Source organism: Rhodamnia argentea, chromosome 9 (assembly GCF_020921035.1).
Source record: "Rhodamnia argentea isolate NSW1041297 chromosome 9, ASM2092103v1, whole genome shotgun sequence".
NCBI classification, from domain to species: Eukaryota; Viridiplantae; Streptophyta; class Magnoliopsida; order Myrtales; family Myrtaceae; genus Rhodamnia; species Rhodamnia argentea.
Genome location: NC_063158.1, coordinates 14,842,435 through 14,903,382, shown reverse-complemented (window position 1 = coordinate 14,903,382; position 60,948 = coordinate 14,842,435). Strand labels below are relative to the sequence as shown.

The 60,948-nt window shown below is 39.5% G+C and overlaps 6 protein-coding genes and 1 pseudogene across 6 annotated transcripts; 5 read left to right on the top strand and 2 right to left on the bottom strand.

Moving 5' to 3' along the window:
• Nucleotides 1-5,270: 5,270 nt before the first annotated feature.
• Nucleotides 5,271-6,126, top strand: LOC115756678 (putative germin-like protein 2-1). The gene is made up of 2 exons (XM_030696535.1): nt 5,271-5,382; nt 5,591-6,126. Exons 1-2 carry the CDS (start codon nt 5,271-5,273, stop codon nt 6,124-6,126), a joined length of 648 nt encoding a protein of 215 aa, XP_030552395.1.
• A 3,059-nt stretch (nt 6,127-9,185) lies between these two features.
• Nucleotides 9,186-11,089, bottom strand: LOC115756672. The gene has a single exon (XM_030696529.2). The coding sequence runs from the start codon at nt 10,911-10,913 to the stop codon at nt 9,504-9,506; it is 1,410 nt and encodes a 469-aa protein (XP_030552389.1). The 5' UTR covers nt 10,914-11,089; the 3' UTR covers nt 9,186-9,503.
• A 7,097-nt stretch (nt 11,090-18,186) lies between these two features.
• Nucleotides 18,187-19,165, top strand: LOC115756674 (putative germin-like protein 2-1). The gene is made up of 2 exons (XM_030696531.1): nt 18,187-18,298; nt 18,630-19,165. Exons 1-2 carry the CDS (start codon nt 18,187-18,189, stop codon nt 19,163-19,165), a joined length of 648 nt encoding a protein of 215 aa, XP_030552391.1.
• Nucleotides 19,166-27,409: 8,244 nt separating this feature from the next.
• On the top strand, nt 27,410-28,263 carry LOC115756675 (putative germin-like protein 2-1). The gene is made up of 2 exons (XM_030696532.2): nt 27,410-27,518; nt 27,728-28,263. Exons 1-2 carry the CDS (start codon nt 27,410-27,412, stop codon nt 28,261-28,263), a joined length of 645 nt encoding a protein of 214 aa, XP_030552392.1.
• A 2,466-nt stretch (nt 28,264-30,729) lies between these two features.
• Nucleotides 30,730-32,236, top strand: LOC115756687 (annotated as a pseudogene).
• Nucleotides 32,237-33,376: 1,140 nt separating this feature from the next.
• On the bottom strand, nt 33,377-37,297 carry LOC115756673 (programmed cell death protein 2-like). The gene is made up of 10 exons (XM_030696530.2): nt 37,049-37,297; nt 36,720-36,803; nt 36,081-36,214; nt 35,876-35,973; nt 35,482-35,570; nt 35,320-35,404; nt 34,723-34,877; nt 34,572-34,642; nt 33,938-34,052; nt 33,377-33,760 (listed from the first exon to the last, which is right to left on the bottom strand). The coding sequence occupies exons 1-10, from the start codon at nt 37,280-37,282 to the stop codon at nt 33,593-33,595; spliced, it is 1,233 nt and encodes a 410-aa protein (XP_030552390.1). The 5' UTR covers nt 37,283-37,297; the 3' UTR covers nt 33,377-33,592.
• An 8,198-nt stretch (nt 37,298-45,495) lies between these two features.
• Nucleotides 45,496-53,404, top strand: LOC115756679 (probable protein phosphatase 2C 28). The gene is made up of 5 exons (XM_030696536.1): nt 45,496-45,508; nt 52,346-52,527; nt 52,615-52,888; nt 53,029-53,183; nt 53,363-53,404. The coding sequence occupies exons 1-5, from the start codon at nt 45,496-45,498 to the stop codon at nt 53,402-53,404; spliced, it is 666 nt and encodes a 221-aa protein (XP_030552396.1).
• Nucleotides 53,405-60,948: the final 7,544 nt, after the last annotated feature.

The window sequence follows — 60,948 nt, the reverse complement described above, 5'->3', positions numbered from 1 at the left end:
TGATCTATACTAGGCATCTTTGAAAAATACGGGCAAGCATGATGAATCTCACGCCATTGAAATTAATCCTACTGCCATAACCACTATTTAGGCCAACAATATCTCTATTGGTGGGACTCCTCTTGCTCCTAAAGTAACAAATGCATCCCTGGATGTCTCCGATTTCTTTGAGGACCTTTGATTGCTTTGATAAGGCATCAGACTGGTGGATGATAACTTAGACTTCGAATTTTATGATTCTAATAATTTCTTTTCTAGTTGCTTTTCTTTAAATGTATTACCTTTTATTATTCTCTAATATGGTTATGTAATGAAATGCTAATGAACCTTATATAATATTTATTATTTTGAAATTTTCTTTGATCCTATAACTAATATGCAAATTTTATGATACTTGACACCTGAAGTTGTCAACATAAGTGCAAATGAAAAATACAGAGAAAAAGGAAGATGTTTGTTTGCTTGATAGTGCATCAACACATACCATATTCGTAGTAGATACTTTTTCTTGAGTATGACATTGCGTAAGGCACATGTCCATACAATATCGAGTCCTGTTCCGATTGTTGATGGTTTCGGGAATGCCATAATTGTTTTGCCAAGTGGCACCATCCTACATATTGAGGATGTGTTTCCAAGCAGTAGATAAAAAATGAAATTTGCTCAGCTTCAAAGATGTACGCCGTAATGGGTGCCATATTGAGATTATTTATGAGTAAAATAAGGAATATATTGGCATTACCTCTTATAAGATGGGCATGAAGACCATCCATGAGAAGCTAGAAGCTTCTTTCTAAGGATTTATATTGTGCCATGATTCAGATCGTTGAAACTTATGGCACCATATCTTGGAGATTGATAAACCCCGATCGGTTTGGACTATGACATGATCGCCTTGGTCACCCTAGCACTTCAATGATGCGTAGAATAATTCAGAATACAAAAGGGCACCCTTTAAAGGATACAAAGGTACTGTTGTCCAAAGATTATAATTGTGAAGCTTATTCACAAGGAAAACTCATTACCAAACCTTCTATAACAAAGGTTAATCTTGAATCCCCTTTATTCCTGCAAAGAATTCGGGGTGATATTTGTGACCCAATACAACCGCCAAGTGGACCGTTTCGATATTTTATGGTACTAGTGGACGCATCCCGTAGATGGTCCCATGTTTGCCTATTATCTACGCGACATGTCACCTTTGCACGTTTACTTGCACATATTATAAAGCTCCGGGCACAATTCCCTGATTATCCAATTAAAAGCGTAAGGATGGATAATGTTGGTGAATTTACATCAAAGAGTTTTAATGCGTATTGTGCTTCACTCGGAATCGAGGTTCAGCATCCGATCGCATATGTTCATACTCAAAATGGATTGGCAAAATCCTTGATTAAACATATCCAAATCATTACCCGCACTCTATTGTTGGGAACGAATCCCAACGACATAGCATGGGGTCATGCGGTTTTGCATGCAGCAATCCTAATTAGATTGCGCTCCACGGCTAATCTCTTACAATCTCCCCTTCAAATGGTTCTTGGTTATTAACCCGATATTTCACATTTACGCACATTTGGTTGTGCAATACAGGTGCCCGTAGCACCGCCAAAAAGAACGAAAATGGGTCCCCAATGCCGTTTGGGCATTTATGTTGGGTTTAATTCACTGTCCATCATTAAGTTCTTGAAACCAATTATCGGTAATCTTTTTTTCGTCAGATTCGTAGATTGTCATTTCGATGAGACAGTGTTTCCATCAATTAGGACACCTACAACTTCCATGATTGCAAAGCGAAAACCAGTTAAGGTTATCTCCTGGAATGAGAAAAATTTATCTCAATTGGACCCAAAAACTCCCGAGTGTGAAAACGAGGTGCAGTGCATAATCCATTTACAAGTTATGGCTAATAGACTTCCCGACGCATTTAATGATGATGCTAAGATAACGAAGTATCATATTCCAGCTACAAATGCTCCAGCTAGGATAACTGTTCCCGAATGACAAGCTAAAATGGAACAAAATCCCCCACACTTGAAGCGTGGTAGGCCGATAGGATCAAAAGACACTGTTCCTCGAAAACGAAAGGGAAAGAATCAGAAATCCGCTCCGGAAGAGCCCGGTGTTGTGCTTGCTCCCAAAAAGCTTATCGTTCTCGAAGAGGCACAAACCCATGAAAAGATCACCAACCCTAGGAATACCGAGAATTCCATTACATATTGTAATGAGAATTGGGATCGGAGTGAAATCATCATTGATGATATTTTTGCATTCTCGATTGCTCATAAATTATGGATGATGATTGTGAGCCGCAATTTATTATTGAAAGCTGTTAAAGGCAAGATTGGCCTAAGTGGGAGGAGGCAATTAAGGCTGAATTAGCTTCCCTAACTAAACAAGAGGTTTTGGGACTCGTAACTCGAATCCCCGATAATGTAAAGCTCATTGGATATGAATGGGTATTTGTCCGGAAACAAAATGAGAAAAACGAGGTTGTTAGGTATAAAGCCCGACTCGTTGCCCAAGGATTCCCCTAGAGACCTGGGATTGATTATGATGAGACATATTCACTTGTAATGAATATGATTACATTTCATTTTCTAATTAGCCTAGTAGTCTCTGAAAGATTGGAAATGCGTCTTATGAACGTGGTGACGGCATATCTATATAGCTCATTAGACTCTGATATTTATATGAAAATTCCCGAGGGATTCAAAATGCCCGATACATGCACTCCCCGCAACTTATTCTCAATAAAGTTGCAAAGATCTTTGTACGCTTTAAAGCAATCCAATCGCATGTGGTATCAACGCCTATGTGAGTACCTAATTAAGGAAGGGTACAAGAATGATCCTATTTACCCATGCGTGTTTATTAAGAAATCAGAAACCGGATTTGATATTGTGGCGCTTTATGTCAACAATATGAATTTAATTGGAACTCCAGAAGAATTAGCTAAAATTGCTGAGTATTTGAAAAGGGAGTTTGAAGTTAAAGATTTGGGTAAAACCAAACTTTATCTTGGTCTAGAGCTTGAGCATAAAGCAAATGGAATTGGGGCTCGTCCATTGAGCACCCCTATGGTTGTAAGGTCTCTAGATCCCCAAAAGGATCCATTTCATCTTAGAGAATCTGATGAAGAGATACTTGGTCCTGAAGTACCATATCTCAATGCAATTGGGGCTTTAATGTACTTGGCACAATGTACGAGACCATATATCGCTTTTGCGGTAAATTTATTGGCACGTTTTAGTTTTGACCCAACTCGGAGACACTAGAATGGAGTTAAACATATTTTTTGTTATCTCCGAGGAGTTATAGATTTGGGATTATATTACTCCAAGGATTTCACTACCTCTGGTTTAGTTGGATATGTTGATGCTATATATAGATCTGATCCACATAAGGCTCGCTCTCAAACTAGTTATTTATTTTGTTATAACGGCACCACCATTTCTTGGCATTTTACGAAGCAATCACTAGTAACTATATCTTCTAACTACTATGAGATTATTGCTTTATATGAAGCTGGAAAAGAGTGTGTTTGGTTAAGATCCATTATTACGCATATTCACAATTCTTGTTGTTTAGCACCGATTACAAATTCTCTCACTATAATTTATGGAGATAATGCTGCTTGTGTTGCACAAGTTAGGGGAAGGACATATCAAATGTGATAGGACCAAGCATATCTCGCCGAAATTTTTCTATACTCACGAACTCCAAGAAAGTCGACAAATTGATGTTAAATTGATTCAATCCATAAATAATCTTGCGAATCTTTTTACCAAATCATTCCCAACGACAACTTTTGAGAAATTAGTACATGGCATTGGTATGCGGCGAGTTCACAAGATGCAAGATTGACTAGCCCCGGTGATGGCTACATAGCTCAATTAAGGGGGAGATATTATGAACTATGCATTGCACTCTTTTTTTCCTTCTAACCGGTTTTTTTCCCACTGGGTTTTTCCGGCTTAAGGTTTTTAACGAGGCAATTAATGCATCCATAAAAGGGAGAGATCATAAGATTTGTGTTTTGTACTCTTTTTCCCTTTTGTCCAGTTTTTGTCTCACTGGGTTTTTCTGGCTTAAGGTTTTTAATGAGGCAATATCATTCAATGCACATTCGTAATATAATGGATACAATGAATATTGAAGGGGGAGTGTTATGAAATACACGAACGAATATTCATTATATTCATCCTATCTAATGTACCTATTATGGTACATTTGTATTCTACATTCTAAGTACATCTCCCTATCCAATGTATGTATTTATTCAATACATTGATATTAATGATAAGTGCATTCTCGTTCTCCTATAAATAGGAACTTAGTTTTGGTCATTTGGTGAAGTTGAAATAAAAAATTTCTCCTCTGGCTTTCTCTACTTAACCTCTCTCTATTCTCTCTATTATATACTTGCAACGCAATATTTTACAACACAATTAAAATATTTATGACTAAATTAGTATAAATATAATATGTACAGGACTTCTTTTATATTTTTCTCATCCAAAATAGAAAACCCAGTTTGAGAAGCCTACTCAACTAGAAAATCGACTTAAACATAAAAACTCATTTGGATCGAGTTTTCTGTATTGGATCAAATTCAAGGCATATTCTCAACAATTCTCAACGCTGGAACTTCTACTTTTGACGATGCCGTCTATAAACATATAATATTCACAACGGATACATCAGTCAGCCAACGGGTATTTTGTCAACCTCTTCGGTATCAGACAGATGTTTCTTCTATAACAAACACACACATATTAAATGTCGAAGAATGATGCCTTGACACCCGCTCCGCACATCAAACCTGCGCCGTCTTGGCACTGCATCTCTCCCAAGTTCATCTGATGCATTCTATATTCCATTATTCAACACGATGGACGTAATTACATGGATTAACTTAATTCCATTCATATCCCGAAGAACCATTCCGGATCGTTATTCAAGAAAGCCGGAGATGTTATTGTCTTTCTTAATTTACATTACAAGCTTTTGCCAGATAACCATGTCCGAAATCGAGCTGGAAACATATGTTTTTGACTGTCTTCTGTTCCCTTTAAAACGGGGACGGCTAGAGACAAGACTCGTTCTCTTCTTCCATCTCTTCGGCTCTTCACCAACAGTACGCGAGGCTTATAAATAGGAAGTCAAGGATCATTATGCTTCCCATCCTGTGCCTGCAAAGTGCTAACTTAAGCAGAGTTTTTTGTCGTCTTCCCGATATTCGCTCATACGGAAAAGAGGTTTAAGACATGGCGAAGAGCGTTCTTCTTTGCTGCGTCCTCGCCATTGCATGTGCAGTCGCGGTGGCCTCTGATCCCGGGCCCTTGCAAGATTTCTGTGTTGCAGATTTCAATAGCCAAGGTTAGCACCATCTCCACCATATTCTCATTTTGAATCTGCTCGTTTTCGTACGGTTGATTTAGGAAAACTGGTTTAATGAGGAATCCGGCGAACTTTGACTGTGTATTTTAACCTTAAAGCTATGAATAGTTTATAGATAGTTCTAGTTATCTTCTAGACATGTTCACTTACGGTCTTCTCTTTTCTTTTCTTTTTTCTTTGTAAGCAGTACTGGTTAATGGTATTGCTTGCTTGGACCCGAAGCTTGTGACCGCCGACAATTTCTTTCTGTCTGGGCTCGAGAAGCCGGGCAATGTGTCGAACCCGCAAGGCTCGGCGCTTACCCTGGCCACGATCGGACAGGTACCTGGGCTCAACACTCTGGGCATCTCCTTGGTGAGGATTGACTATGCCCCGTGGGGTATCGTCTCCCCCCACACGCACCCCCGTGCCTCCGAGATTCTCGTGGTCATCGAAGGGACCCTGCTCGTCGGCTTCGTCACGTCGAACCCCGACAACAAGCTGATCACCAAGGTTCTCCAGAAGGGCGACGTGTTCGTGTTCCCCGAGGGACTCATTCACTTCCAACAGAACGTGGGCTATGGGAACGCCTTCTCGTACTCCGGCCTCAGCAGCCAGAACCCGGGTGTGGTTCTCGTTCCGGATACGGTCTTCGGGTCGACTCCGAACATCGCCACTGATGTTCTCGCCAAGGCTTTCCAGGTGGATAAGGCCGTAGTTGACGAGATTGAAGCTAAATTCTAGTGAACGAGTTACGTTGTTGTGCTTAGTTTGCTCGGACAAAATGTGACAGAAATTGTTGTTGGCATATTATTAATATTGTGTGCCTCTGGCTAATTAAGAAGATGTCCTTGTATGCTTTTCAGTGTCCGTATCAATTCATATCATTGGTTTTTTTTTTTTTGTTCGGAATATTTGGTTCGAGTGGCTTGTCTTAGTTGGTTTCTGTAATTCTGATGTTGTGCCTGTAGTGTAGAATGTCTGGTTAAACATGGGACACTTCGAATATATGAAGAGGCATGCTAGAGATGGTAGGGCTTCCTCGGTCCCTCCCAAGATTAATGTAGTATGTTATTTCTCGTGGTATAATGATCAAAGATCCATGCACAAAGTCATTGATAGCTATTGAGCTACACCATGAAAATTGGGTCAAGGCGTCCGGATTCCTAGATCAGCCCTCCAACGCTCAAGTTAGGACGCGCATGATTTCTGGAACAAGTTTGGAATAAAAATTTATTTGGTAATGCAATTTTACTTTTCTTTTACGAAACAAAATTTTATTACGTAAATATATTTGAAAAAGAAATGACAAGTTAAAAATTATAACTTCTCTGTTCTAGAAACAGAAATGAGAAATAGCCTACCAAAATCCCTTGTTTTTTCTCAAGTCCTCACCGCACTCTCTCTATCGCCTTTTCTTTGAAGATAGCCACTCGCCACCCTCGCCGACCCGGCAACCACCGGCTTCGTAGCCACTATTAGCCACGCCCGCCAACCACCACTCGCCGTCGCCCACCGCCAACCTCCGTCGCCCCTCGCTGGCCGTTGCCATCCACCACCCCTTGCCGCCAACCATTGTTCTCCCCCAACCACCTCTTGTTGCCGGCAGTCATCGTCGTCCGCCTCATCGCCTGCCACAACCAACCGCCAACCCTTCCGCTGCCGACCGCCGCCTCCCATCGCCCACCACCAACCTCTACCGCCCACTATCACACTCCGTGACGCCCGCAACCATCGTCGGCCCCTGCCGTTGCCCACCGCCACCGGAGTAAAAAATAAATAACAATTTTTTATTTTTAAATAGTAAATGAAATTTTCTAATAATAAAAATTATTTTTTAAAGAAATTTAAAAATGAAGTATAAAATTTTCGTAGAAGATTTTGTATTAATAATATTTCAGAAGTAGAAGTTTTTAATTATCATCAAACAAACTTCTATTTCAGGAACATAAATTTTATTTTATGTCATTATCAAACACGTTTTTTGCTCAAAAACTTATCTAGAAACTAGAAATAGAAATATTCTAGCCATAAATTAATTTCAGAAATAGAATGCTTATTATATGCACCCTTAGTGTTTAAGAGAGAGAGAGAGAGAGAGAGAGAGAGAGAGAGAGAGAGAGAGAGAGAGAGAGAGAGAGAGAGAGAGAGAGAGAGAGTTCTAAGGAGATGGAAAAATTACCAGCCTTTGGAGATGGAAAAATTACCAGCCTTTCACCTGGTTCAAAGAGAGAGAGAGAGAGAGAGAGAGAGAGTTCTAAGGAGATGGAAAAATTACCAGCCTTTGGAGATGGAAAAATTACCAGCCTTTCACCTGTGTGCTTGAACCACAATTTAAAGCCTATCCCTGTAGCGGGCCATCGGGGTAATGCTTGTCAAGTGGTGATCTTCGGGTGACAAATGGATGAGATGGCTCCATTAAGTGACATTCGGACGGACCTCAAGGACGGATGCATGTCCAGTGTTTGATATGGTGGTCCAACCTATCGAGTGAGGTGATCCTGACTTAGCGTCCTGTCAAGCCCTATCTACGGCTCAGACCCTGATATCGTGTTTGACCGTGAGCTTTGATCGGCTTAGGGGAACACGTGTGAGGAGTCATATGTGACTTTTCAAGTTCTACTTGTCATTTCCATTTCCCTTCACTTTGTAGGGTCTTGCCGAGGTTGCTGATGCTCGGACCAGGTTGGGGACCAGCTAGAGCTTAGATGGGAAGACTCGAGATGCTCATCTGATATGCATGTCAGTTAATTTTGTAAATGAATTCAACTTCAGGCTAACTAACATTGGGGTTCCTGCAGGTGAGTCTTCTTCTCTTCGAGCCGCCTTCTTGCTCTCGATCTAGGTTCGCTGCACCACTCACGACCTGCCAACCCATAGGAGGTCCCCCACAACTTTTTGTGGGTGGGCATTTTGTTTTACTCGCGTATGATGAACTAGTGTTTTGTGCGTTAGCTACCTCGTGCAAATTGCGAAACCCGATTTTCCCTTCACACGTCCCCACCTCACTCCTTTCCAAGATAGAAATTCGAAGCCCCCACCTTTTTCTTTTCATTTGAGAAAAGTGGCCATTGGGAAATTGATTTAGGATGGATTAGTTGACATGATGGAAAAACACCAGATGCCATCAGGTACACAGTAGGGTCCATTCTCGCCTTCCACTTTGTTTTTGAACATTTATAGGCCGACGACTCATGTAGCCAGTGAGAGAGGTCGACGGCATTTCTTGCATCTCCGCGTACCCTTTGTTTCAAGGAAAAAAATGATTTCATCTGGAATCCCCGAACGGGACAACGAAATGTCGTGACGATGTGGGTTGTTCTAAATAATACCTTTCCACGAAAAAAATCTAGCTCTCCTTCCTTGTTGCTCTTATATTGCATTTTCTTTCTACATTTTTTCATATTTAAGCTTGCATGATCTCCTTCAATATCTTTTTCTTTGATTTGAGGAGCACCAGAGGAAGAACTGGTGCTAGAGGCCATTGGTCCTAATCTTGCTCCTAGCCTCGGTTTAGCAGAGGTAGCCTCAGCCTCTCCAATCCCATCTTGCCTTGAAAACTTCGATTTTGACTCTTTCCTTTTGCTGCAGTGGGTCCTGAGGAGGCAGTTGAGGAATTGCAATACGACCGTGGGCAGCATGAGTTCGCTCAATTCGATTTCCAAATAGGTGAAATCGAATTCGAGCGCGGTAAGCCAAATTCTCTTCAGTTCTTTTAGTGAAACCGCTGCCGCTCGGATATCAAATTGTACGTGTTGAAGCCACGAGTAATTGTAGTGGTACGGACCAGTGTCCTTCTCTGCTGTTTCAAACTCGCAAAGAGATTGATCAACCACATGTGACTCTTGACAGAAAGCTTGCTTGATCGCACAAGAAGAGACATCAACCTCAGAGTATGCTCATGCAGCCTGTATCTGTATAAAATTTACACTTCCAATTACAGATGATGCGACCGATGGGCCGATGCTGGACCGACGCACTTGTACACCTTTCTATTAGTTTTCGTAATCTCTAAATACAATTTATGCCAAGCATCGTGATCGATGACCTTCAAGACGAAGAACAAGCCGGAAGGGGCTTCCTTCAAACCCATCTTAAGTGATTGAAGATGAATCGGTATGTCAAGACCGATCCTTTGCTGAAGAAAAGCTTCGTCTGCTCGCCCAAATGGATATCGTGGTAGCACATCCAAATGTAAGCACAAAGGCCAGAAACCGTCCGCCGACAAGTCCGGCAAGGACAACCAGCAGAACAACGGCTAATACCAATCTCCGCTTCTTTGCGCTCCTCGCGTTTTCAGCACCGGTTTCTGATTCAGGGCGAGCCAGCGAAATCGCAGCGGGAGTGGAACTGGTTTCACCTGCCAACAACTGGTCGCTTTCTTTGTTGCCACATTGTGCTTGTTGAGGTTCTTCAACTTCGGCCTTCGACGAGCGTGATTTATCTGCATCTTCTCTCTGCTCGGCATTCTCTTCCTCTGCCTCTGCCCCGGTACCCCAGTCGCCCAAGTAACTAGCTACCGTCATCGACGCATCCGGGTCGGGCTCGCACTCTTTGTTTTTCCCTTTCTTCGACGTCCTCAGCTTCTTCGGCACAATCCTCTTGATGAACATCGATTTGATTTTCCGGTTCTGCTTGCGAGCATCGGCTCCCAAACCCGCACGCCCATTCTCCTCACCCTCCTCCACAGCCCTCACCTCTCCCCCTGTATACACACGCCTCCATCTAGGGGCGCGGCTAATCGATTCGTCGCCCGGCCGCAAACTCAAATTGTTCTCAACAGGCACCACTACCATCTCAAACTTATTCTCTACCACCCGAAATTCCTCCGCCGAGCTTGAGCTCGAATTGGCCGGTCCGAGAGTCTCTCGAGTCGGCTCTGCAGGATCAAAATCGCTAATCGCCCGTTGAACCAACAAACCCTTTTGGGGCCGAACAGATGGCAAAATAGCACAAACCCTTTCGATCGAGCCTGCGAAACCCATCCTCGCATCGGGACAGGGTCTCAATAAACATGCGACGCGCTTGCCCACGAGCTCAAGAAACAAAAGCAAGAAAGCGCTCATCGTGACACCGATCACAAGCCCTTTGGTGCTCAGAGCCAGAACCACCACAACAAACACCTTGAAGACCGCCGAGAAAACTCTATTCTTACCCGACCCACCGACACAATCCCCGCCGATCTCGTCATCAACCGCCCCAATCCACGCCCCCGCAGCAGCCTCGGCGCCCTCCGCCGCCGGCTCGGGACCCGAGGGCGGCGGCGGCGGATCGTCGAGGGGGTCGGGATTGACGACGAGGTGGGCGGGCAAGGGGGAGGTGAGGACGGGGTCGGAGATCTCGAGCTCGGGCTCTCCCTTCCTCCTGGAGGGCTTCCTGAGGCGGTCGCGGTTCTTGACGAAGAGGTCGACGAGGGAGGTGGGGAAGCCGGTCTCGACGACGAGGGAGCCGCCGCGGCGTGGGGAGGACTGGAGGTCGGCGACGAGGCGGGAGATGCGGGTGACCCTCGACTTCTTCCATGGGAGGGGCATGATCCCCCCTCTGCTCTGATACACGCGCAGACAGAGAGAGAGAGAGAGATGGTTGGAGGAAGGAGGTGAAGGGGGGATGAAGGAGGTGGGAGGAGAAATGATGAAATGGTTCGGTGAAAGTTGGTGTGAAAACGGGGAATGGAAATTTCCACGGTGGGGGTTGGGATTCAACGCTCCTTGAGCTCTGTCTTCCTCAGAGGATGTTTTCCACGTGACTTGAATTCGGAAAGAGGGAGGCAAAGAGAGTGGGGGAGGAAATTGTACCGTGCTTCGTTCACACGCGAGCCCACCCCGATCTCATCCGTCGACCCTTTTATGGGACCCACCTCATCTCCCGGTCGAGATTCGTTGCGCTCACGTGAATCCTGTCCCACGGAGTTGTTGCTCGGAAAGTGGTGCAACAACTAGTGAGGGCTAAAGGAGGGACGGGGAAAGTGCGGAGGAAATGATGGGGGAGAGGCGCGTGTGCGAGGACCGAAGTGGACGGGGAGAGCGTTCGACAACTGACGCGTCACGGCAGTTTCCTTTTTCTCTCTTTTCTGTTCACGCTTTTCTTGGCTACCCATTCATGCTTAACTCTGCTCCGTTTTTGACAGAGAGGCGTTCTCTAGTTTTCTGACCGACGGTTACTTTTGAAATCATCGAAAAATTTTTATAATTAATAATTAAATTCATAAAAGAATACTACGTCTGGAATATTATTAATTCACAATCACTCTCTTGAGTTTTAATGTCTAGTAATTAGCTGCCGGATGCAATTATTTGATTCATATTCCTTTTCAAATAAAAATCTCGATTCGGAGTCGCGAACTGTATATAATTGTAATTTAGATTGGAAATGTGCTAATTAACAAAGATTACTGACAAGGATTCAAGCTGGTCATCACAGAAAAATACTTCATGGATCACAAGTTGCATATTTTTATGTATAGACTGTTATTCCGGCAGCCGACAACCAATGAGAGGACGGCTAGCATTTATATGGCATTGCAATCATTCGCCGTCACACCAAATACCAGCGATGTTCAAAGGCATGGCGGAGCTCTGCTAGTGGAATTTTCGTTCTTCCATCATGGATCAAACCTCGAATTTCCTTTGCCGCCGGATTGAGCCCCAATTTTTCAGCCCCGCAAGCATCGATTATCGAATCAACCAACTTCGTGGTTGCAAATCGAGTTACTTCTACAACCATAGGGACGTGCTTGGGGCACGAATATTGGGGCATGCCACCACCTTTCAACCACTCAAGAGTTTCCCTGGCCGTCCCACTTAATCCCATAGCCGTCCATGTCCGAAGGCACTCGCAACAGTCACTAATCTAATCATGTAACTACTAACCAGGCAAGCTCTTAGTCTAATCAAAGATTCGAAGTTTGACCAAACCATGAATGGCTCCATCCACTATAGATCGTGATTGGTCTAAACCCGGGGCTAAAACCAAAGACTTCGACCGACACAGTTCGAAGTGGTGAACCGGACAAGTGCAAAGTTCGATTCGAATCGAGCCAACCCGGTCTTGTTTTAGCAAATATGGACTATTCACTGGGTTTGGGTCTTGGACCAAACTCAAAGGGCATCGTTCATCATCTAACATCCGAATGTTGTAGCATGTCTCATAGCGGTCGGTGCCGGGGAAAAAAAAACACTTTAGAACTTTCATGGAAACTTATCTGGTCTCGGGAACAAAACCAATTATGAATATTTACTTAGGCTCCGTTTGTTTCACGAAAAATAAAATTTTTTCTAGAAAATGTTTTTCAGAAAGTGATTTTCTAGGAAAATAGCGATATTTTCCGGTATTTAGCTAAAACACGAAAATGCCTTGGAAAATATTTTCCGTCGTTTGATAAGAGTCTTAGGAGAAAATAGGTGAAACTTCGTAGTTTCTTAAATCTCAAGAGCCACTCTAGTTAGAACGGAATCGGGAGGGAGTGGAAGACTGGTGATGCACAAATTTCGTATTGCGGCCGCATATGGTCGATTCACGTGCTCCATGGATTGTAATATGCACATCATAAAAGGAAAGAAGTCCCCCAGATTTTTAGCCACGATAGATCTAAATGTTATAGAATATATAATTCAAAATTTTTGCTATATTACATCGAAGTACCGAATAGAATATAGAATAATCAACAAATGTAACGAGGCTTGATATCCAATCATGTCCATTATCCGATATGAATGACATATCAGTGTAAATGAACTTGAATATGCACAAACGGTGATCGAAAGAATCTCTCTTTCTTGCTAAAGAAACTAAAAATGCATAAACCGAGGTAACCTCCATCAATCCATCCAAGATTATTGTATGATATGAATTTCAAATTGCAAAGGAGCTCAAAGCTACGGGTTCGACTATGATAAGAAATGTAAAGAAAGTACGACAATACCAATGAGGTAGATCAGTATCAAAAGCCAAATATAGTAAGAGAGAGATGCATGACTATTTATCTCTCGTGATTTCAAAGAGTATAGTGCTTCGATTCTCATGCCATTTTCATGAAATTCCAAACCGAACCACGGAGTTACAGAGGACAAGGAGTTTCGACTTTCTTGCTGCTTTCGTGGACTTTTCATAGATCTTTGACATGAACTAAATAATTACGAAGAAATTGTGAAACTTCAAATGAACTAGAGATACGGAGGAAAAGGACATTGAGAGGGTACCCTGTTTTTTTGTTTTTCAGGAATCTGATTGCTCCTCATTTTTCGAGATTTAGAAAAATCGTTTTCAAGTATGAGTTTGTTCATTTAAAACCTTGGTTCTTCTGCTTTATCTTTATTTACTTATTTTTCCCATCTTCTTTTTTATTTCTTTTTTTTTTTCCCTTCTATCATTCCTTTACATGTAATTTATTACCAATGTACTAAAAATATGTAATAAATATTGATAACACACACATATATGTGTATATTCAGAATATAAATGATAGGGTAGAAAGGAGTTCACTATATATATATATATGAAAATACGAATAAATAAAAATGGAAATTTCCGCGGTGGTGGGATTCAACGCGCTGTTTTCTTTCCCTTCTGTCTTCCTCAGAAGATATTTTTCCTCGTGACTTGAATTCGGAACGAGGGAGGCGAAGAGTGGTAAAGGAAATTGTAACGTGCTTCATTCCCACGCGAGCCCACCCGTGATCTCATCCGTCCAAGTGCGTAAACGCAGCCATCTTCCGGTCGAGATTCGTTGGGCTCACGTGAATCCTGTCCACGGAGTTGTTACTCGGGAAGTGGGGCAACTAGTGAGGACAAAAGGAGGGATGGAAAGCGTGGAGGAAATGATTGGGGAGGCGCGTGCACGCGCGTGTGCGAGAACCGAAGTGGACGGGGAGAGTTTTCTTTTCTTTTTTTTTTCGGTCAAAGACGGGAGAGTTTTCAACAACCGACGCGTTACGGCAGTTTTCTTTTTCTCTCTTGAGTTTTTCCGCTCACGCTTCATTCTGCTCCGTTTTTGACGGAGGAGGCGTTCTTTTTTAAACCAGATCCCCTAACAGTGCTCAATGTTCAGATGATACGATCGATCTGATCCGTCCAAATAAAAAATAAATTATTCGAATTGATCCATATCATTTTTTTAAAAATTTTGAAATTTCCTACAAAAAAAAATTTTCTACTCTTTCAAAAGGTGATGTGGATGAATCCGGACAGTTCATCGGATCTCTCAATGTCACTCCTACCTTTATGTTAGGGGATCCGGATCGCGTTCTCGAGTTTTCTGGCCGACAATTACTTCAAAATCATTTATATTTTGATAACTAATAATTAAAATCCTGTTTTAAAGGAATATTACGTCTACAATATTAATTTACAAGAACTCTCTTGAGGTTTTAATGTCCAGTAATTCTCTGACAAAAAAAAAAGGTCTAGTAATTCGCTGTCTGATGCAATTATCTGTGGTTCATATTCCTTTTCGAACGGAATTCTTGGTTCGAAGTTGCAAATTGTATATAATTGTAATTTAGATTTGAGATGTGTTAACTAACAAAGATTACCAACAAGGTTCGAACTGGTCATCACATAAAAATGCTTCATACAATTTAGCTTGCGCGCATTTGTAATGAAAAGAGAGGAAATATAAAAGGACGAACAGAAAATAACGAAAGGTGGTGTTGCAGAACAATATGGTTTTGATTAAGGGTTAGTACCAGGAAACACCTTAAATTAGTACAGTAGTAACAAATTTATCATAAACTAATTTTTTGACTATCAAAAATATTGAATTAATATACTCGTGACAAATTTAGCATTTTGACCACCAAATACCCCAAATTGGTACACTTGTGATAATTTTACTCCAAAATAATTTGTTGACACCAAATATCTCAAACTGATACACATGTGGTAAGTTTAACCTTTGTTAGTTTTTCCTTAATTTTTACTGTTAAATTACTGAGTTGAATGACACGTAGTAGTTGATGAGTGTAACAATTTCAGATTTTATCCACCGTTTGTTACTTTTGTATCAATTTGGGATTTTTCATAGTATTAATTCAATGGATTTATCATACTTGGAAGTGAATATTTGGATATGAATATATGGAGAATGAAAAAAGAATGTCAAATATGGAAAGAATCATAGAGAGAGTTGGGAAAGAAGGCAAAGATGTCGCCTAGTGATTGATAATCTAAATCAAAAAAACTGGCTTTTATGACACAAAGGTTTCCGGCGATGGTTCATCATCAATGAAAAATATTGACTCAATATCATCATCATCGGGAGAAATCTCCGTGCTTTGTGCTATCTTCTAGATCAGGTAATCGCCTTGACGCTTTGCTTAATGGTAGGCTTTAGCAGAGCGTCCTTTCTTATTAAAGATATAGCATCTATCTAATTTGGCTTTCCTTCAAGATGAATGAGAAGAATGCTTTCTTTGTCGAAGGAATTTCCATTTGCCTTTACCACGCCTCTTCCTTTTAAAAGAGAATTTCTTGAAATGCCTTTTCTTCTTATGACCCGAGCAAGAAGGGTCATTACAATCTTTGGAGCACTTGATCTTAAGATCGGGTTTAGCGTAGGCTCAGTCAATATCTCGATTTTCTCGGAGATAACATCTAAAAAGTTCTTTTTTGAGGTACAATTCTTCGAGTGTAATATGAATTTCTTGCTGGATTTCTCCAAGTGTGGCTTTTGCTAGAGGCATTTTTCTTGCCTGCAAAGTTTTCTCAACAACTTGGTTGACTTCTTTAGTGATAGAAGATAAGAAGATAGGTTTAAGATTTGGGTTCGCGCTAAGCAGGTAAAAGAGCTTGATCATCTCCTTAAAATGCCGATCAAAGTCTTTCTTGGCCATAGAACAACACTTTCGTTCAAAGAATTCTTTTCGCTTGATTTTTTTAGTATTATCGGGTTGGCCGACAAAGAATAGATAAATAAGCTGAATAGTCTCATCGAGGGTCATTGTAACGAACATCATCCGATCTTGTTTTAGTGCTGCTTTCCAAGAATTTCAAGCCCGATTGACTACTAGGCACCTTAGAGCACAACACTTATGAAGTACTGCTTGATTTCACTAGTATATTCACTAGAGCCTTAAAGGATTGGTGGAAAACAGCAACAGAACAAGATTAGATGATGTTTCATACAATGACCCTTAATGAGGCTATCCAACTTATTCATCCGGTCTTCGTCGACCAACCCGATAATACTAAAGAACTCAAGTGAAAGGAATTCTTTGAACAAAAGTGTTGTTCTATGGCCAGGAAAGACCTTGATCGGCATTTTAAGGAGGTGGTAGCGAAGTAATTTGAGGAGGCTTGGGTGAGCCATACTCAATCATGTATTGCTATCTTCTACTATTTTTTCCGAGTGGTCCCACCGTAAGGTCACCATCAAGGTATCTCTGGTAGAGAGAATCATTTTTCTTCTTCTTCTTAGAAGATGGTCAGTCATCTTCTTCTTCTTGTCGGGAACATGACGAACAAGCACAATCAATGTCCCAAAAACAATATCCTATAGGATCCTTGAAATAATGGACAGGTTGCCCATCCGCATTAAAGGACTGAACAAACTCTTTAGGATCAAGACACTCAATATTGATTGGGTCAGTTGGACATGGAGTAAAACACACAATGGTAGGGAAAAAAGGGAAGACAAAAGAGGAATCTTCCTTTTCCTTGGTGAACTTGACGATCACAGTACAATCTTTCTTTTTGGTAAAATGGGGTTCGGAGGATTGGATTGGTTTGGTGTTCCGGTGGAGTTTTTCATAGTTGGTTACCCAACTATCGGGAAAGAGTTTAACAAGCTGGTCTTTGGGAATTTGTCCGGGCACATGGACACACGAAGTCTTATCACGATCAATAGAGATAAATAGGGCATCTTCAAAACTGGGAAGATTGAGATCAATGCCATGGTTTTGTGAGACCACAATTAATTCATTCGAAATTCAAGCTACAATCCATTCGGAAAAAGAGAGAGAGAAGTTTAGGGTACTTTTCGAGTAGAATTTCTGTTTCATAAGTGCTTCTAGAGCATAAATTCATTCAAGAACACAATTTCTAGGGCATAAATTTCTTTGGTTAAGCAACTTTATTTTTTTACTCCTGGAGTACCTTTTTCTTTTTTACTTGAGAAATAGTTTTGGTGTCAATTGAAGAAGTAAAAAAAAAAAAATTACTTCTCTCCAAGTAGTAGAAAAATCAACTTTTGCTTACAAAAATTGATTTCTAAAACAAAAGTCTTGCCATGCAAATTAGGACCAACCATGTAAGCAAATTTCAATAATGAAAAATCAATTATATCCAAAACTTAAGTTTTTTTTTATATATAAAATCGTCATTTAATCTCGAATTGCTCTAACACATTTGTCATGTCATACCGTCCTCCCTAGGTCAAAATACTAGATTCTTCACGTGTAATATAATTACATTGCATGCGACAATAGCCGGCCTCTAACTACAAAACCTTATCTCTTGACCTAAACCTTATCTCTTGAACTATTGCTAGTTCTGAACTTATTAATCATAGAAAGTTCTTTATTTTTAAGCAATTTGTTTTTAAAATTTGTTATGTGCTTCTTACCTAAAACTCCCTGTCTGGCGTTTTGGACTTGAATACTTCACAGTTTGCGGGAGACGGCATTCTTAAAAACGATTCTTATCCATTCTCAAACTTTGCATAATGAAGACTCGATCGACCTCTCTATAAAAAGGCAATGCAAGATCGTAAATCTGCACACTGGCACCGAATTAAGCATTCACATACCTGGTATATCTTCCCGTTAGATTTTAGAAACATTTTCTCTATCATCACCGCATTGCTTTGGAATGGCAGGCCGCAGTTTCATCGCTGGGCTTGCGGTTTTGTTGATCGCCGCAGCCATTGCCGCCGAACAAAGTCCCCTTCAGGATTTTTGTGTGGCCGACCCGAGTAATGCAGGTAAAAAGCCAAGCCGATGTTTGACGTACGACACATCGAACTACCCAAGAATATTAGGATTGTGATCTCTTAATTTGGACGCAAAATCAAGAGGGAGTCGATTTATCGTCACAAACGTTCCGTGATTTTGTCGAGAGGATGGTATGTTCGAATGGCTCCTTTGAAAGTCTCAGCATTAAGTCAAGAGTAAGGGAGTGTCGGCTAGTCATGTAATTTACTAAATTATATTATCAAATTACCTTGGTCAATTCAATGGAGACAACATCCTTAGTTAACTCAAACCGTCACTGATGATAGTTACATTATGACTTGGCATTGTCCATTCTTGCAGTTCTGGTGAATGGCTTGGCATGCAAGGACCCTAAGACGGTTCAAGCCAACGACTTCTTCTTTAGCGGGCTTCACTTGGCGGGCAACACGTCCAACGCGGTCGGGTCGAGAGTGACTCCGGTGACCGTGGGTCAGTTGCCGGGGCTCAACACCCTCGGCGTCGCGGTCGCCCGCATCGACTATGCTGCCTGGGGCATCAATCCGCCCCACACCCACCCTCGCGCCACCGAGCTCCTGACGGTCATCGAGGGGAGACTTGAGGTCGGGTTCGTCACCTCCAACCCGGATAACCGCTTCATCTCGAAGGTCCTCTCCAAAGGCGACGCGTTCGTCTTCCCCCAGGGGCTCATCCACTTCCAGAGGAACATTGGGAAGACGAAGGCCATCGCCATCGCTGCTTTCGGCAGCCAAAACCCCGGTGTAATCACGATCGCGAACGCGGTTTTCGGGTCAATGCCCGACATTGCAACCGACGTCCTCGCCAAGGCATTCCAAGTGGATAAGAAATTGATTAGTCAAATCCAGTCAAAATTCTAGAGATGAGACTGAATAACTCTAGAACTGAACCGCCTCTTGAAGCTGTTGCTGCTTGTCGTCATTTTTGAGAGCATGTCCATTTGTCTGTTCGTGTTGACATCTATGGACAGTTATGTTGTTTGTGGCTTATCACGTTTAATCTTCTAGTACTCTAATTGTTTCATATGGCTACGCTACCCTCTCAAATCAGTACTTTAAAACTAGTCAGAAACTAATGTAGTAGATTCATTTCATTTCCCAAATGACAGACAGCTATATATGTCATAACACCGACAGTTAACCACCTTCATTTATTAGCATGAGCAATCAACGGCAAACCAAAAATGGCCAAAAGAACCTTCGCATTAAATAAGTTTATGCCTTTGTCAACATAATAATGTCGCTATGTAAAAAGAATGTGATGACTTTTTCTTTTTCTTTTTTGAAAATGGAATTGAAATTCCTTTTTCTCTTGGTATGTTATCAAGGCCTCGTTCGTTTCGAGAAAAATGACTTATTTGAAAATATTTATCTAAAAATAGTCGTTTATATTACTTAAAATAATTAGTCAGTTAAGAATTTTTCATTGTTGAAACTAATTTATGGCTAAATATTTCCACGAATTGTGAACATGTTTTTGTTCATTCAATTTTTTAAGCGATATAAGCAATTATTTCTAAAAAAATAATTTTTGAAATGTTCATTTTTCACAAAAAAAAAGAGAGAGCCTAAGATAGAATTTACTCTGTCATTACTCATAATTTCACATCTTCCTAATGTACTATAGGGCAGTTTAATAAGCTCTTTGAAGTATTTTATTTTATTTGAAATATCATATGTGGGTCATATGATAATAATACTATCTTTGCATGAATTGTTTGTCTACCAAAAAGCATTACATCACTGCATATTTATCACTCGTTCAATTTGTATATTTTGCATTCGAAGGTCTCAATCATTCTTATTGTGTAGGCAAATGAAGTGATTCCTACTTTGATTTAATCAAATTTTGTTTTGGATAAGAGAATCATAAATTTTTTGCATGGGGTCAATCTGCCTAAGAAACCACATTACATTATCTATATTTAGTACTTGGTTATTTACTGTCGTTTGGAAGTGATATGTCGATGCCGTCCTACTCGACACCACCAACCTTGACATGGATATTTTTAATAATATTTTACATCTTTGAATTATTTATTTAATTAATTATTTAATTATTTATTTACTTATTTTATCTTTATTTTCCTTTTTTTCTTTTCTTTCTTTTGTGTTTTTATTTCTTTGCCAATGGAGGTCACCGTCGACCCTTGCCAACAACGAAGGCCTCGTCCATCTTCGCGAGGGCTACCTCGGCTATAAAGGCCCTGGCGAGGCCATCGTTGTGCGGGCGAGGTGGCTCTTGCTTAGATTTAGCAAGGGCTTTGTGCCCTTGCCTGCGGTTGTCGCTAGCGGGGATGTGAAGCTCTCACCTAGGGCCATCGTGGCCATGCCGAGCCCTCGGGCAAATCTAAGCAAGGGTCGCCTCTCCCACAGCGCCGGTAGTGATGGCCCTCGGCAAGGGCTTCGCGGCCTTGCTCGTCACTGGGATCCTCATTGGCAAATAAAACAAAGAACATAAAAAATAAAAAAGGAAAATTAAAATTAAAATTAAAATTAAAATTAAAATGGAAAAATTAAAATTAAACTCAAAAAAATTAAAATTAAGTAAAAATTGTCTATGCTAGTGTCGGCGATACAACGTAGGGGGGTAGATATTCACGTTAGCAATTTCCGGCCAAAATTGACGAATGGACTCATTTGGTAAAATGGAAAAGGTTTAAGACTCAATTAATAAAATTGAAAATTTATGACTGAGTTTTTTAGAATAAATGTCGGTAGACTTAGGCTCCATTCATTTTGCAAAAAAATGATTTTTTTCAAAAAATATTTTCTAAAAAATTCATTTTTCAGGTAAATAACAATATTTTTTTATGTCCGGCTGAACCCTAAAAATGAACCAAAAAATATTTTCCATCGTTTGGTATGAAAATTTGGATTTAATTTTTCTCTGTGCAACCCTTTTAAGAATTTTTAAATTTTATTTATTTATTTTTAAATTTAATTTTTTTTTTGTTTTTCTTTTCTTTTCCCTTCTTCTTTAGCCGGTTGTTAGCCTTGGCAACCACCGGCGAGACCAAGCTCGCCGGCCAAGGAGAAGCTTGGCCTTGCCCGAGGCTGGTCTCCGGCCATAGCCATATTATTGGCGACTGATAGAGAAAGAAAAACAAAGAAATAGGGGAAAAATACATAAATATCAGAATATTAGAAGTTAAAAATTGAAAATTATTTTTTGAAAATAACTAAAATAAAAAGTAATGTGAAGGAGTGAAAGGAGGAAATCCGGAATTTTTTTTTTGAAAGTTATTTTTCGTAAAATGAATGGAGCTTTAGTGTTTGAACGAAAATTAGTTTTCTAGCGATAATAACCGCCCAGCAACCTTCCACTTACAGGAGAACGAATTAATTTTCCTGAGATGACGGCGTATGTTCGTTTGTCGCGCTTTTCCCTCTCATTTCTCCATTCAGTTCTGCAGCTCGGCACGATTAAGCACCGCGATCTTGTTCGAAACGCTCCAATTTAGGCGGCAACTTTACACACAGATCAGATCAGAGGTCAACCACCATCCTAGAGGAACCAGGTCCGATTGTATGTTGTGTGCGCCCATGCATTCCGATGCCAGTGACCAGATCATGCACGGCAGTTCAATATGACAAGAATTATAGCAGGCATAGATAATTTAGTACTGCATTAACAACATACATTAAACAAACAAAAACGGGACAAGAACAACAAGAATGTCATAACTTTCGTACAGAGCTCACTTGCATGCCATAATTTTCTTTCGCTCACCTAAGAACCACATCGGAGTAAAATCCATCATGTGAGTGTCATTTGCGGCAAATCGTGGGTTTTTTTTATTTAATTTTCCATTCCAACGTAGATATTTCTTTTTTTCCTTTTATTTTTATTTGTGCCGGTGAGGGGTAGCCAACGACCCTCGCCGGCCGCGAAGACCCGCAGTGAGGGCGGCAGTGAGGGTGGCGATGGCGTCGCTCAAGGCCTCTGCAGCCTAGTCATCCACTGTTGAGGCGGCCCTCACCCGGCCTGCGTGAGGCCTTTTCGACCTGCGAGGGTCGTCGGTGACCCTCACTAGCATAGAAAAAAGCAAAAAAAATTAGGGGGGGAGAAAATACAAAAATAAAAGATAATAGAAAAAAAATTATGAAATCAACAACTAAAAAATAAAATAAATTGTCCATGCCAGATTTTCTGGCAAATCAAATGAAAGATGGAATTTAAGTAATCTATATTTTTTGAAAATTTGTGGCACTTAAAGTAAGTGAAAAAAAAAATTATGATACTTAAGTGAACATGGTACAAAAGTTTTGACATTGCTGCTGTTCTTATCCAAAAAGAAAAAGAAAAGAAAAAAGTCAACGCTCAAATGTAACATGCACATGCGAGAAAATTAAACCATAGTTGCAAGGATTCAATAGAAAGCTAAACGTGCCCGAACCCTCTAGATATTTACCGCTGACTATTCTCTAGTGAAGAAGTTGCCGGTCCGCAGTGCCTCTCGGGAACGGCAGGTTCTAAGAGGAATGTAAGCTACGAGGGGAAAACGCCTCTTCGATACTGCATTTTGTTTTAATGAAGTCCTTAAGAGTTAAATGCACTTATCAAAATAATTTCCTTACGTAATTACAATACAATATCGAATTTTTTTCGCATACGTAATCAGGTGGAAATCCTTTCGTCGTTTACGCGCATGTACGGCTCCGTATGCCATGTACGTTTGCGTTATAGAAATATGATTAACGGCTTGCGAAGTACTCGTTTGGCCTAATTAGACGTCGGCATTTTCGTCCTTTTATGACGTAAGTAATATCAAGATTTGCAAATTGAAAACCATTCCTCGGGTTTTCTTTAAACAGGTTTTCCTCGGTGTGTCAACACATGGGTTGGCTTCACACAGTGGATTTTTCTTCCTAATGCAGGTACGTAAACACAGGCAACATAATGATCTAATTAAAGTGTGAAGTTCCTAGATTTATTTCAACAGAATAGGGGCTGTAAGAGCATATACATATAAGTGGATCTTTCCTCGTCCGAGCTTCATCCACCGCTGGTTCACCGTGCGCCTGTCACACCAAAGCCCGCCACGACTACTACCACCACCTCCAATAACTCTCACACCCTCCACCCTGACCACGTCTCTCCCTTTCTCAAACACCCCTCCGAGCCCGCGCTTCTACCCATGTCACCGAACCGCGGCTGCCGCCGCCGCTCCCTTGAAGTTCGACAAGGAGGCCACAGCGTCGAAACGCAACAAGTCTCCATTCTGACTATCAATATGGAGACCAACGTCGTTCTACTAAGGGAGATAAGATGAAAGGTGGGACCTACAAGATAAGAAAAAGAAAGAAATTAAAGGGACATCACATCACATTGAGAGAAAGAAAAAAGGAATGCTTTTTAGGGGCGAACAAATTGGACCGGACCGATCAGGTTGGTTCGGTCTTTGAGGTAGATCGATCCCTCGGTGATCGGGCGGTCTAGTCCTCGGTTCCATGGTGCATGGGATCGGATTGGACCAAACTACCCAGAATACATATATAATTATATACATATACACACACACACACACAATTAGACAAAAAACTAAAATTTTTTGAAGAACTCGTTAACTTAATTTCCCCATCTTCTACTCCACATCCATTCCTCTCCACTTGTTCTATGCTCACGTGTTGCCTTCGCAACGCAGCCTCCGATTGTGTTTTGTCTTGACTCGGTTTATGTTTTGTCTTGAGTATATTATGCAAACTCATTATTTTGTTCGCAATTAGATTCAATGAAGTACAAGTGTAATCCCACTTTGAACTTGATTCTTTCCAACTCGAGGAGAATGATGCAGAAGCATAATCCAATTTTCAATTGTTTTAAGTGTTTTTCTTCCTAATTTAGTCGTTTCTCATTATTTCGAAATTACAAGTAGTCATGTGATGGTTGTACGATGGTCAAGTGTGTGTTTATTAAGTTGGATGGTTGAAATTAGAAGTTGTTAGTTTAGATCCAAGGGTTATATTTCTATAAATAGTAGGTGTTAGCGGTCCCATTGGGACCGGACCGCCGATCCGGGCCGCCTCGCTTTTGGTGCGGGCCTCGGTTCCATACTGGGACCGGATCGGCGTGGACCGTGCACACCCCTAATGCTGTTGGTAAAATAGTAATAGAGGATGTTGAAAAAGTAGATCCACAAAGGATAATGTGGTCAAACTATATAAAAAAAAAAATGGAGTGTGTTAGAAAAGGAAGGAGTGTAAAAAGCACAACTCTTTTCAAAAGGTGATTTCAGCATTACAACAGCTTGTCAGCGATGGTGCGATCTTCAAAGCGAACCAAATGTATTAAGGAAAGGGAAAGAAGAACTCTTAATATTAAAAAAAAAAAAAAACCGCTTTCCAAAGAGATTCACGAGTTCCAACTCTTCGGAGATCTACGAAGGAAGGCCAAAAGCGAAGGCAGCTCTTTGGGTGATCTCATCTTATAATACTTCAGGTGCTAATGAAACTATTTTAGTGAAATTTAGCTGTCTCAATTCTCGGGCACGATTTGTTTTTTTTTTTTTTTTTAATCTAGCAAAGTAGCGGCTACTGATTTGTTTTTCTAACCTAACATTAGCGCCCTAAAGATACTTATATTAAATGGTGTCTAGGACGCTTACCTGATGCCACTCCATTTTTCTTCAACTCGTACACGCTTGAGATTCGCCAGAATCCCGCTCTTGATTTCACCGGCTTGCGGAAGGATCAAGAGGATCAATAGCAACGATTTAAGAGCATAACATGAAGTCGAGATGGTTAGATTTGGTTACCTCACGTGAAAATGAAGAATGGAGGCTCTATTTATCGTGCCAAGATCCATTTATTTAGAGAAAAATGAATGGCTTGAAAAAAAAATATTTTCTCAAAAATAATCGTTCGTATCGTTTGAAATATTTTGCCAATATAAATGTTTTCATTATTTTTTTGCACATTCATTTTTGCGAGTGGTTCAAGTAATCATTTCTCGAAAAATATTTTTTAAACTATTTTTTTTTGGTGAAAAAAATTTACCCTAAGTCGAAAGTAAAATAGAAATACTTCTCAAGGACACTAAAATGTTTGGGAAATGTTTGCACAGCGCCTAAATTCTGTCGACATCAATTTTGAGCAAGGGCCGTAAAAATGCTGGGAACCTATCCAACCGTCTGAGCCCAGCTGGACTGGGTCAGCGATCAGGCGTTGAACGGGGTAAAGTATACAGGCTGGGCCCGAAGAATAGGAGCGTTGGGCCTGCGCAGGGTCAAAGCAAGCTCAGCCCATCACGGCCCACATTCTGCAGACTGCCGGCGTGGCGCTAACACGGCTATGGAACTGCCACGTGGCGTGCGCCCATTAGGTTACTCTAGTATTCTCACATGGGCACGCTATTTCCACCCTTATTTTGGTTAAGTCACACTTTTTTTTAATTAACTTACTAAAATACCCTCATCTTTCTTCAATTTATTGTTTCTTTGTTCATCTGGTTGATTCAGAAAACTATCTTTATTTTTATCATCTCTCTCATTAATCTCACAATACAAATGCTTCGCTTTATACCAATCAAGATATTAATTTATCATATCTTGTTATTGTTTTTCCTTTTTTAACTTATGATGTCATATTTTCATTTACAAGAAATTTCTATTTATGACAGCTTATGATCACGCAATTAATTTCTTTTTTTTTTAATAGTGTGAGTGAAAGTATATTTCAAAATCGTAAATTAATATTCAATTTCATTAATTTAGCCGATCTCGATAAAAATGGAAAGGAAAATTTGATCAAAATATGGAAAAGGTTAATTTGCTAAAAGCATGATCAAATGTCAAGCATGATCATAAAACTTCATGATGTTCAACTCCTGCTATGAACAAAGTAATTAGTATCGATTGTAAATTCAATCTCATGGCAAGTGGATCAAAACTTTAAAAAATGTTTAAAACCTTTTCCTAAAAAAATTCCTGACGTGAGTTTGAAAGTGCAAAATGTGTAAATCAATCTTCAACCCCATCTTGCAATTCATATTGAAATGTAAAAAGCTCAAAAGAAAACACAAATAAGCGATACTTAAGTTCATAAACCTACAAATTTTTTTCAAAAAATAACCTACAAGGTCAAAATATGCTCGATATTTAGATTGAATTTTGATTTTCAACTTCAAAATAAAGTTTCCCAAAAAAATTGACAAGTAAATGTGTGCTAATAAGCCGTTATAACTAAAGTATAACCTTTTATATAACTTTTCTATTAAAAGCATGAGACTATAAATTAAAAATAACGACATTCTTTAGACAAAGTAATAACATGATGAACTATAAGATGATATTTTATTGGGGTGGTTTGACATTTATATTGGGAAATTGGTAATTTAATAGAGAAAATAGAAATAAAGGCAGTTATATTGGTTAGTATGATAAAAGAAAAGAAATAATAAATTGAAGAGAGAGAAAGATATTTATTTTGGTTTGTTAAATAAAAAAAAAAGGAATGCTTTAGCCAAAATGATGGCAGCAATAGAGCCACCCTTCTCAAATTTACTTATAAAGTAGTATCCCGAGTCATCTTAATCTACCGGGATGTTCTAGAGAGTTCCAGCATGATGTGCTCAAAACGAGGTTCGGTCGTTAGACCTGATCTACCCTCTAACTTTTCCTAGTGGGCTTGATCACAACCCATATACTTACCTTAATCCGTGTTCTCTTGACAATTCGTAGGGAAACATCATATGCCGATTCAACACAACAGATCGCCACGCGACGATATCCTCTTCAAATAATGTGGAACAGCTGGCCTCCAAAACGTAGGTGTCCCAATTCCAATTCTATGTCCATTCAGATACTTGATCTTTTCTTTTTGGCTTAATGTGATCACCCATTCTGTTTTCTTTTGGGAATGAACGTAAAACTTCACGATACCGCGTCTTAGACTTGGTCTCTTCATGGCGAGAGACGGCATTCCAAAATCCTGTCTTAGTTGGCTGAGAAATAAAGAAGCGATACATATAATTCTGCTTCTGCATGGCTATATATAAATGTGATATCCCATGGCTCTATAGTCTCATAGCAACATTAACCAATATCGATCAATCTTGACATTCTTTTGCAGAGTCCTCGTATTGCATCGTCAACACGTTCTTTCATGGCGACCCGCATTCTCTTTCTTGGGGTCGCAGCCCTTGTAATCATCGTCGCAGGAGCCGATCAGAGCCCCCTTCAAGATTTTTGTGTCGCCAACCCTTCCAACGGAGGTAAACATTTTAAGAGAATGTTTTTCGAGGCAACCAACGGGAATAATTTTGCAATCAGTCGCATTTTATGCCTATATATTCCTACAGAATGCTATCTTCGGCTGCTTCAAAACAGTGAATTCTAATAGCTTCAATGATAGGATATAAGATACATTGAGAAAGTTCTTTGGGCGTGCAAGTTATAACAATAAATTTATTGTATCCTACAGTTTTTGTGAATGGTTTCGCATGCAAAGACCCCAGAATGGTCCAAGCCAATGACTTCTACTTCGGAGGGCTTCACTTAGCCGGCAACGTATCGAACCCAGTCGGATCAAAAGTGACTCCCGTGACCGTGGCTCAGTTGCCGGGGCTCAACACGCTCGGCATCTCGCTTGCCCGGGTCGACTACGCGCCGTGGGGCATCAACCCGCCCCACACGCATCCCCGCGCCACGGAGATCTTGACGGTCATTGAAGGTACTCTCGAGGTCGGGTTCATCACCTCCAACCCCGACAACCGTCTCATCACGAAGGTCCTCTCCAAGGGCGATGCGTTCGTTTTCCCCATGGGACTCATCCATTACCAGAGGAACGTCGGATACAGCAACGTTGTTGCCATCGCGGCTCTCAACAGCCAGAACCCTGGCGTCATCACGATCGCAAATGCGGTTTTCGGATCGAATCCGGATATCCCTACGGACCTTCTTGCCAAGGCATTCCAAGTTGATAAGAGCATCGCCGGTCAGATCCAGTCCAAGTTCTAGAAACTGTGGAGATTCAATTGCCTCCTAAGATTCCCCTGTGTGTTTGGACATTTAGGACCAATTATTTGTTCATTGTTGTTGTCCATTATTAATTCAATCTTGCATCATTATTCTTTCTGTAGGATCACGAGGATTACATTAAAACATTGTTTGTTTGTGTTCCTAAAGCTGAATCCTTCTGCTTGTGTAAGCATTTAGTGTTACGGTCCTCCCTTCTTTCGAAAGGGTTTCGGAATGGCAATCTGTGTTTTCCACATTGGCTTGCGGCTTTATTGGTTTACATGCATTTATTCAATGAGTCCAATTTTCGGAGCAAAGCAATCGAGAATGCATTACGTTCTGGTTATGGGCAGTTCTCTGGAACAGTGTGTTACGTGCATTATGGGAGCGCCGTAATAAGAAATTGGTGTACAACACTCACAAGAAGCAAATCTTGCTTTGCTACCATAATAGATTTATGGAAGTAGATAATAGAATGCTTGATTACAATTAGACACGAGGCTGATATAAGTATGCATACAATGAAGGGTATAAATGTAAAATACATACACTAAAAGGGGAACCCTAATTTAATATATCTAACACATTTGTCATATAACTATGTTGTTAATCCCGAGCATAAGCACGTCTTGTCCGAGAATTTGCAAGGTATAATAGTATACTATAGAACTACATTTTTAACCATACTTTTGCAACATGTCATGATGTGAACGATAATTTTATGAAGTGTTGTGATATTTTTATATTTAATCGGAGCAGCGTGCTGCGTATATATATGGCAAATGGAATACATTAACAGCGCCTCTTGTCACTCTAGCTAGTTTCACCAAGATGTCCGGTCACCTCTCATCTACTCTTCAGTTTATTTATTTTATTTTTTTTTGGGCTGACGTCTAGTAGATACAAAAGGGGTTTACATTTTGTCCATGGTATAGAATCAGATGTTATCCCTTTCTTTGATTTTGGAGCCCATGGAGTATTTAAGTAAGATTTCTCTCTTCTTCTTTTTTTTTTTTTCAGATCCTTTATGAAAATTTTCAAACGAGTTTATTCAGATGTTACATCGACTAAACTTAACTTACATCTCATTTAATCAATACTTGCACACCCCATCGTCACAATTGTGTCAAATGTCGAATTAACATCAACATGTCATTAATTAGGTGTAAAGTTTGAGGATATTACGGTTCCATACTTGCTAAGTCACGTATTAATTAGGCTATACTTGTATAGACCTATTCCGACCGCTTTTCGGAATTTTGGCTTAATGCATTTTCCACCCGACTTGCTAAATGCGAGAAAATTGCCACCACTGCTTTGTAGGGCGCCGTCACTCGGCGTAATTTGGTCAGATTTTCCAAAGAGATCCGATTTTTCATTTTTCAAACTAACTTAGACTCTTCCTATGGAAAGGGGAAGAGCCAACTTCTTGCTCATGTCTGCTTTGCACAAATAATTAACCAAAAAAAAAAAAAAAACTTTTGAATAAGCAATTTCTCTTCAGAACGAGTCTTTATCTAATACTTGATGAGACCGTCTTGGAATTGATCTTTGCACGACAAGAGGGGACCATCCATTTTCTTCTCTCCAAAGTCCCTATGTATAAATAAGACCATGCATGGCTCTGTACCTTCCCGGTAGGCTCGTTAAACGAGTGGGGTTTGGTCAAGTTTGTATCGGGTCATAAACGGCGATTCCCAAATTACCCATTTAACCTTTTTTCACCTGGTTATTTGCAATACGAGTTTCTCAACCCATATTCGAACTATCTCCGGATTCTTTCTAAGTATTTTTTTCCTTATATTGTTGTAAATTTCTCTTTATTCATATCATCTCCCTCAACTTGTTGGTCGAAAAAAAAAAATTGACTTGTTTTAAAAATAGTAATTTTTTTTTTTTAAAAAGGAAGGCCCCATGATGGTGACTAGTAGAATTTACTTAATATCCAGGAAAAAGAATAAGAGGCCTTTGAAATATACGACTGACTCTAAATGGTTGATTTGCCATTAGCTAATGATAGCAACCTCGCACTCAGCCTTGTTGCCCATAAACAGTTAAACACCAAACCACCCTTAATAAACTAGTTATTTGAAAATCAGTCCATTGTATATAGTTACCTCATATAACAATAAAATCCATCTAGTATGGATTAAAGAATGGATCTATAACCCATTTTGACATGTCTAGTTATGACCGCACATTACACAATCATATGATACGACACAATTAGGATATCATAGAAGTGTCTCTTGTCTATCCTAACAGACATCTAGGAAGTATGTTATTTCATGCTCGCCACTGTTACCCTTCTTATTCTTAAATAGCTTTCCGTTGGGAGGCTTCAACATCTTGACTCTGACCGGCGCGGAGGCTGTCGTCGATCCTTTCTCTGATCATAACCAGGATGCAAAACTTGACCAAGTATGGCTGGCCATCAACCCATAGCGTGGGGTTCTAAGGGTCTTCATGAGAATCTGGATCATCTCCTATGTCGAAAATGGGGGGCCTTACTTGAAGAGCTTTGCTCATGCTGATGCTGATAATGAGCCTCGAATGTTTCGTCCCTCCTCTTCTAAAACTTCTCCAGGTCGGAGCAATCTCCATGGTGAGGAGGTTGCTCGCGTCCAACTGGGAAAACCCTTGAAGTGCCAGGCCTGTAAGGCCTTTCTTAAATGGTCTGGATAATAAGCATGTCGTCTTTCAAGTAGCAAGACATTATAATTCCAACGAGCCTAAGATGTGCCGGTGCGCAGCCAGAACCATCGAACTTATCAAATTCAGGCAGCTTGAACTGTTTTTTGGGATCTGAATGTCCGTGAAGAATCTCATGACATGGGCCGCTTACCCTTAATCTTTATTCTCTTGACACGTGGCACCGCCTATCCTATTCAACACATATGAATTCTCACCGAGCAAGATCCCATTCCAACTTTGTGGAATAGCCGGCCTCTTGCTTTGGAGAAGTCTTGTACATTCAAATTCTTCTTTTCGCGTTGGCTTGATACAATAACCGATTCTTCTATCTTTTAATGTTGAACCTGCAACTTCATGACACTTCGACTTGGTCTTATCGATGGCGAGAGAAGGCATTCTAACATGCTTTCATAGTCGGCGGAGAAATAAAAAGCGTTCGTCATATATTCTCCTTCCACATGGTTATGTATAAATAAGGATCCATGGTCCTATAGCTTCATAGCAACATCAAAGTATTATCGATCGATCTTGACATTCTTTTGCAGAGTCCTCACTTGGTTTCAGCCACACATTTTTTCGTGGCAACCCGCGTCCTCTTCCTCGGGCTAGCAGCTCTTTGTAATTACTGTCGCCTTAGCGGATCACACTACCCTTCAAGATTTTTGTGTTGCGGACCCTTCCGATGGAGGTAAACATCTTAAGTACTGCCTAAATGACAGAATAGAAGATAGCTTGAGAAAATATTTTTAAGTATGCGAGTCATAACAATAAAATTCATTGTCACCAGCAGTTTTCGTGAATGGGTTCGCATGCAAAGACCCCAAGATGGCCCGAGCTAATGACTTCTACTTCGGAGGAGTTCACTTAGCCGGCAACGTATCAAACCCAGTCGGATCAAAAGTGAGTCCCGTGACTGTGGCTCAGTTGCCGGGTCTCAAATCTCAATACGCTTAGCATCTCACTTGCTCGAGTTGACTATGCGCCATGGGGCATCAACCCGCCCCACACGCATCCCCGTGCAACAGAGATCTTGGTGGTCGTTGAAGGTAAGTCCTCTCAAAGGGCGACCTGTTCGTTTTGCCCGTGGGACTAATCCACTACCAGAGGAACGTCGGATACGGCATTGTCGTCGCCATCGCCGCTCGACAATTAGAACCCTGGCATCATCACGACCACAAATGCGGTTTTCGGATCCAATCCGGATATTGCAACGGAACTTCCTGCCAAGGCATTCCAAGTCGATAAGAGCATCGCTGGTCAGATCCACTACAAGTTCTAGAAACTTGAAAGTCAAGATTCAATTGCTTCCCAAGGACTCCCTTGTGTGTTTGGACATTTAGGACCAATTCTTTGTTCATTGTCGTTGTGAATTATTTATTCAATCTTGCGTCATTATTTTTTTCTGTAGAATCACGAATATTAAAGCCTTGTTTGTTTGTGTTCCTAAAGCTAAATTCTTCTGATTGTGCAAGCTTTTAGCGTTACGATCCTCCCTGCTTTCCAAAGTGTTTAGGAATGGCAATCTGCGCTTTCTACATCGGACTTGCGGCTTTATAGATTGCATGCATTTATCCAATGACTCCCAATTTTTGGGGCTAAGCAATCGGTTCCATGAGAGAATGCGTTATGTTCTGGTCATGCATTTATCTTATGACTCCAATGCTGTTGATCCCGAGCACAGGAACGTCTTGTCCGGGAACTTCTAAGGTATGATTACGATACTTTTGCATTTAAATACAGTCATTACGTGTAAAATAGTTTTACGAAATTATGATATTTTTATACTTAGTCACAACAACGCATCGTGTTAACATATGGTATACGGATTTCGACCCAAAAAAAAAAAAAAACATATGGTATACGAATCACTGTAAAAGTGCCACTTGTCGCTCATGTTTCATGTCCGGTCACCTTTCATACCCTCTTCAGTTTCAATTTTTTTGACCCCTTCGTGTGCCGACGACTAGTAGACACAAATGGGATTTTCACTTTGTCCATGATAGAATCACCCTTTCTTGGATTTTGGAGCCTATTGTATATTTAGGTAAAATTACTTTGCTCTTTTTTCCTTGTCAATTATGAAGATTTTCAAATGAGTATTATTTTGATGTTACATCGACCAAACTTAACCTCCATCTCATTTCATTAATACTCGTGCACCCGCTATCACAATTGTGTAAAACTTCGAATTACCATCAACGTGTCATTAATTAGGTGTAGAATTTGATATTACAATTTATTTTTTTTTAGGTCGAAAGGATATTACAATTTCATACTTGCTAAGTCAAGTATTAGTTAGGCTCTACTTGTATAGACCTATCCCGAATTCTTAACGAGTAAATACATTCTTTCTCTAGTTGATTCTATATACTCATGAATTCTTAATGAGAAAAGCAAGATAGAGTGAATGAATGCATCATAAGTCCAAAAATTTGTGACTCAAAGCACAATCGAATTTTAAAACTTTAAGATAGTACAATTAAACCGTAAAACATATAAACGTACTAAGCAAACGCAGAAGACTACGTATCCTATCAACCTAAGACCCCAAAGCTTCTAGTAAGTTTCAGAAGTCACAGACATCTCTGCCAGAGACGATCATCAAAAAGAGGTTCTGAATGAAGTAGAAAGATTTTCAAGGTACCACTTGAGATGGGGATGACACTTGCACCCAAGCAAATTCTTCCTTGTAACCTGCCGCCCCATCGCAAGACGCTTCACAGGAATAAACAACTATGGTAGCCCAGTCGAGTGAATCCGCATCGTTCTTCATGCCGAAAAAGTAAAGTAGCTGAGGCAAGACCTGAAAAATAGCGGGCAGTGATCAAAAGGTCATCCACTGCCTGATCGGACACAATTAAGCACTTTAAAAGATATGCATATCATGGTAAAATGACAGAGAGGTTTCGGCGCCTGCACATTGACATAAAATCTTTGAAACATCAAGGCCTTTCGGAAGAAAAGGATGCAAAAAGAAAACCTGCAATTCGAAACGCCGGGGCTTTCCGCAGTAGCGGCAATTGGGAATATCAGCTGTTGATGGCTGACCACTTGACATTGGCCACAAGGGCCTAGCGCCTACATTTCGACAGTACCTATTCATTACAGGTAGAATAAACAAATAAGCTTTGCGATTTTCTGATTTTCCGAACAAATTAAAACCATTCTTGTTTCATATTGAGAAGAGGAAAGAGAAGCAACAGATATGATTTTAGGATGTACAATGAGAAATTACCGAAAAGTGGTCTCAAAGGGTCAAAACAGAAACGCAACGGACCTAGACTTGGTTATATTTAATACAAACGATGCAAATGCCACATTCAGACATTAAGTTGATATATGTATAACCCATCTGTAATTTATTCAAAGAAACTAAATTCCACTTGAAGGGCATCACATCTCATCACAACTCATACGTGTCCCAGCAGGACAACCGCATTAAGGTTTTAGCTGTTGCCAAGACATCGTGACTCTAAAAACCTGGTCAGGCTCTTCTTGGATGTCGCAGAAAGCGTGTTCCATCCAATAAGAACACCCATTCAGCGTACTAGATATGCACATCCTCATTCATTCATGGATTTGAAAACCATACACTGCAGTGTGAATTAAATAACCTTAAAACTTGCCCAGGCGCCCTGGCAATGCGTTGTTGGAAGTTGCCCCAACTCCTCCTGTCACTGTCACCCTACTCATAGAAAAAGCAATGGATAAAGCATGTGAAATTTTTAGCAGAACTAATTATCAGTAACTACGGTTCAATTATACCTGGAAACAATCAATAAGTGAATTTATTGAGTCATCCATCTGGTTTCTGGATACCAGACAATTGGTATTACCCAAATCAGCAGGCACATCAACATCATATTCAGCCTCATCCTCATTAACAATCTCGTACTCAGGCCATAGGCTCCTGCTTGCAGCTGTTTGCAGTATTACAACATAGAGAAGTCAACATTCTCGGTAAGCCCTGCCTATCAATGCAATATCTTCAGAGCAAGCTATGTGGTTCTACACCAAATGGCTCCTAAAGCGAATTAAAGCCCAAAAATAAATACTGGAAGTTGAATCATCATCCCGAGTTCACTTTCAACCTCAAGCATAAGACTACAGACCAAAATCATCGCAGCTATGACTACATATATCTCTGGCAGTCTATGTACTAAGGCATGTTTAAATTACTCCGATTGACAGAAAGAAATCACTAAAATAACTGTTGAAACAGAGTTTCAGAGTAGCTCATATAAACAACAGAGCAGTGCATGTAAAGACGGAATATTCATGAGACCTAAGAGGCACATATACAAGCACCTCCCCCGCAATACTGGTATAATTAATACAAAGAAGCCTAAAATAGTTGCTCACGTTTTTGGTCTTCTGCTGATGAGTTTCCTGCATTTGTGCTACTGTTTTGGCAGGTAACTTTATGACCTGAGTGCCAATGCATGGCCTGCAGGTGAAAAACAAGTGTCACGGAAAAGATCATGCTGATGGTGAATGTGTATAAGGAGCTGAATAACCTAGAACCTGATGTTTTTCAGAGCAGTACCGTGCTTCTCTGCAACTACCACAAACTTTATCTCCTTTCCATGTTCCACACCAGTTACAAAGTGGAGCTGTTCAACAACAGTACGTTTTGGCCAAAAAGAGAAGAATTAGTACCATATTTACTGAGAGACAAACACAACAAAACAAATAGTCACAAGCCCATCATTGAGTTCAGTCTTTGAACTTAGGCCCTTGGAGGCAAGAACAGGACCAAGTCATAGAAATCTCCTATTAAACAAAGACGGCATAAACAGATAAAAAGCAGAGGATAACATATTCATCTGCTCGTATGTATGTGCCCTGTAGTAAAGTATCCCATCCACTCCCAAAGACATCAAAACGTAACTGACTGGGAAAAGACATAAAAAGCTACCTCCACTCCCTAAAGGTTTGTCACTCCCATCATGCCGTGGGGGTTCAGTCGAGTAGAATGGATTGTCATGAGGCAATTGGCAACGAAAAACCTTCACACTTGAATAACACCAGAGGACCAAAAGAATGAGGCGAAATAGATTAAGGCAAGTGCACACGTAATAAACTGGAAATGGGACTTGCTGGAATAAGACCCTTGAAAGTACCTTCGAGATGCATTTACTGCAGGTCGCTTACATTGTCCATGTTGATCACGAAGAAGACAAGACATTGAAAGACACGTGAACAAATATAATGCACGATGAAATGTGGATTCTCGATCAGAGGTCGGTGCATATACCTAATAACGCCATAATCAATGAGGAAAAGTACAAACATCCACAAAAAAACATGAAAAAAAAGGGACATGTGGGCTGAGACAACACTACCAACCAAATAAATACCCTGTTATTGAGAGCTCATAAATGAGGCAAATGACAGAAATGAAACTTCTTTCATTGCTTAAATGATCACCAAGGGAATAAATAAAAAGAAAATAAGACAATTTATTAAGAGGACACGCAAACACTCCATCTAGTACATACATATTCTTCACATGCATGCAAATGATTAAAACACAAGTAGATACACTGTCTAGAAAGATTATGCAAGTCAAGAACAAACATAGTCCTATATCTGTTAACTATGAACAATAATAGAATTCCAACCAATAACACCGAAGAAGAGCTACTTTACTCTAGATCAAATGCGACCAGAGATTTAACCATTCCCGTTAAGAGTAATAGGAAATTCAATGCTTGACACGTGCTACATAGAAACTCAGTTAAAGCAAAAGAATAATATACCTGAAGTAGAAATTGCAAAGGTTCTCCACATATATCACAAAGGTGAGACCTACCAGATGGTAGATCATTTGGATCCAACCAAGCCTGCATTCAGGAAAAAATACCATTAACCACAATGATGTCAAGCAAAATTCAACATTTCGACATTTCTAATTACTTTTACTGAATATCCAACAACTTGTCCATGAAGATATACTATTTAAAATCATATCTTACTCTTGAAGAAATGAAAAAATGTAAATTGGAAGCTGGTATAAGAATGCAAAAAGTATTCAGGCAAACAAGAAAGTTCACTGAATAGGGGAGAATTTCGCAAACATAAAACGCACTGGTACCCCACTGGCTTTGCTAGGGAAGAGTTGACGGAGCAGAGACCATTTATTTTTTGGCTTTTCTACAAATCCTAGAGTTACCGATTTTTGCACTTCATCATTCTCGTTGTCATCATCATCATTCATCAGATCCTCCACTTCTTTTGGATCTGCATCGTCATCGTAGGAAGAGATATGAATATTCCTCAGCATCTCCTCTGAACCATCGCCCTCACCAATCTCCATTGGCATTTTAATAACTACACCAAATCAGCAAAATACAAAAGCACAACACCATATTTAATGTCAATAAGAAAAAGTTGTGTGGGATAAACACCTCTGAGTAATGCAAAAACTTAAATCAGATGTCCCAATGTAAGTAAATAGACACTCATACACACATATTAGTACAAACATGGAGTCTTGAAAGTAGAAATATCTCACAACATCATGTTTCTATAAGTAAATCTAGGCTAAAATTCCATGTACTATCACAATCTCAAAGATAAAGATACATTGTGAAACCATATGAGAAAAGCTAGTCAAAATCACATCACAACAGACCAACAAAATATCTTCTTGGCAAAATGACAACAGTTTACAATGTCTTTTTAAACTATCAATCAAAGAAAAGATCAGTGCCATCATAAGAACTAGCACCAATGCAGTCCAACTCATCCTATGAAGATGATGAATGCTGCAAATCCTAAGACAGTTCACTAAATTGGTCTTGCAAGCGATGCAAAGTTGTATTGGATGTTCAAAATGACCCACTTATGCAAAGCCCAGTTACAATCTGCCATATAACTAGTAAACCAATTTACTAGACCAGTCTTAGCATATCTACCATTAATATCAAATATACACACAGTCAAGAACACACCCAGAAATCTCAACGCAAGCGCATCATCACAACTTCACATATCCAGTGCAATAAAGTGAGGTAGTGGGAGAAATGCAAGAAAGGGAAATTAAGAACCCACCAAAATTATACTAAATCGAGTCAACCAGAGTAGGTCAATTGGCCCAACTGATGTGAATTCCAAGCGTACGACATGAACACCAGCCACTGAATCAGTATCTCCAGGACAACGTGAGGTCCGATTTCAATTCCACTTAAAGGCTGAAAATTGCAGACTGACAACAAAAATTCACGGAAAAACAAGAAAGAAAATAGCCAGCCGCGGAATCATCATACACAAATTATGATCACAGACATAGCTAAAGCCAGCAACTCTCAATCAAAAAGAAAACCACAAGGAAAAGTTCAGAAATCTGTGTATCACTTGGACACTGCCCGGCAGCATACGAGAGAGAGAGAGAGAGAGAGAGAGAGAGAGAGAGAGAGAGAGGAACGACCTTGAAGAAGATGACGACGACAGCGTGTCGGCAAGGTGGCGACGGCGAGGTGTACAGAGACTAACAGAAGCGAAGAGAAGAGAGAGAAGCGGCGCGTGTTCGTGTTTTGTGTTTTTGACCGTTCTACTCACTGTACTCAGGTAGTTTTTCAATTCGCTTCAAATTTCTTAAAATCGAGAAATTATTCAGTGGTCACTGATGACCAGGTCAGCATCCCACGTGGCGTGTGTGACTTCATTAAAATATCGACACGTGTCAGGGAGTGACACGGAAGCACTTTTTCTCTCTCTTTCGTTTGGACACTGCACATTAATGAAAAGACACTGACACAAGCAACATTAAATGCCCATCTTCCCTCTCTCCTCTTTACGTTTGAAAGATGAACTTGGAGCCCTCTTTTCCCTTCCATCCTCTCTTCCATTTCTCCATACCTGCTCACGTCAAACCCTCTTTTCCTCCTCCTTCGTCCTCATCGCCTTCATTCTCGCCGCCTACTAGCCTCCCGATTTCTGGCTCTCAAGTTTTTTTTTTTTCCCCAAATCGCTCGTTTTGGAACCGGAGCTCCGGGTCCGACCATGTCTTCGTCGCCTCCCAAGATTTTGGAGCTTGCTTCCGCACCATGGAAATGATCACCCCAAACAAACCAATATACTGAGCCATTAGCCGATGTGCGCAAGAACTCAACATGGATTGAGGTTGGTGACCGCTAAAGTTTCGATTTTTTTTCCTTTCCCTGTTTTTGCCTCGGGAGTTGTTAATGTTGATGCAACCTATATTTTTGTTTCCTACAGAGTTGAGGGGCTTGAAGATATACGCACAAAAGCTTTGAGGTCCGGGTGAGAACCCATATGTTCGTTCCCACCGCCTCCCCTCTCCCAAGAGCCACGCCGCTTGCTCCGACCTCGAATTTGCCTCCGGCACGCTGTCTCCTTCTAGAGTCCCGCCGGTCACAGCAACCTCTGAGTCCAGTCCTCTCCTCTTCTCTTCGTGGCGCATCCTTCTCCTCTCTTTCCTCGAAGGATCCCTTAGCTTGCGATTTCGTGTTGGATCTGTTGCTTCATTGCTGATTCTGTTGGAGCTCGTCGAGTCTTGAACTGTTTCTACAAAAGTCTTTATGAATTAACGTTGTTTTGCATTCACCGTATGCATGCTTTGGCCTGTTGGGCGTCAATTTCATCTCAACAATTCCGTAACATAAGTTGTTTATGCTAAAGTAGCGAATTTTTTTCAGTTAAATGGCATTTTCTATTAGATTTTTGTCTTTTTTTTTTTAGCTGGGTGTGTTGATTTTGGTGTTCTGGATATGGTTAGGCATTGTTCTAGTTCGGACTATAGCGACTTTAAGATATGGTTCTTTGAAAGTATGAATCAATTTGTTTAGCTATTTTGCTTCATACAAAGCTTCCTAGCCCTATTGTTTTGTTAAGTGGATCTATTCAAGTTCTCTTTTTGCAAGAGGTCTGATTTCAATTATCTTGAGGTGTTGTTCGGCCAAGATGATTTTAAAGTTGAAAGGTCCGATTGATTATGAAAGAGCGGCTACTTTGCAAGTAGATCTATTTTCAAAGTAGTGCAGGAAAGAATTTATCAATTTCAGTTTATGATCCCCATTTGAGAAGGTTAAAGGGTGCACCAAATACTCGGTTGAAGGATGCGTGAGAAGCAAAAGAAATGAAGACAGCAGAAGGCCTTAATGGTGTTATATGACATCAACAAAAAGAAGAATTCTTAGTTCTTCTCTTTGCATGATGGGTCCGTGCTCAATTTTGCCCATTAAAGAGCAGATTTGTAACAACTATTTATCTTTGAAAAAGCTCAATTCTGTAATACGTGCCCTCTTGTAATCAAGTAGCTTGCTAATTGCTAGCAACTTGACAATGTCAATTTTTGTGAATACTAAACTTATATATTGCTTTCTTTTCGGATAGTGTGCTGTTTCCACTCCATTTTGAGTGTTATATATTTCATTATCCTTTGATAGAAACAATTACAACCGGATAGAAGTGGTATAGATGCACTGTCCCCATTCTTATGAGCATAGTCATGTTTTGATGGATCGTGAACTTATCTCGTCAAGCGTTTCTTCGCCGGGCTCTCTTTTATTTCAAGTCCTCTTATTGTTGTGCATTTCGAATGGGGACAGCAAATAAGGACTACCATCTATCATGCGGCTCGGTCAAATTGGTCAGAAAGAGAGGTAATTGGAGCAATTTTAGTTAGCCAAACAAAAGAACTTATTTTTCCTTGACCCGATCTCAACTCCAATTCCACTTCTTTAGGAGAGTAGGAGAGAGTAGGTTCATTGAGGCACATTTAAACACACAATATACAATTGTAATAGAGAAATGAATATGGTTACATATTTTCATAAATCAAAATGGACGGCATCTTAGGCAAAAATTCTCTAAAACATATACAAAAGAAGAGAGAACTTAAAACCCGAAGTACCTTCCCAAGCAAAAAACAAAAAAGGCAGAAATAATTTCCTCCATGGCTTAGCAGCTCAAACTTCCAATTCCAGTTTGACCACAAAAGAAAAAAAAACTACCGATTATAGCATCCAAAACCCTATTCTTGAAGTCCATGCTGCTTGAGACTTCACTTTGATCAACCCCAATAGCAAGACAATAATTTTCTGAATCTTTCACGTTTCCATTGGACTTCTCTTCATGTAGAACCTTTTGGGGAGATGAAGGAAGCAAATTTAAAGGGCAACTATATATGCCAAAAGTTCCTTGCCAAAACTAAATCCTTCAAAATTACATCATTATGTCTCAAAACAATCATAACAATTAAATATAAGCTGGTTTTGTGTCCTTCCATGTCTCAAAACAATTACAACAATGAAGCATAAGTTGGTGCTTTGTGTTGCCTTGGTGCAACTTCAATACCTACATCACCATCAACTCCATAAATCAGCAAATAATTTAGCAACCTTATCACTCATAAGAGAAGGCAAAGGCAGGGGCATAAAGCAAACAACAAAACATAATCCCACATTGAAGTATTTATACACAACGTATTTCTATATTCATAAGCTACATAAACTATAAAAAAAAAAATAGATGGAATCACTCTATTAAATTAAACAACCTATCATATCTTGGGTGAGATACTCCTGCACATTAAGAGGCTTTTCTCTTTCGCTTCTCCCCGATGCTCTTCATTCTAGTATTTGGTACACCTTTTGGTCTTCTTTGAAGGGGATCACGTACTCGAATTCCGGAATTCTCTGCATCTTCAGATTCGTCACTTTCCACCAATAAATCAACATGGTCATTACCTGTTAAACATTGCATTTTCTTTGTAATTTGGGAGCGAAGACGCAACAAAGTTGTAGTTGCAAGCTCCTCTGTAACATCATGATTCGCACTAGAGTTCATTACACTAAAAGCCAGCCGCATCAACCTCTTCAAACGCAATGTCTTTGATTTGACTACGCCATGAGAGCTTTGTCCTACCTCATCACAAGGAGTCTCTTGCTTTGCGGCTTTTGTCCACCTCTTCAAAATATATTGTGATGGAATACTTGTGACATTCACAACATGAGTCAAGATGCACAAAATATGCCTACACGACCATCCTTGCATTTCAAATAACTTGCAACTACATGTAATGGTAGAATCGCTTGGATTAAAATGAACAATATGCTTCCTTTCGCTACTTTCGGTTCCCAAGATATAACTATGCAATGGCCCATCAACTTCTGAACTAAGAACATGTTCAGACAAAGCTTGCAAGAACTCGGCCTGGAAATTCCCGTATATGACATGAGTGTATACATTTGCAGCATGTTTCAAAATTCCACTACTCTCAACCATAATACGTGGCTTTCCTCGAGCACACTCAAAATCATCAACAACTTCAGTGTTGCGCATTTTTTCTGCTTGCTTTTCATAATGATGGACAAACTCCGACAAAGTCATAGTCTTACATGCCATATCCTGAAAAACATTGTTTGTGCTCTCACTTCTTTGTGTGGATCTAATTCCTGCAGAAAAAATATCGTGCCCAAATGCGGGACACCACTTACGCCGCAAGCGATATATATTATCCAACCACTTGTTATCCCCCAAACTCCACTCTTCACACATGGCTTTCCATGTGTTCTCCATTTCAAGTTCAGATTCACAATAATATAGAAGCTTTCGCCAATATTTATTGCGAAAATGCGTCTTTCCAAGAAGATGTGCGATATGATGCGTCGCATTTTTTCCAATATGCCATATGCATAAACGATGATCAGTATTAGGAAGGACACTTTTAATGGCATTTGCCATGGCATGATCTTGATCGGTGAAAATAGTCTTTGGTGCTTTATTGCCCATTACCTTTAAAAAGGATTGAAATGCCCAAACAAATGAACCAATAGTCTCATCCAATAGAAATGCACAACCAAAGAGAACATTCTTCCAATGATGATTCAAACCAACAAAAGGTGCGCATATCATATTATACTTGTTTGTACGGTAAGTGGTATCAAACACCACCACATCTCCAAAACTTTCATAATCCAACTTGGATACACCATCGGACCAAAAAAAATTGGCCAATCTCTGTTCATCATCCAGCTGAAATGTATACGAAAAATTGCTTCCATTTGATTGTAAGCAATTAAAATGGTCAATGAGACTTTGACAATCACCGACACTAATCTTGTTCCTTTTGTTTGCTTGCGCAAAATTATGACAATCACGTAAAGTAAACCCAACATTATCTGGTCCTCCCGTTTCATCACTAAGGTAGGAATATGCTTTTGTAACCCTTATACTCGCCCCGGTCATAGAAGCCAAAATACTTTTACTAGTATCCGGAATGTGCCGATATGACCGTATTAAGTGTTTTTGTCTATCATCAATGAAAGGATGATTGTGAGAATCCTTAAACTCGACAACTATCTAAACTCCATTTTCAATTTTGAATTTAATGCAAGCTTGACATCCGGTTCTCTTCACTGTTCTATAAACATCTCTTTGTTCATGAGGTGGGATTGGTGGAGAGTGTCCTTCACAATTACAAAAAAATGTGCATCTACGCAATATTCCTTTACTGTTATTTGCTTTTTGTCCTTTTCGCACTCCAAATCCCTTGCAAATTGCATACGCATTGTATGTATTATAAGCTTCGTCCTCATTAGCAAATGTCATACCAATTCTAAATTCAAATTCTCTGTCGACGTTATGCGCAATGCTATTATCCTTTGCAGCCTCTACAATAGAAGAAAATCTAATCATTGGAAAAAGAAGGACAAAGTGAAAACAGATTTAGTTATAAAAAAAGAGTTGAGAGCATATAAGTTGAGCTAGCTATCGGGATTAGGCCAACGCATATATGTGAAAATATAAGTTAGGAAATCTACCACTTAGTCATCACCAATTGCAAGAACTTTGCCTTGAAAATATGCATCATCCACATAAGAGAGAACACATTTTCACTGAAGAATGAGAGCGCTCAAGTTTACCTTCTAAACTCACTCCATTCACGCGCTCCTCCATTGTCGTCTTCTCACCTAGACCTCAAAGCTTCTGTGCGTATATCTTCAAGCCCCTCAACTCTGCAGGAAACAAATATATAGGTTGCGTCAACATTAACGACCCCTGAGGTAGAAACAGGGAAAGGAAAAAAATCGAAACTTTAGCGGTTACCAACCTTAATCCATCTTGGGTTCTTGCGCACTTCGGCTAATGGCTCGGTATATTGGTTTGTTTGGGGGCGATCATTTCCATGGTGCGGAAGCAAGCTCCGAAATCTTGGGAGGCGACGAAGACATGGTCGGACCCGGAGCTCCTGTTCTAAAACGAGCGATTTGGGAGAAAAAAAAAACTTGAGAGCCGGAGGCCGGTAGGCGGCAGGAATGAAGGTGACGAGGACGAAGAAGGAGGAGGAAAAGAGGGTTTGAGGTGAGCAGGTATGGAGAAATGGAAGAGAAGATGGAAGGGAAAAGGGGGCTTAAACTTCATCTTTCAAACGTAAAAGAGGAGAGAGCGGGAAGAGGGGCATTTAATGTTGCTTGTGTCAGTCTTCTTTCATTAATGTGCAGCGTCCAAAAGAGAAGAGAGGGGGGAAGAGGGGCATTTAATGTTGCTTGTGTCACTCTCCTTTCATTAATGTGCAGTGTCCAAACGAAAGAGAGAGAGAGAAAGCGCTTCCGTGTCATTTCTTGACTCGTGTCGATATTTTAATGGAGTCACACACGCCACGTGAGATGCTGACCGGGTCACGGTGACCACCGAATAATTTCTCCTTAAAATCACACCCGACCGGTGGGCGGGCTCGAGCCGGACCCGACCCGAACCGACCTGACTCATGAGTCCGGCATTGGCCCTGTCCGTGCCCGCCAACAAAGCCAACAAGGCCCGAGCCCACCCTATTATTTGGGCTTTTTCTCTCTAACCTGATTCTTTTTGGTCGAACCTAACCTTGATTCAAAACAATCATAAATCTACATAAAAATGGAATAAAGGCCATGCTTATAAATCTCCATTGGATCCTTTGTAAAACATGACTTAGAATTAAATCTTCATTATCAAAGAAACGCGGAGCATACACACCATTGAGAAGGAGAAGTGAATCGTATTTCATGAATATGATATTTATTTGGTGTGATGTATGGAATATATGACAAAAGTAGAGTATTATAATATTTCTTTTGGTCGGTCATGTCATATAAGATCAGATCGTACGTCAAAAATGAAATTGAATTCGATTATGGTAATGCATTAAACCTTGAAATTGAGAACCCATTTTCTATATCGGTTCTGGAAGAGCGAAGAAAAAAGGATTGTTTGCAGCAAATCATGCACGAAGCCTCCCGTATTATAGACTAAGAACAAATACAGCAAACTTGGGTCTCGACAACTATACAAAGGAATAAGAGAGGGAAGCTCATAAGCATGGAGTCGTCGATCGCGTGAACTGACGGGAGACGGAGAGACACGGCCCCCAGGATCGACCGAGCTTGTTAAGCGTGAATTGGACAACCGCCGTGGCTTGATGGCTGCGGACGGTGACCCAAGGAGGCTGAGTCGAACGGTTGTGCCGTGCGCACGAGAAACAGGAAGTACAGAGGTTGAAACTCGAAAGATTTCAAGAAGGGAGAGAGTGAGATGGATGAGGGGGGTGAGGTGGGTGTGAGAGAATGTCGGTGTGCTTGCGTTTCAGACAAAGTGTGTATAAGACAAGACATTCTAGCGGGTGGGTTGCCTAGTCCATGATAAATTCCCCTTAGAATTGTAGTCATCTCCCGCTTCAAACCCTCTTGTGCACGAACTACGCAAATTTTAGAGTCAGCATCAGTATAATTTAAGATTAGCTGGATTTTTTTTTTTTTTTTCGAAAGATTAGCTGGAGTTGAGTATTTACCTTTTGTACGATTTGAGCATTATCTTTCACGATTTGTACGATCGCATCTTCCATACGATTGTTTGCTGACACCCTCAAAGTGCCGGCGTGACTTCTCTAATGTGGCAAAATTTTGTCATATGACTTGAATGCGACACCACATCAATAGTATCAAAATAATAAACTTACCAGAAAAGAATATAGAGAGAGAGTGTGTGCACGCGTGTGTAAGGGCTAGCAACAGCGGCTCAACGTCACCGGACGCCACGACAATGGGTGGGGATGTATGAACCTTCCCCATGCTCGCTCACTACACCCAAATCGAGAGATAGACTAATATAAAACTTCTTGAAGTATTTTATCTACTTATAGGATTGTAGATAATTTTTTCGTAAATCTTGAAAATTGAAATAATATTAAATTTTGCATGAAAAATCATAAGTAGAAGTCAAAAGTAATGGAGAAAAGTAGGCAAAGTAATTGTAACGATTAATATTCATGATGATTAATAATATTTTAGAGATTAATACATTGGTTCAATATGTCCTTGTGACTAACTGGCGGTTAGTTAGAACGGGAAGCCTCTTTTCATTCATGAGTAACTTTTCATATTTGAAATAAGCATGTTTGGCTAATTAGGAAAGAATTACATACTCATTCATTTTTCGAAATAATTAGCCACTTCAAAAATAGTCGAAGTTAGCAACTCCACTAATTGACAAGTAACTTAAGGGGTCACGAATGAAGAAAGTTTGATCTTGCCTAACCAACTTCTAAGAGGGACATTATTGACCGCATTGATCTCGGTAGCGACACCACCTACGAAGTTTAAAGAATCTAAATGAGCATGAATCATGTATTCTACAGAATGTCGTTCCAGCCAATGTAATTGAAATTAAAGTACTATCATATTTAATAATTAGGTTAAGTAGAGTTATCATGCTGGTCATCCAACACTGATGTTGGAAAGGTAAACGAACCTCTCTAGGTTAACAAGGGCTTTTTATATAGCATTAATTTCTGTAAAAAGATATTCTTTTTTTCGCCTTCCTTCAAAAACTAAAAATTCTACTTTCATTTCAGAAAAATTACTGAAAAATTATATGTAAACACATGTGCCAACAAATAAGTATATGTACGAAAGGTTCATGTGTTGAGGTTAAAAAGAACAAAAGTGCATCCACTACAAAATTTGGATTAACCAAAAAGCGAAAAGTATTAGTCTATATGGACACAAAATCTTCAAGGTCATTAGTAAATAGCGCATGAAATAAGTAACTTTCAAGGTTCAATTAGACTGTGCATATATCTAATCTGTAATTTCATACATAGTTGTGTATAATAAATTTTAATATATAATAAATAAGTTTCAAAGAGGAAAGTAATTTGCAACCCATGGAAATTAGTGACTTTTACTTGTGGCTAGTGACTATGTACTGAAAAAGTGAATTTCTATACATTATGTACTTACTCGTGATTAACAAGTAAGTTTCATGATCAAATGGTTTTGTTAAGTGAAAATAACTTTCAACAGTGGGGAACTGTTAATTTCTCTAAGCGGTTAGGAAGTTTTCTACGTGACCGGTAAATTTCAACATGGTAAAGTAAAAAGGTGATAACAATGTGAAATCACTATTTAATTGTGGCAGGTAACTTTTCGAAACTACTAGTATATTTGCCCATACTTCGCATGATTTATATGCAATATTTAATTTAAGCCTAAGTTAAAATATTTTCAAATTTTTCGGCGTTCAATTCACAAAAAATAAATGAGTCAAAGAAAACATTTTCTACTATTGAAAAAACGCCTTCAAAAATGAGCAAAACGATTTCATCTTTTTGAAAAGAGGAAAACGTTTTCCTCATCTTTCCTCCCTCCACTCATTCCCATTCATTTTCTTTTTAATTATTATTAATTATCTTTTCTTTTCATTTTTTTATTTTTGAATTTCTAATTTCTTTTCTTTTATTTCTTCCTCTGTTAGTCATCGGCCATGGCGATAGCCGATGATCGGGCACAGGCATGGCATGAGCTTAACCCATGGCCTATGAGCTCGAGCCGCGGCGGCATGTGGCAAGGCTCGAGCATGCACTGGGGCCAATCGCTGGCCAAGAATGGAAACAAAACAAAATAATATAAAATAATAAAAGAAGAAAAAAATAAAAATAAAAAAATAATTTGAAGTATTTAAAAAATAAAAAAATTATAAAAAAAAATACAATGAGGAAAATCAAATCTAGTTTTTCATACTAAATATCGAAAAAATTACAGTTTATTTTCAGGTTTCAGCCGAATACAAAAAAATATTGTCATTTTCCCAAAAAATGACTTCTTGGAAAACATTTTTCAAAAACACATCATTTTCACGAAACAAATGAGCCTAAATATTATAATTCATTAAAACATGTTCCTTAATCTTGCACATCAAACTTACATAATAGTATCTTTTCGATTCATTTGTCTTAGACACAAATATACTCTACACATACCAAACATCTATTAAGTCATCTTTAAAAAGATGAATTTATCAGAAACTATTCATATTTTATTTTTGACTCTATCCTTTGGTAATTCTGTTTCGAGTAATTATCGTCCTCTAATTAACCTTGACTCTAAAACTCGGTACATGTTGTATTAGATGAAGTCAAAGTATTTAGTCACTATGGGGCTTTATATTACAAGTGATAAAGTCAATTTTCTCTCTATATTATTCTGTAGATAGATGACTATATTTTTTCTGTAGGTATATCACATCTCATATTAATCATAATAGACTTTATCTTACGTGAAATTATAAAAAATTACCTGCACAGTCTCTTACGATTAATTTTACGTCTTAGTGATTTTTATATTACTAAATTGACGTAGTATCTATAACTATTTATTTTTTTTAAAAAAAGTTATTTTCTCACTCATATAGACTATTTCACTACTTATTGTCAGGAGATTTTTCTTGAGAAAAACTCTTGAATATTCAATTTGGAAGAGAAAAGATTGCCTCTTTAAAATGTAGCCTATTAAATATACGAAGTCACTTTTAATATGATATATTAGATTAGCTGTAACTATATTAATAACTGGAAATTCTCTTTTATGCTAAATCTCAGCCTTAACAGTAGCTTTTCATAAATAGATATTGCAATCTTCGCTATTTAAGCTAGGACTAACCTCTCTATATGCGTGATAATTGTTAGGATAATGACATACAAGTGCTATAACTTTACTACGGGGCTCAATTCAATATCATAACTCTTTGAGAAAATTCTAAATAAAGGTTTAAAATGCCTTTATTTTCTTAAATAAGAGCCCAAAGTTGACTTTGTTTTAAGTAAAGGCCTGAAGTACTATATTATTTCAAAGAATGGCCTAGCCTAGGGCATTTTCATCTGTTTCTTTTTTTTTTTCTTGCAATTTTCTCTTTTTTCTATTTTCTCTTCTTTCTCCTTTTGCTTTTTCCCCTCCCCTCCCTCGGCCATCACCGACCTCAAGTGACAGCCGCTCTCGCCGACATTGGGAGAAGGTCGCTCCCGCCGACGTTGGGTGAGGGTCTCCCTCTCTTGGGCCGACGTACCTTGCACAGCCCAATGTCGGGCGACGACGACCCTTGCCGGATCCTATAAAGGCAACCCTCACCTAACGCCTCACCTTGCCAGCCCGGGCAAGGGTGGCCTTGCCTGAGTCTGACGATGGTCGGGGAGAGAACAGGAAAAAATGTAAAAAGAAAAGGAAAAGAAAAAGGAAAAAGTGCAAAAAAATAGCCGCCGAAAATGCTCTTTGATCGGGCCATTGTTTGAAAAAATAAGGATACTTTAGGCCCTTATTTGAAATAAGGTCTACTTTGGGTCATTAGTTGAGAAAATGATGGCATTTCGAGTCCTTAAATGACCATTCGGGTTTCATTTTTTTTTAAGAAGAAGATAAATCGAATATATCGGCAATATTCTTGCCATAAAATCCAACGTGGAATTAATTTCCGATGACCGATGCGTAATATTCAATATTAAATTAGCTTCATGTAAGATTTTCGGGTGAGGAAAATCGCATGTATCTTTAGGTAACCAGTTTTTGAAAATACTTATGACACTTCAATTAAAAAAGTCATAGCACCAAAATAAACGTGGTACGAAAGCTAATGTACTTTCCCCACATGGTTTACCCAGCAAAGTTGCATTGACAACTTTGAACTCTCCAGCAGTAATACTGGTACCCAATCAAACATCTTTTGTTCTTTATTCAAGCGGTAAAGTGGTGTCAAAGACTAGCTTGGTGATCTTCATATTCAGGTGAGGAAAATCGCATGTACCTTTATACAATCTCCTAGCTAGGTCTAACGACGGCGTTTAGGGTTTGCTGCTTCACCTCCTTCTTGCTTCTTCCTTGGGGTCTTCTTCATCATGCAACCGTCGACACTTGCTCTTCCTCAAGCGAACGGTGCGACGTTCAGACTCCTTGCAAAGTACCACCAATCACCACGTGTCTCTCTCTCTCTCTCTCTGTGTTCGGTGACTAGCGTCGCTGCGCGAGCGCCCAAGAAGTTGCAGAGCCATTATTTTACTTCCCCGTTCTCTCCCAGTGGAGTTTATACTGTAACAGTAGAGTGAAGGCCAACCTCAAGCTTCTCACTGTCTGCAAGCAATGGAGGTATACAGTATTCTCACCTCCCTCGCATTCCCACTATAACTTCAAGCTGGTATGATGTTAGCACTTCGACGGTTAAAGAGAGCGCCTGTCATTATTCAAGCTACATGTTGTGTAATCCTGTCGAATTCTGGGTTATCTGTGTTTTCTCTGTTTTCACTTTGTGTATATACTTTAGCCAGACCAAGTATTTTAGGGGGGACTTTAGATGCTGAGGTGGAGGGTTTGGATGAAGCTGCTTTTAGATAAATTTCACGAAGTATCAGATCAAAAAGCGCCTTTACATATGGCATTTCAATTTCTTATAAGGATGATGAGCTTGATCTTAAGAAAACTTCAAAAGCCCCTGGATTTCATGCTCCATGATTTCCATATACTTGACACAGAGCCTTTCGAATTGCAGAGTTCAGTGGACTTTCGTTACAGAGAATTGTTCCGACAGATAAAGGTATCTCCTGATACAGGTCCTACGCTTGTTTGTTTCGAGTGATGCGGTGACTAGAATGCCGGTGAGGTTGCTCAACAATCTTACTGTGCCGCGTGGCTAGACCCACTTGAGCCTGACATATAGATAGGGCCTGCTGGTATTTTTAACTTTGCCAAGTTAAGGAAATGTCCGGCTGCTCACAGTTCAAACTTAATTTTTATCCTTGAACCAGAAGAGGAGCAAACACGGCCAATGACCGATCGTCTATTACAAGAGCGGTGCGTGCATTGTCCTCGTGCTGTATGCTTACATATTGTCCTTTGGTGCATTTCAGCTGGATCCTTTTTTTTTTCACTTTGCAATTTTGCTTGGTCTTGGTTGGGTTTCTCTTCTTCAGAAGAATGGAAGCCTCTCAGGAACTGAGGATAGCTTTTAGAGGGCTCTAGTGAGTCAATTAGATGAAAGTGCATAATGTTGCAAGATCGATATGGAACTCTGACGGATCAAAAGCTAAAGACATACACAAAATCCAGTAAGAGGAGAAATGTAGATTAGCATATATGAATGGAGTACTTCTTAGTTGATAGCGCAGTCTAGTGGGTAGAAACACGGCAGGGTTGCACTTGGCTAGACAGAATCTGGCAATAGAAACATTAGTCTGGAATATGTAACCTAAAACTGGATGCTATGAGGGTATTTCTCCCCTCGATGCTCTGATGCAGAGGATGACCTCAAAAGGAAAAGAAAATTTCCCTTCTTCACCGTGCTATTGGTGTTTCGGCTGAAGAAAGTGCGTTAAGATTTGTCGGAACTCCTGTCTCCTCATTATTTTTTGCTTGGGAATGGATTGTGTTTCAGAGTGAGGAGTACACTTGGGAGGACGATTCACGAGGGGATGAAAATGAAGCACACTTGAAGGTAAGATGTTAAATCTGAGTTTCAACTAGAAGCATTATAGTGTGATGCATAATGCGAGCCGATGTAGCCAGATAAAGCTATGTGAGCACTGCTTCTTTTGTTACTCGAGGAAAGTACTCTTGATCTTCTACGTGGGATAAGTTCTATTAATGGAATAGTTGTTGAGGTATGAATGATTGTGAGCTACACTTTGCATAAGATCAAATAAGTTCTGTCCAATAATATTTATAATACGATTGTACGGACCAGTGATAATATCTTGGTGTAGCATTTAGACTTAACCAAAGGCAAAACATTGGGCACAAGTTCATGCGATGCCTGAAGAGTCCTGTTCTTGATCATCTAAGATCGCGCTGAAAAATAGATGATGAATGAATAAAGAGGGGTCATCAGTCCCATCTAGACCAAAGTAACACGATGAGCAGATCTAGCCTTTTAATAACGTTTAGATTCCACGAATAAATTGCTCGCAGAGGAAGACAGGGCACAGACCGGATACATCAGACATGCACGGCATCAACAATAGAGAAGAAGAAGAAGAAGAAGAAGAAGAGAACGAGGCTGAGGATGAGGATGAGGGAGATGAGGGAGGCGGACAAGGAGGATGAGCAGGAGGACTCACATCGCAAAGTCACTCATGGTTTCAATTTAGTCGAGGGAAAGGTGGACCACAGCATGGAAGACTTCATCGTTGCGGAAAAGAGAGAGCATGATGGCATTGAACTAGGTCTATATGCAATCTTTGATGGACACTCCGGCTGCAAAGTTGCAGAGTATTTGCAGCACCATCTATTCGACAATATCCTCAGTGAGGTATGTGTGCATGTGACTTATAGTGAACAGAAGGATGTTGTGGCTCTAACCGAGAGACAATTTTCTTTTGTTTTCCCCTAAAAATAGCTGGACTTCTGGACAAGCCCGGAATGCGCAATCAGGCGGGCCTACAAAAAGACGGATGACGAAATTTTAGAGGGCGTAGTCAGCTCAAGAGGAGATTCCACGGCGGTCACAGCTATTCTGATCAATAGGGAGAAGCTGATAGTAGCTAATGTAGGCGACTCTCGCGCGATCATGTGCGAAAACGGCAAAGCTAAGCAGGTAACGGTTGATCATGAACCGCAAAAGGAAAGGGAGCTTGTGGAAAGCAGAGGAGGATTTGTATCTCAAAGACCAGGTGTGTGCTTCAAACTTGAGAAATTCAAAGTTCACTAGTGTTTCTCACTCTGTATCTCGGAGTTCAATTCAAAGTCTAGTGCTCGACACATGATCGATGTCTACTAATTTTCTGGTCTTAATTGCTCCCGAGTGCTGTAGGAAATGTTCCGCGGGTGGACGGTCAACTTGCGATGACGAGGGCTTTCGGCGATGAGAAAGTGAAGGATCATATCACATCCGAACCTGATATATTCGTCAAGAACATCAACGAAGGCACCGAGTTCATTCTTTTGGCAAGCGACGGCCTCTGGAAGGTCCTAACCCCTCCGGACGTTCGGGGATATTTGACGTCGTTTTGCGTTAGTCCAAGCAAGAAGCAAAAGAAAAGTCACAGTTGATTCACTTATGTCAACTCTCAAGTTCTAGGCATACTTGTTTGCTTTCTGGTAATGAAATTTCCCAGCAAATGTATCAGAGCGTTTCGCCACTGCAGGTAATGTCGAATCAAGAGACGGCAGATCGCGTAAGGAGATAGGCGATGCTCGGGAAGCGACAAAGGCATTGATCAGAGAAGCGTTGTCCCAAAAAAGCGCCGACGACATTTCATGTGTCGTGGTAGAATTCGACTGACCATGTGTCGGGTTCTTCGGCTTTAGGCTCGAGACTGTCCCGAAATGAATGCCCTGTGGGTTCCTTTGATTTTTAGATTAAGGTTGGAGTAAGTCGATGTGTTGGCAGTAGAATGTAGAGAAATAACACGTTCCCCACCGGAGGGAATGGTACGTAAATTCAAGAACCATACAAATGCGGTTTCCATCGGCATGCCAAATGATTAATAGGGAATCATACATATTCATAGGAAAAAGGACACTTTCGATGTCAAAAATTGTGTACGGAGGTCACTCTAGTGTGAAAAGTTTCAATCGGATCACTTAAATACCAGGTCGGAGGCAAAAAGGGTTACTTTGATGCTTCCAGCAATAACTTTCGATGAAAATTAATGCGTGGTTTTTTCAAATTTATTTTGAATAAAGTTTGTGTTTTAAACAAATTTAGGTTTTAGCTGAATTTTTTAATTTAAATTTGATTTATTTTAATTTATTTTAAAGTGTAGAAATCCACGTGGGCTTCTGTTTTTTTAATGACATTTAAAAAAATGTGTAACTGTACTTAGGATGTAGAGGGTTCTGCTTAGTGAAAATGCTGAATTCATGTTTGATCGTGTAATGTCTGTGATGCAACAAAACCATCAAATCATGGGAGTGTTGAGACGCTATAAATTCTCGTAAGGGGTTAGACTAGATCTGAGAATCTCCTGCGTAGGAAAGACGTCGATCTATAGATTGAAGCATAGTGTAATAGTCAATAGTGTAACCGCTCTTCCTATTACACGATAAGGTTTGTAAATGATAATTTGGGAATTAGGATGTGCTTGGGGTAGAGTACATTTGGCAAAACGGGTCTAGAACTCATACTTTTAACTCATATTAAATTGAAAATAAAAAAAAATCTCATATTAATTATGTGGGTCATAAATGCACTGCCTTAAATTTTAAAAACAAGTTTGTGGGTCATAAATGGATTGCTTTAAATTTTAAAAACAAGCTTGTGGGTCGTAAATGAGTTAGTTAACAACTTAATGAATTTTAATTGGACTACTTAACTACCTTGAATGAGTCAAAATAAATGTTGTTTTTTGATTTTCTGCTTTAAAAAAAAATCTTGCCTTTTCTTTTCGGGGTCATCGACGACAAGTGAGGGCCACGAAGGCCGACCCTTGCCTAGATGGGCACCGGGAGATGGCCACGACCTTAGGCCACGGTCGACGACAAGTGAGGGCGACGAAGGCCTCATCGGCAAAGGGCGAGGTCGCGTTCCTCGCCTAGACAATGGTGGGCGAACCTTGGCCCATGCTCGACATGGGCTTCACATCTCTCACCCACGCCCGGCGAGGGTCAAGACGCACTCGCCCGACTGAAAAAAATAAAAAAGGAAAAGAAAAGAAAAAGTCAAAATTTTTTATAAAAATTATCCACAGTATTATAGCAATATAATTTTTTTTTTTAAGTTCATAAGAAATAAGTTGTCCTATAGTGAATTAAATATGGAAGTATTTTAGCAATATAGATTGCATCGGGTATTTGTATTGTAATAAATAGGTCATAAACAAGTTATATGGATCAATTTGAATCGGACTATTGATGAATCGACCCGATCCACCCATTTGACAATCTAACATAGAGCAATTTTTTCTCTTTGGCAATGAGGTTTTCTCCTGGAATTTAAATTGTTACATTGGATGGTTAAAGACATAAGATATGTTTTTGGTCGAAACATAAGAAAGTATTTAAGTGGAAAATGAGAAGCGATTTAGGTATTTCTCTTGGACTTCTTAAGGAAGATCTTTTTACTAGGATGTCGATCATTTAATAAAACTGGATATTAAGAGCTTTTTTTTTTTTATCGGGAGAGCTAAAAATTTCGGTACTGAATTTTAAGTCTTAGTATGCTGAAAAAAAAATAGTCCTATTTAGTAATAGTTTACAAAAGAAGTAACAATGACAATTCTTGATAGGTCTTAGCAATACACTTGGCGAGATTTTTGTGGCCGTGAATAAATCTTGCTATCGAGTGAATTAACAATGACAACTAACCTGCCCTAACTTACCGTATCATGTGGTTTTTTCGCTTAATTAAGTCTATCAAGTCAGTATCAATTAAGGTTATCAAACAACAGTAATCATCATAGGGGTGTCAATATTGAGCACTTCATTCACACTTGCCCTTACATTAGAATGGAAAAATGACACAAATAGTCCCTAAATTTACGCTCAATATGCAATGTGATCATTGGACTTTTAATTTGTTCAATATGGTCTCCAAACTTTAGCTCAATGTGCAATGCCACTTTTGAAATTTTAAATTGTGTGATGTTGTTCCTGGACTATCAAGTTAGTATCAATTAAGGTTATCAAACAACATCAATCATCATAGGGGTGTCAATATTGAGCACTTCATTAACACTTGCCCTTACATTAGAATTGAAAAATGACACAAATAGTTCATAAATTTACGCTCAATATGCAATGTGATCATTGGACTCTTAATTTGTTCAGTATGGTCTCCAAACTTTAGCTCAATGTGTAATGCCACTTTTAAACTTTTAAATTGTGTAATGTTGTTCCTAGACTATTGGTATATGTTTGGAGATTACATTAAACAAATTTATAGTTGAGGGACCACATTGCACTTAAAGTAAAGTTCAAATGATATTAAATAAATTAAAAAGGGCGGCGCTTTTTTCACTCTTCATTTGGCTTAGATAATCATTCTTTTTATATTTTGACCACACAATCCCTTGGTGACCCTCCACTATACAAAAGTGGTCTTTTTTTTTGTCAGCTCTTTTTTTTTTTGTTTATTTGTCTGTCCTTGTGGGTCTCACTTTCCTTCATTTTCTTTCTTTCATGCTTTTGTGGCTCTTGTAAATTGTCTCTCCGTTTTCTTTCTTGCAGGCTATTCTTTTCTTTCCATGCATCCTTAATAGTGGTGCCTCTTTGGCCGGATAAGAGAGAAAGCTAACTCTTTTGTTTTTTTTTTTTTTTTAACTCTCTCTCCTGTTGCTAAAAGAATTCTTATTTAGTGGAAAGAGCAAAAACGGTTTGAAGATTCCGAGGCTGTGTTTGAAGTGAGCTTAACACACTTTAAACCATTTAACTTCTACAAAGAGGATGGAAATGGAGGATAAATGTATTTCATATGATTTGGCCAAAGTTTATGCAAATCACAATAAAAAGAAGCTCTAGGTGTTTTTACAAATGCAATGCTACTAAATGTACGTCATTCTAAATCTTTTTTTTTTTTTGTTGTCGAAACCATTCTAAATCTATGTTTTGCTGCATTGAGGAAATTCAACTGGTCAAAAACTTCGTAGTTCCCCTTTATTAAAGCACAAGAGACCTCCTGAAGGGTGGCATCTCCATCTAAGTTTCGCTCCATCACCCAAGTCCTAAGAAAAAATCAAGTTAACTAGATTACTACTTATCCTTAGACATTTGCCTGGATGCAACAATGACTGCCTCCGCAGTAATGCCAAATTCCTTGTACATTTTACCTGCCGAAGCACTGACACCGAATCTGCCAATTCCAAAAGCCTTAATTTTGCTTCCAACAATCTTTTCCGAATCAAAATCCATACCAGCTTCGATGCTAACTCTAGCTAATACAATAGTAAGCCAGCACACTCATAGTACTCGGGAGATTGCTCACCAAAAAGTTCCCAAGATATCAAAGGCACGACTTTTACAGCCTTGCCTTCCTTCCGGAGCTAAAGTAGCGAGAATAAAAAAAGTCAAATGCGTTGAAAGAAAGAAGAAGAAAGCAAATGGCCCCTCAAGAAAAAAAAGTCAACAAAAGAAGATTATTTTTGTAAAGTGGTAGGCCACAAGGGATAGTACGGTCAAAATACGAAAAAAGGGAGTGTCTAAACCAAATGAAAAGTGCAAAAAAGCGCAATCCATTAAAAATTCAAGAATCATTTATATTCATTATTCCATTATAAAGAACGGCATATAAGCATGTTCAATAATTGGGATGGTTTCTCCTTCTTCTTTTTTTTTCTTTTTTATCCTTTTTTTACCCGTCTCCTCCTTCATCCGGTCCAACACCTATCTGTGCCCCTCTCTCTCTCATCCATGGCCATAGAAGTCACTGCCTCTGTCGATTTGCTTGCCCGGAGGTTGTCAGTCTCTCGCAACTCCATATCTCCGGCATCCTTTCTGCAAGCGAATCCCGAAAGACCACGACCCCTACGGCTAACCTCCATTGACAGAGACCTCCATGCTCTCCCGACCGTTCTCCGGCGAAAATACTAACTTTAGGATTCGATGCCTCCACGCCAACAACGGGCCGAACAGAGGCATAGCACGCACGATTTCACTAGATGGAGATGGAATTTGGCAAAGTGGGAAGGTAGTAGGCCGGACTTGAGTATTTTACATGCTATTTTCATCTCTGAGTGAAATTACACTATTAGTTTTGAATTTATTTTATGCATGCCAATTCAGTCATCAACTTTTTAATTTTGCCAATTTAATCAAAAAATTTCAATACAGTCATTCCGATCAATTTTCTCTTGAAATCACCGACATGATAGTCCAATTATCGACGACCACTCTATGTCACACACTGCCACGTTAGCCTTTAGAGTTTTCCAAAAAAGGTTTTGGGACTAAATTGCTCAAATTAAAAAATTTATAAGCGAATTGATATCTATATAATAGGTTTAATACTGATTGGATAATTCCTACATTATTAGCTGCTTACGCCTATCCCTAATTTCAAGTGTCCATTTGGGACCTTGAAAGGAAGTTGAAGCTATAACAGGTTATCCTTCCCGACGTTGATACTTGGGAACTTATATAGAGAAGCCTGACTTTTTTTTTTCTTTTTTTTTTGTCAGTTTTGATAGAAGAAATGGAGAAAAGAGTGCAAATTGTACATAATTCCTATGAGCTTTAATGGCAGTACATGTTTACCTCTAAATTTTTATTTGTTACGTCATAGGGAAAAGCTACTTTTTCTTCATTATTTTCATCGAAAAAGACCAATTACACAAAAACATTTTGCACTTTAGAAGTGGTATAATCTAATCCACCCGATTTTATGTTTCTTCAATACTTCGGATTCGTCGGTTCCAATGACCAGAGCATCTTTATGAATTACGAGTACAAAAAATTCACTTCCAAGAAAATGGAGGGAAAAATTATATAAAAAAAAAGTCATAAACCTATTATAATTATACTAATTCAGTTTTAAACGTCTTTTTTGGCCAATTGAGTCCTAAACTTTTTACATTTGTGTCAATTTAGTCCATTTGGTTGACATGCACCGACGTTGATAATTTTTAATAATATTTTCATTTTCTTTATTATTTCAATTATTTTTTCTTTCTTTCTTTTTTAAGAGTGAGGGCTCGTGACCCTCATCTAGTGGCTGGCGAGGGTTTGCATGTCCTTGTCCTGTGGCCGGCGCTTCCTGTCGACCCTATCCAAAAAATAAAAGAAAACAAAAAATAGAAAAAATTATCAAAAAAAATTTGAAATGTTATTAAGAATTGTCCATGTAAGCGCTAGCTAGTCAAATGGATTGAATTGATATAAGTGCAAAAAGTATAGGATTCAATTGGTAAAAAAAAATTAGAACTAAATTGGCATAATTGCAATAGATTTAGGACTTTTTTGATAATTTTCTAAAACATGGTGATATTGGTAGCTGGATCAAGTAAGGATGGCATTGGAACTAGTTTGAGCTATAGCTGACATATTCCTAATCGCAAACTCGATTAGTCCCGAATAAAAGTTGAACTATCTCAAAGTTGTACGCATATTAAATACAATTACGTAAATAAAACTAATTACAAATTTATACATTTCTGTTTAACCCGTTGTAGTCCTGCCCATAACAAACGAGTTTATATGTTTTTGTTGACTTTTAATGACAAAATACATTGATTCATAGATGAGTAAGATAGTCACTTAAATGATATCGCGTGTTTTAGGAGAAACTTGATTCTTCTTGGTAATATAACTAGTTGGGTTCGTGTTTCAGGATATTTATCAACCAAGTATAAATCAAACCTATTAGATAGATCTTTAGAAAGGAATTTCACACCCATCATACAATTTGAAATCTCGTTTATAATTATATGCCCGGGTTAGAAATCCAATTTCAACCTTGTTGTTTATCACTCATGTGGCAGAGATGACCATGGAATCCCCCTTTCACGGTTCAATTTTTTTTTTTTTTCACTTGCTTTTACAACATTTGGAATTAGAAAGTTTAGGAAGATGTACCATATTAGATTAGGGAGCCAATTTGTGCTACTTTCAAATTGTTGCAATTATGAGTTAATAGCTCAACAATTTTGTTGTCTTTAAGAGATGTGCATCTTTAGGTATGTGTCTCTTTAGTTCATGTGTATTTCTTTTCAATTCATGTGTACCTTCAGTTCAAGTGATTAATGGTTCAACAATCGGCCAGACATGTCTCTTCAATTCGCGCGTCTCTTCAATTCACATGTCTTGTTGGCTCACGTGCATCAATTTTAATAGTCGTCTCTTTAGTACACATGAACAATGTTCTTTGTCTTTAAAAAGACGTATCTCTTCGGTTGTATGAAGGACACTCGAGTTTTCTCTTTGTCCGATTTCGAGAAGTGCTCGACCGAGACATGTTCGCATAGTGCTAATCCAAACGGGTTCAAGGTTTTGGATCTTGAGATGCATAGCACGCAAATCTACAGAACACCGTTGATAGGAATTAATCGTCTTAAGAAGATTCGGTAATTCGCACCTCACCTCCTGTTTAATTCTGTTATAAATTGTATAGCAGTAGTGCTTACTCAAATTGGGTATGTAATTATGTCTTCTTTCCTTTCTTTTTTTTTGGGTCAAGGTGTCTTCTTTACTTGATAAGGTGTGATATTGAATAAATTTAGTCAATGACTTGTGGTTATTATTGAAGTTGTTATCGCTTTCTCAAAGTTTTTCTTCTGATGAGTTCATTTACTGGTATAACAAACTGTAGCGTGATCCACGAAGCTCATGAGCTCCCCGAACTTGAGCTCCGACAAGCTCTTGCTACTCTTGCTCGTCTTCTTCTTCCTCCTCATGTTTCCCGATTTCTTGTTGCTCCTGTTCTGCGACGACTTCTCTATTTCTCTGCCGCCCTTGGTCATCGGGGCTCGCCCTCAAAGTCCGACACTTTCTTGCCAAAGTGGATAGTTTGGAGCTTCGGAGTGGCAACGAGGAAGACCGAGTTCAGAGAGAAGGGCTCATTCTCTCTCCTCACCGATGCTCGAGGCAACGAAGCGAGCCGCGAACTCGAAAGATCCGGCGAGGCCGAGGCTTGCCTGTAACGTCCTAGGTCCCTTACCCCGCTATTCTTCCTCTTATCTAATTTATTTATTATTTTCTGCCAATCTTTATTCTCTATTTGCGAAAACATTAGTAGATAACCTAATTTAACAGGCATAGCAGCTTCCAAGATATTTACAAACATGCTTATTTTATACACAAA

Coding starts and splice junctions, on each gene's coding strand:
- LOC115756675 (XM_030696532.2), top strand. CDS start 27,410: ATGGCGACCCGCATTCTCTTTCTTGGGGTCGCAGCCCTTGTAATCATC. Junction 27,519..27,727: donor CGCCAACCCTTCCAACGGAG/GTAAACATTTTA, acceptor TGTATCCTACAG/TTTTTGTGAATGGTTTCGCA.
- LOC115756672 (XM_030696529.2), bottom strand. CDS start 10,913: ATGCCCCTCCCATGGAAGAAGTCGAGGGTCACCCGCATCTCCCGCCTC.
- LOC115756674 (XM_030696531.1), top strand. CDS start 18,187: ATGGCAGGCCGCAGTTTCATCGCTGGGCTTGCGGTTTTGTTGATCGCC. Junction 18,299..18,629: donor GGCCGACCCGAGTAATGCAG/GTAAAAAGCCAA, acceptor CCATTCTTGCAG/TTCTGGTGAATGGCTTGGCA.
- LOC115756678 (XM_030696535.1), top strand. CDS start 5,271: ATGGCGAAGAGCGTTCTTCTTTGCTGCGTCCTCGCCATTGCATGTGCA. Junction 5,383..5,590: donor TGCAGATTTCAATAGCCAAG/GTTAGCACCATC, acceptor CTTTGTAAGCAG/TACTGGTTAATGGTATTGCT.
- LOC115756679 (XM_030696536.1), top strand. Junction 52,528..52,614: donor TCGACAATATCCTCAGTGAG/GTATGTGTGCAT, acceptor CCCTAAAAATAG/CTGGACTTCTGGACAAGCCC. Junction 53,184..53,362: donor CAAGCGACGGCCTCTGGAAG/GTCCTAACCCCT, acceptor TCGCCACTGCAG/GTAATGTCGAATCAAGAGAC.
- LOC115756673 (XM_030696530.2), bottom strand. CDS start 37,282: ATGCCAATGGAGATTGGTGAGGGCGATGGTTCAGAGGAGATGCTGAGG. Junction 36,215..36,719: donor CTTTGCAATTTCTACTTCAG/GTATATTATTCT, acceptor TGGCGTTATTAG/GTATATGCACCGACCTCTGA. Junction 34,053..34,571: donor GCGCCTGGGCAAGTTTTAAG/GTTATTTAATTC, acceptor TGTAATGAATAG/GTACTGTCGAAATGTAGGCG.